Here is a 72089-nt window from a genome sequence, read left to right on the forward strand (position 1 = left end):
GGGCTGAACCGGGGCTCGACGCCGAGCGGAGTCGGCGTCGGAGGTGGTACCGGTGTCGACGCCGGCGGAGGAGGCGTGACGAGGTCGACCGGTGTCGGCGGGGACTCGGGAACGGGTCCCTCGGGCGCTTGCGGCGTCGAGGCCGGAGCCGTCAACGGCGCCGGAGCCGCCGGCAGGCAAGGTTGCCCAGTCGGGTCCGCGGGGCCCGAAGGCGCGCCAGCGGGCGTCGACGGCGAGCCAGGTTCCTCATGGCCGAGAGGAAGGCACTGACTTCCGCCGGCGTCGCGTCAGTCCCAGGGACCGGTGGGTATTGGGACTTGCGGGGCGCCTGCGGCTCCGCCGGAGCCGCGGGGGTGGAACCACCCTGACCCTCGGCCGAGTCGCGCGACCGTCGAGGGGAGTCCGAAGAGCGGTGTCGCCTCTTGGACTTCTTGGAGTGCTTCGACTTACCCGAAGACTTGGATCCCGACGACCGATGATGACGTCGGCTGCGGCTCCGCGACCGATCCTTGGACCTCCTCCTGGACCGGGATCGAGAGGGGCGCGGAGCCGAGTGGCGAATCTCGAGAAGCTTACGGGACCGCTCCCGTCTAGCCTTCGAGGTCAGGGCCTTGCAGTCCGAACACGACTCCGCGTCGTGGTCGAGGCCCAAGCAGTAAAGGCACCGGCGGTGATGGTCCGTAACCGACATCAAGCGGCTACAGTCAGCACAGGCTTTAAAACCAGGCATCCTACCGGCACCGGAGTCGAGACAAGATCAAAAAGGATCGAAAAAGTTAGTCAAAAAGTGACTAAAGGGGTAGCTCTCCCGGTGCGCTTACTGGCGCGGAAAAAAGAAGAACTGACGTCAGCGCGCGAGGGCGGCGTCTAAGTACTCCGACGACGTCATTCCGGCGCACGACGCCGACGACGGACGCGGAGCCGCAGACGACGCCTAGCGACGCGCAAGGGGTATTGCTGACGAAAAATCTTCCGGATCCAGTCTGACGCCTGGGGATATTCTAAGGTGAGGAATCGAACTAACGTGTTTCTTTCAGATACAAATACCAAGAAGAAGCCGTCCAGATGCTGTGTCCAGGACTGTTTGGAGAGCCTGAGAAGTCAGAGATTGCAGTGAGGAGTGGAAACCAGTACTGACCAGAGACTGGAGTGTTTTTTCCAGCCTTCCCAACCTAGCTTCATGTCACCTATACATGCTGTAACAATCCTTTGAGTGTTGCGCAACTCCAATCGGAAGTGCTTACAATCACGAGCAGCCATGACCTGAAATACCTGGTTACGAGCAACTGTGACTGGAAACACCAACAGCTACAAGTGAGACCTTCAATCGCACCCACTCCCCCCCCCAAAGGGCATCACTGCCAAGTTATGAAGTGACTGGTGCAGACTCTGTTGACCGGCATGGTCTAAACTCAATTCGCCCGCACACCTGAGTCCCTGTGCTTACTGAAGGAAGCTGCATCAGCTACAGACCAGCGCATCAATATGCTAAGAGAATCCAAAGAAGGCAGATTGTATAGCTGGAAACTTTTGAACTCTCACAAGCACTCATGCATTGAAATAAAGTGGGCTGGGACTTGAAATACTCAGTGCTGAGGCATTTGTAAGGACAGACCTACAGGACCAGGGAAACGGCTCACACATTCAACAGTGTGCATGTACCTGTGCTTAGATTAAACCTGATCAAATTCTGTGCAGAACCATAGGTTATTTCAGTGTGTAGTAATGCCTTTCGAAGTGTATTAAAGTACTTGCCTTTTTCACAAGAAGCAACAGACCGCCTGTATCACTACCACTCTGTCAAATGCTGGAGGGGGGCCCTTGGTGATGAGTCAGAAGGATTATAGTACGCAGGACAATAGTAAAAGGACATAAACCACTACTGTTGGGGCCAGTAAGTCATAAAGCCACAATTAACCTCTGGCAAATGTTCATGGCTATAAATGAAGATCCTACACTCTACAACCTTTATGATTTATTACCGGCTGCAGCAGCTGTTTATATATTTTTAAACAGTGCAGAGAATAAATAGGCCACTTCTAAAGCTAAATATTGGCTTTTCCAACTGTGTGGTGAGAGATTTACATTTTTTATTTTGTTGTGGTATTTCAGGCAGAGTAGCGTGCTCATCCCTTCTTGTAACACCATGCATCAGTCGATATGCATTATCTGAATTACAACAGAACAAGAGCAATTTACCAATTATTCCTGAAAACAAACATTCACAACAGCCTGTAAACAGGTTTGTACTAAAGACAAACTGTATTTCAAAAGATCATGAAGATTAGAGCACTATTTCCATTAGGAATTATAGGCTTATATCCAATCACACTGGAGCACTAAAAGGGATGACAAAAGCTGGGGCTCTCATCGAGCATGGAAACCTTCTGAAGCTTAAGAAAGAAAGGACAGGATTTCTGCATTGGGCTTCCAGAAAGGTCTTGATGGGTTCAGTCAGAAGAAACACAGGAAGTAAAAATGTGTGAATAGTCTGAGAGACGGTGGAATAAAACCACCTGTGTGTGCGCCAGAGAGTTATGACCTATATCTCCAGCTACCTTCTCCATTTACTAGGCAAAGACAAATATGAAAGATAAGGGAGACAAATTCAGATCCATCATAAAATCCCCTGAACCGGAAAAATTATAACTATAAAAGAAGCATTGTCCTTCCAAGACCAAAGACTTTGGAATCATGAGCAAAACAAAGATATAACTAAATGCTAAACACAACTTAATTATGGAAGCTATTCAGAAATCTACCTTAAAGATTCATTGTGTCTGTTGTACTTCTGTACTACTCTAATTCATCCAGAATAAATAGTCCTTTACTAAATTATTAAAAATATATTTTGGGCCAGTGATCAGGCTTGAGGCATATAAATACATTAGATAAATGTATCCATAGCTCACACAAACCGTAAATGACCCAATATAAAACTAGGAGCACGAAAATGACAATTAGGTATAACAAGCATTGAAAATGCAATAGGTCTCGCCTTTGATTAAGTTAAAGCCATTTGCTTTGCTAATGGTATTGTATAGCAAAGCAAATGGTTTTAACTTATTGAAAGGCAAGACCTATTGCATTTGTAATGCTTCTTTTTTGCGAGTTGTTCCGACTGCATGCATAGTACCTGCCAAACACAGCCATATTCCTCAGAGAGTTGGTGAAACGGCTGCCGTCATTCCTTCTGATGAGGAAGAAAGTGGCTTGCTGGTGACTAAAGTGCACCGACGGGAGTTTGGTAGTAATAAGGGGAAAATAATCTGTCAAATTATGTGCCCTGTTGTGAAAGATTTTTACCCCAGAGATGTTTTTTTTTTTTTTACAAGAATGCCATTACAGTGCAGCGCCAAGCACTGATGGAACGCACACAGGTACAGCGCCAAGCACTCATGGTAATAACACACCTTCGTGTTAATTGCACTCATGGTAATAACACACCTTCGTGTTAATTGCAAAGTTTTATATTTACTAGTTTTCAGTCAATCCTGATCTTGGATATTTTGCAATAATGAAACGCTGAGCTTAGCAGTTCCATGGCCTGCATCTGTGTTACTGAAGATAAAACGTATAGAACGCAGGCTTTGAAAACAGTTTCTTTTTCCATATGTACTCTCGAGAAGAGCCGCAATCTCTCCAACTTATCTCTTCAATACAGAATTAATGCTGTAGTCTTATTGTACCAAGCTTCAATGTGCTCATGCATGTAAACGCCATCATGCACAAAGGTGCGCTGGCTATATGTGTAGTGTGAATGTTTAACCTGCTGTATTGCACTGCAAGCATGGGAAATAAATGAGGGCTTCTATCTAGGCAGTAGAAGAAACCTAAAAGAGAACTTAATTTCCTATCAGCAATCTGAACAGAAAGGGACGTCACTGGATTTCCGATCATCCATCGCACAGGAAGTGACATCGCTGGTTTCCGTTTCCCGCCCACGGCACCCTGCACTCCTCCTCTTTCCCACGAACTACTTAATGGCAGCTGTAAAACGGAAGATGAAAAGATGCGTGCAGCAGGCACAGTTGCGCCTATCTGCACCTGCACCGTGTCCAGCACCAGGGACCCTGGTTCTGTCCCAAGCCCCGCTACCGTGCTGCACTCCTCTGTGCTTTCAGGCCTGTCTGCCGCTCACAGCCCTGCTGCCACACTGCACCACACAACATTGAACGAGAGTTCACATGTGTCTCCTGCAAGTTCTTATGATCAATCACTCCTACACCAACAGCATCCAGCAGCCCACTTGCCAATAGCTCAAACTCGCGAAATGCGAGACCTATTGCATTGCAAATGCTTTTTCCAACTATGGGAATTACAGGAAATTAAAGAGAAGAACTTTTTAATTAAAAAGTTGTTAAGAAAAATACAATTTAGTCTTCATCACCAAATTTGTTTGTAGAGCCCCAACAGATACAGTAGAGCAGATCTGCCACAAAGTACAACACAAGCATTTGCAATGCAATTGGTCTCCCATTAGTGAAAGTTGGAGTTAATGGTGATATAAATGACAATGTCTTTTGTTTATGGAGTGGATGTATGTAATGTGGAGTTTAATTATATGGATTGGATTGGATTGAACTTGTTAGTTGTGGAATTGTGTGGGGTGGAATTGTTTGTGTGTGTGTGTGTATTTGTGTAGTGACATTATGTGGATATTAATTATGTGGTATTAAATTAGCTGGAATTATGTAGAATGGGATTGAGTGTTATGGAGTATAAATATGTGTATTGGTATGTTGTCTTGTGGCGTGGTATGTAGTGGAATTTAATTATGTGGTGAGCAGTTGAACTGTGTGACATGATGTTGAATTTTGAGGTGTGGATTGGATGCATTTGTTGTGTAAGTGTGTTGATTTGAATTATGTGGTTTTTTGTTGAATTATGTTGTGCAGAATGGCAATGTGTGGAGCTGTGCAGTATTTTGAGTGAAATGATGCTGATGGAAATTATGTGGCATGGTATGGAGTGTATTTGTATGGATGGTTGCTATGGGGCAGTGGTTTTATGTGGAATGTATTTATCTGGTATTTAGTAAATTGTAATTAGGTGGCAATGATTAATGTGCACGTATGTGCAAAGGCTATATTGAATGTACTTTATTATCCTTTATGAATAACGGTAAAAACAGCCGCAGGATGACTGTCAAAATTATGTGTGTTTGCAGGGCCTGTTTTAGCCTTCGTAAATTGTTGGATGCAAAGTTACCAGACAGAAACGGCCACAACATTTCCAAAAAATAAATAAACACAGATCCTGTAGATGCTGCCAAAAAGAGTACTTAAATGAAGGGTTTTCAGGTGTTTACAATTTGGATGCAGCACTTTAAACCATCCCTTGCCCATGACTTGGAAAATAAATAACTTTTTAAACATAATTTAGGTGGCGAATATAGATTTAATGAATAAAGCTTCAGCAGCATTTCAAATGTTTAAAAATGCAAACTCTAAACATGTTTCTTGAAATAGGATTAGAACTCAGACATACAAAGTGCACAGTAATGTAAATAAAAAGTCTTGATCTGCTAGTGTGCTGGGTTTATGAAACTGCCCTGGTGACATTACATGTGAAGTCTAATGGATCACTGTAGGATGGTGGAGTAGAAGACGCAGCCATAAATCTCGGCAGGGAGCTCATTTATGGAAAAGAGCCACCTAGCGAAGAAAAGAGGCCCAGCTCCGCAGGCGCTCATGTGAGAAAATTAATAGCTGTTGTGTGTGAAAAGTGTGGCAGAGCAGAAAGAATACAGAGGAGCAGGACAGCATGCTAGGTCTGTCATGTGGGGGAAGTGCACGGAGCAGAGAGGCACACAGGCGAGAGAGCCATAAAAGCACAGATGTGGGGAAAAGAGCAACAGAAGGGATACCTCTGAAACAGCCCAGCCACTGTGCATCTTGGTTGAACTAACGCCAATTAAGTCATTTTCCCCTTATTCCAGCACAAAAATGAGGAACATTGAGGAATAAATCTTACAGGCATAGTGTGAGAACATGGCGGCCAGCTAGGAGCCAGGGTCGCGAGCTCCGTAGTCGTGCAAGCGAGTGAAATGGAATAACGGCTCTTATACCAAGTTTTGAAGGGGAACTTCTTTCGGCAACCTCAAGGTTCACTTAGCTGCATTTTTGGGGCTCAGAGTGCTTCGCGGATCGGAGGGATTGGTGCGGCGGTCTTCCTGGATTTGCTGGGCTGTGGCGGCGTCCAAGGCTGCCGAGCTCGGGAAGACCAAGGCGGTACTGACGCAGAGGAGTTGGTCGGGGCTCGACGCGTGGAGTGTCCTGCCTGGAGACAGTGCCCGGGCAGCTCAGGAGCACGGGAGAGAGTGGGAGACATTTGGGCAACCGCTGCAGTGGAGTTCCAGCATCTGCGTGGAGCGACAATACGAGTAAGTTTCAGCGGACCTTTGACCGCATAAATTGGTCATCTTTGCAGAAGCTAATTCACTATTATGGCCTAGGGGTAAATTTCTCAAGAGTCATCGCAAACATACTCGGCTCCGGTGGGGAAAATACTTATTAACGGTAGAGTAACAAAAGGTTTTCAGATTAAAAGGAGGTACCAGACAGGGTTGCCCGCTCCCATCCCCCCCCCCCCGCCCCCCCCCCCGCCCCCCCCCATCTTTTTAATTTATATATAGAACCTTTAGCTAACACGATAAGGTCCTCTAGAGAAATTATACCCTTCAGTTTTAATGGTTGGAACTTGAAAGTGGCATTATATGCCGATGATTTAATGATCTACACGAGCAGCCTGAATGAGTCTCTTGATAGCATAACTTGCCTATTAACAGAATTTGGCAGTATTTCCGGTTATCAAATCAATCATCAAAACACCGAGGTTATGCATCGGAATACAACGATGCCTTTGATAGATTCTAAAAATAAAATCAAATACTTGGGGATTGAAGTCTTAAAAAATATCGATGAAATTGCTCAGGTAAATTTGGACTCTAAAGCCAAAGAGACGAGGAAATTATTAAAATCATGGAGCTGCTTACTTACCTTTATGGGGAGAGCTAATGTTATTAAAATGGCTATTCTACCAAAGTTTACATTTATATTGAACGCCATTCCTTTGTTGTTCAAGTCACCTTGGTTAAAAAAAAGATTCAGAGCGAAATTAATAGCTTTATCTGGGCCTCCAAAGGGGCAAGGATAGCCTGGAAAAAGCTCTGCCAGAAGAAAAATTGAGGAGGGATCGCCAGCCCAGATCTTGTCATGTATTACAAAGCCTTTCACTTCAAGAATGTCAGGATACTTTTTCGAGCACACGAGTTTTATCCCGCCTACTGGAAAGCAGTAACTGATCATGACCCGTGTCTTTATAAGTTCGGCCACCCTAAGTATTTTAAAAAGATTAGATTGAAGGTACTGAGATCAGCATATAAAATATGGTTTGAGATAAGGAAAATATGGAAGCTTTCGTATTATAGTCCTCTAGCACCAATATTGAATTCGCTGGAAACACCAGAATGTTTGAAAGACTCCCTAGCAAGTCCCTTGAAGAAAGCAGGAATAGAGAAGTGGGGAGATCTTCTTGAAAATAGAAACCTAAAGTGTTGGGACGTTTTAGTGGAAAGAACGAATAATGAAATATCGAGGTTTAAATACTATCAGTTGGCCAGCAGGTCAAGATATCAAGTGACATTGCCGTCTAGACCACTGTGGGAAGCTAGAGGAAGAAATACAGAAAGACCCAGCTCGAAAAGAAGTATCGAAGTGGTATTGGTACCTGATTGAGAGGAATGAGGTCGATTTCGACATACCAGACGCTATATGGAAGAAAACCTTTCCGGCCCAAGGCTTGCAACAACTCTGGCAAGTATCCTGCACTTTTTTATGGCACATTGTTTCTGCACCTCTTAGGAGAAATCATCTTTTTACTTTGCACAGGTCGTACTGGACGCCTGAAAAATTGTCAAAAATGAACACACAGGTGACGAAAAAGTGTCCTAAATGTGGTGAGATGAAAGCAAATGATATACACATGTTTTACACATGCACCTATCTTGAGGCCTACTGGAATGCAGTTGGTAAGATTGTTGACAACGTTTTAAACATCAATATCAAGGTAAGCGCATTTACTATTATTTTTTGCATATTGGACACCGAAGACCCTAACATTATTTTAAGTTAAAACCAGAAACATCTCTTATTTACCTTTATGTTACTAGCCAGACGTGAGGTGTGCAAAAACTGGATTCTTCCATCACCTTCTAAAGTAGATGACTGGTTTCGAGCAGTCAGTAAGTTTAGGAATTTGGATAAATTAAGAGGAAAAAGTAAACGTACGAAACACTGGGAACTCTGGGATATGGCTTATGCGGTAGGGCAGTAAGGGATGTCCAATGATTTAAACTAACGCGATTAAGCAAATTCAAGAGATTCTTTATGGTGGTACAGCGTTGCTTAATTTCAATGAATTTGCGGGTGTTTAAGACACGGTCTTACCTAGTATCCATGGAAGTTCCCTCGTTTACGATCAGGAAGTGACCCTGTTGCTATAACCATGAAGATCGTATAAATGAGGACAAAAATAAATAAATTTTACAGGCTATAAATAAATGAATAGTGCATTAAACAAAAACATGTACAACAAAAAGCACCTGTAAATGGCGCCTGAGAATAAAGTGACTGTTGTGTTTCAAAATCGGAATGTTTTTATTTATGTAGCTAAAAGAAAGCACCGCTTTGTTAATTTGCACAAGCACAGTGGCACACAATAATGGGTGCAGACTGCAAATAAACAGCTTGCTGCGTGGTGAAATTTTGAAGAGTGCTTCACGTTTGCGAGGCAAACCCTCTCGACAAATACGAACCGCTGCAGTGCTGGGGCCAAGGTGCCCTCTGTTTGCCTCAGTCGGGGGCACACACGAGTGCACCATTAAAGACTCCGGCAGTGGGGTAGCAGGGGGGGCAGCGAGGAACTGCAGCATGCAGCTGAAGTGCTCCCTGGAGTCAAAGTGCAGCAGCAGTAACCTGAAAAGTGTGAGGAAGAGCGGCTACTTGCGCAGGCACACAAGAGGTTTTTTGTGCAGCTGGGGCCCGGAAGAGACGCCTGAGGAGCCGGCCCAAGTACTAGGATATTGAAAAGAAGTGGCACAGCAGGCCGCCAATGCGCAGCATTTCGCTCGACTCCTCTAAGTAACAAGATGAAAACAAATGTAAAACCATGATGGAGTAGCGTTTATTGCAGTTTTATATAGCGCGAACTCCACACAAAGATATTGGATCACTGTGCATGAGCACCGGTTAACTTACACAAGATCACATTCATGTTTTGAGGCACGGGGAGAAGTGATGTGCCCAGAATCACAGGATTTTGAGGACGCCGAGATTCAATCATGGTTCTCAAACACCAAATTCTGCAGTTCTGGTTGTAACGCCACAGTCAACCCTGCAGCTGGCCAAGCATGGAGATTAGGACGCACAGCGCCATTAAACGGAGCCTTGCTGGTGGTCGTGTACGACAACTTGTATTTTGCTGCTTCTGTCATTGCATACAGATATATAATACTGATAAAGCAAGTAACATTACACCTACAGAAAGCCAGGGCTATTTGCTTTGCCAATGGTTGTTGTGTAAGATAAATCAGCAACAACTACGGCTTCCTTGTATAGAACATTGAAAATGCTTCCGTTCTGAAATGATGAGACTGAAAGAACTATAACGAGTCTCCTTGAAGTTACCTCAAAAGCAGTGATGAGTGGCATTGCTGCAGAGGTAAGATTTGTTTTTTACCCTGAGGGAAAAAAATGGAGAGCCCGATAGAGACACGGTTTGGCAACTGCTTTATAGAACTGCCAGTGCAGAGCAACGGCAGGACCCGGCCCACTTAAAGTCCTGGCTCTCACCTGTAGGAGGATGGAACCCAGCAGGGACCACAGCTCCTGACGCACTCGTGATCACGCAGCACACACAACACTGGCAGTAAAAGCATGCCCTAGCCAGCTGTGCCCCTGCATCTGGTGGGGGGGGGGGGGGGGGACTAGGACAACTAAGGGCGACACAGAGTCAGTTTTGGTGCAGGTCAGTTCACACAGAGGCCCAGAGCTCTGCGCACGCTACTACAAGCAAGATTAGCCCGGACGGAAGGCAACCCCAGCAGGCCAACCAGCAAGATGAAAACAAATGTAAAACCATGATGGAGTAGCATTTATTGCAGTTATATATAGCGCAAACTCCAAACAAAGATATTGGATCACTGTGCATGAGCACCGGTTAATTTACACAAGATCACATTCATGTTTTGAGGCACAGGGAGAAGTGATGTGCCCAGAATCACAGGATTTTGAGCACGCTGAGATTCAATCATGGTTCTTAAATTCCAAATTCTGCAGGTCTGGTTGTAACGCCACGGTCAACCCTGCAGCAGGGCAGACGTGGAGATTAAGATGTACAGCGCCATTAAACAGAGCATTGCTGGTGGTCGTGTACGACTGAAGTGCCAGTGACAGGGCGGCATACCCACCATAGACCTAAAACACGACACGTGCTCAAGTAAACAAAGACAACAAAAACAGCACTTTGAGGGGAGGGGCGTATGTGGCGTACACCTCCGGCGCTAAGTTTTAGGTCTCACGACGCCCAGTGGGGGGACGATGATCATGATAAAACATTGCAAATGTACTGCAGCCACGCAGCGGAGCGCCGAGCAGCGCTGCCATGTCTGTAATACCAAACACACAGGGAGGCACTACTGCTCTGCTCCCTGTGCGCCGTGACACAACCCTCAATAATAATTCCCCGTGACAACTAGTGTCAGTGCAGGTGGTTGTTGGACTGGACTCTCTTTTGTGTCTGACTCCATCCAGTCTGTCTGCGTAATGGGTCGCTCTGAAGTCCTTTAGACCAGAAAGAGACATGCCCAGCAATAAACACACACACGCATTCAAAGAATCTCAAACATATTCAAACACATACTTTGTCTTGTTGTCGGGTTTTGAAACACTGCTTGTTCAGAGCCTCTGACAGGAATACAATGCACGCCAACAATGGAACAGGGGGCGTCTTCTACGACCGACTATAACAAACATCGATCTCTTAGCCTTATGGGGCCATGCGTTTCCACACACATGGCCCCATAAAGATAAGAAAGTGCTTTGCGACAGCAGCAAAGCAGGCGACCCAGTCCGGAAGGGAAGCCAAAGGGAGGCAACCCAAACAGCTAATTTTCAATGGCAGCCCACCGTTTACCATAAACGGTGACGCCAGCCAATGGAAATAAGGGGCGGGGCTTCAAGCCCTCTTCTCAAACTCCTCGTTAACAATAAATCTCGCCGAGCGAGCAGCGCATGCGCTGCAACGCAAGGCGAGACCTAAAAAGCACCTATAGATCTTACATGTTCTGCTTTGGTTTGTAAAAAGTGCAAGACAAGAATAAACTTCAAATAAGTGGCTACGCCAACAATCATACAATAGGTAGACTAGATTAACACTGCACACTCAAGCAGTCATACAAATTCTGGGCTTCTGAAAGCTTAATATTAAAAACAGGCCAAACTGGGTCTTTGGACATTCACAGTAAGAGACATAACGAGGCATGTTATAAGAAAACTGAAAGGTACTTATTTCTCCAAGTATATGCAACAGAGCTCTTCCACGTGAAAGAACCAACGCAGCCTTTTGGCAAGGGCCGAGCAATATTCAGACGTTTGTCCCAAGTTTCACTTTGTTCGAGACCTCCAGTAAACAGGTGAATGAAATTCAAATCTTACATGCACACAACACCCCCATAGGATTTGCTGATATTTCTACTGAAACACCACTGTTACAGACTCTACCAGAAGGTGTATTGCTGTTAGTAGTAAATGTATGGAGTTCCTAATCAAAAAGGAATATTTACATTGGATCTGTCTTTCCCAAAATGGCATTTAGTAGTATGGTGATGGAGTTCATACAGCACCACACAAAATGCCATTGCTGCTAGTAAGCCATGGTCTACAAATGGTTAGTGGCCAAATCACGATCAGAAAGGAACTGTTACCCACCCTTCCCACCTTCAGTAAACGTGAATATACTCTCCCCAAAGTTGTATTGTAAGGGCTCATGAAAAGTTACAAAAACATCCCATCTAGTCTCACCTCTCCAAGCTAGCCTTTCAGTCTCTGGCTCGGTCATTTTTTGTTCGTCACAACCACATTTCATTAAAGCAAGAATGAATTTTGTATTCTGGAGAGAGGCCCCAGGCAAGGGGAGTATATGATTTTTTGCTTGCCCTCTGACATATGAATACATACTGTTGGGCAAAACTGACTCACTGTTGCAAGAAACATTACTATTACTCTGAATATAACACCATTCAGATTAAATAAATCAATTGAAGAGTGTTCTACGAAATCTTCTGTTGGCAGCCACTAAGTCTCAGTGTGAGACATATACATGCAAAACTAGAATCAGGCAACTTAACAAGGTAACTGTTGGTGGGTAAAATCGGTTTAGTAAGAAGAGAAAATAATTCATGAGTGCACATTTTTTTTTTATAAATTGGAGGCTTACAAACACATTTTTTTTTTTTTTTAAATTAGACTTGTAAAAAAACGACTTACCCGTAGCAAGAAAATTACATTGCTTCTCTATTTCAATAACTTATTGTATGAATGACTGTTGCTCCAAAATCTTTTCACATGAACATTCTGAACTGGCTTACCGTCATAAGAAAAGAAAGAAATATGGCAAATACAGCTGCTGGAGCTCGTCATATGCAAAGTACAGCTGCTGGAGGTGAAAAGAAAAAAAAAAAAAAGGAGAAAAGTAATCAATCTGCAGGATACAAACGGGGAAAACAAGCAGCCAGCCCTATTAAAATTGACATTTACCTACAAAAATGATCCACTACTTTTTGTTTTCAGGAATACAAAACTTAGTCAAACTTTTTTCCCCCCCAAAACAGCGACAACAACATGGTCTACAATGTCAGAGGGAGCATGATCAGAAATACTGCAATGTATCACAGCAATTACTGGCTGGTGGGTTGTCACCCTCTAGACTCGAGTCACAACAGCCATGCCAGCATCAAATGCAAAAATCAAACACCAAAAATCCAAGTTTTATCAATGTAATCCATTGTAATTGATATTTATTCCAATATTCTTCAGTAGATCTTAAGTTCACACAAAGGCTCATGTGTCTAAACTTTTAATGCTAAAGAAACGACCACCCAGGTTTTTTCTGCAGCAAGTAAGAATTCACATTATATCCTGGATAGCCATACAAATATTCACCCAATGCATTTCAGGCTCTAAAGCCCTTCGTCAGGGGTCGGTAATGTAAAAAAAGGATTCTCAATACCCATAAACAACCATACCTCATGAACATAAATGAGCCATTAAGCTATATTCAACCTATACTCCCGAAGTGAATACATAGCAATCACCCCCACACCATGCTGCAACCAGGGAGATCGTGCTCAGGTAAAAACAAAAATTGAGATGAAAGAATGCACTGACAGAAATGTATCACAGACACAAGCTATAATAAATGGAATTTCCTCAATCGTTTGTTTTAAGAATACAAGAAGGTACTGCAGAGTAGACTGACCAAATAAATTTCAAATGAGATTTGCTGGGGTGTGGGGGTTTTATTCAAACAAACAAAAAGGTGCAAACGACCAAAACAAATGGTTGGTTTATTTTGGGGAAAAAAGCAAGTGGGAAACGAAGCCATGAACTGTGATATTGTGTACAACAAACATCAAAATAAGGTTACTGCACACCCCATGGTTGGTAGATTATTTTGAGCATACAATTCAAATTATTTACTTTAATAGAAACTTAGTTTGAAACGTATAGTTAAAAAAGATGAAAAGCAAAAGCTTGAAATAAAAGCTCTAATCCATACCCCAACATGCTAATGCAACACCTTTGCAACAGTGCCTTAATAGGTGATCGCTGGAGTAAGTAGTAAATATTTCCTGTTGAAGTTATAACTGTAACTGAAGTCAAAATTCATGACCAGGGCAAATAAAATAAAAAAAGTATCCAGAAAGTAATATTTTCTCTTTAAAAAACATTTTGGAACAAAATGGCTGACGTTTTGATAAGAGTTATTTTCAAACCAAGTGGTTTTTCCATAGTTGATGTAGAGTTTAAAACTAAAATGTTCCTGAATATTTGTCTCAAACTAAATGCATTTCAAACTACAAGTTTCAAACTTTCAAACCTAGATTCATGTTAATAATCACACAATCAAAACAGGTTTGCTACCCCAAGGTGTATGCTGATCGGCTGCGTCTAGTTCGCCAGATGAAGTTTGGAGATCATCTTGAACTTCTAACAGCAGACTCTATTCCAGTCATTACTACTCCAAGTCTTGGCAAATAACATTTCACATTATAACCTAATAAATCATTTCATTTTATGTACATTCCACTATCAATTCTTTGCTTCAAGAAATGACAAAAATATTTAATTTGTGCCAATTTTTATTTGTGTTGGAATCTTCATTGCAACAAAACAAGGTAATTTCTTGAATATCACCAGAGATCGTAAATAAAAAACAAAACACAATCCCACAAAAGACAAAAAATCCTTGGCAGATCTACAAATCGGACCGGCGGTCAATCTTCAACAGCTCCACCTCGAAAATCAATGTGGCGCCGCCTGGAGAAATGAGAAACCTGAGTCAGTGACCTCCGGTTCTGGCAGAGACAATTGCAGATCTCACCCACATAATGACTAAGCAGATATGAGAATCAGGTTAGGCAGACGAGCAGGATGAAGAAAGCAGGCAGTTAAGATGAGGCAAATGCAGACAGGCAGCCCTAAGTGCATGCAGAATGGAGAATAATGCACGAAGACTGCTCTTGCAGCCTGCCTTGCTCTACAGAAAAAGCACAGACCCAGTCAGTCACAGCCCAGTGTTGTTCCCAGTACCACTCTTGCAAAGCAACTAGTTATTTACATGTGACAATCGGTTTGTACCTCAAGCATTGTAGATTCACATATTGTGAACTCTCATGCAGTCTAGTGCTCAGCTCTATATACTCTAATTTGTTGTCTTTCAAAGTCATTCCAGTTTCAGGTATACATAAAATGACTCACTATCAAGTCCCTTTAATCCCACAATGCACCAGCATGCAAACTCCACCTTCGAATATGTATTTTGCCCATCAGAACATGAATCCAGAGTACGTATGGCAACAGCAAACATGAATCCATTTTAATTGTCTGTACTACTTTCACGCTTCAAGGAGATGAGAGAGTGGCTTGTAAACCTGCAACACTACAAGCAACGTCCGTTTGCTAAAAGTAAGTAATGTTTTCAGTTGGCAGATTGTGTTGTAGATCAAATGAGTTGAGACTATTATATTAAGTTTTCAAAGCAGTCTGAAAAACGTGTCTAATTCCTGGCCTGTACACATCTTGCCAACAATGAAAATAAGCCTATGTAGCCCATCTACTAGCAAGCTGAAGGAATGTTCCCAGGAAAGTCATGTTATTGACTACGTTCTTACAAATAGGATATGCTTATGGTGTCTCCAGAAGCATCTAGCATTTACATAACGAACCTTAAAACATCTTATCGAGTAATGCCAGCGTTAGAAATAGCTCTCCAATCAAAGCAAAAACTGTTTTGTCTTGTAGGGCAATCAATGAAAAACATAAGGACACTTCTAGGTTCAAGTGTTCTTTTCCACCTCATTTTGTAGGTTAATAAAAAAAAAAAAAGTTTGCAATATGGATTGATGAATAAAAACAAATGAGGCCATTTTTGGTAAAAGCCTGGATGAGGCTGTAGGACTTTTATCTTCTCGTACTGTATATATGGCTATGGCTGAGGCTGAGATGGGGCTTTTCGGTGTTACCACTCGCAGAGCCTCTGGAGGTTTTTTTTAAAAATCGTTTTAAAGTTCGTAATCTGACTCATTTTTTGCACACATTGTTAGCTGCCTTGAATCTGCCTGAGTTTGATTTTTACTCTAGTCTGACTATTTTATATTTAGCTCAAAATTGCCTGTTTTAATTGCAAACCATTTTAAATAGTGTGAACTGTTTTTATAAGCGCTTGGCTGAGCGTCTATACTATCTTGCACATTGCACTTTTTTGGACCTATAATTCCACCTGACCATAGAGAGGATCGCTCCTCCTCTCAGTCATAGAGTGGACATGTTAGCGGTCTAGCTGCACGTGCTCGCCTAAATATGGCGGCTACAGCGCGGAGGCACCCAAGGCAAGCCCGCCTGTGCCCGGCCGGGACCAGTAACCCTGGTCAAATTTCTCCACAGCACCTCAATCAGTTAAGGTACAACTCTGACGAACTACGTCAGCTCAGGCCCACATTACACCCGCAATGCGCGCATATCATTGAGCCGGACAGTCTCCATAGAAGTGTTGTGTGCTGGGGAGAAACCTAGTCCACACTGATGACACAGGGAAAGATAGCACACTGGAGAATGGGGCTCAAACTGCAGGTCCCTCCCCAGGCATAAAACAGCGATTGGGATGCCCCTGGAAGAGGATGCCCCTGGAAGAGGAATCACTCGACATACTGTTTATTACAGAAACATGGCTGAATCAGAGCTCTACTCCTGATATCATGGCCCTTCACCCAGGCTATACCATTAGCAGGCAGGACAGGGTGGAAAAACTTGCTCTATGCAATGCCATGCAGCTTCGAATCACACTCGCCCACACTTCCTCTTTTTCTGGAACGCTCATTTACAGACCCCCCTGGTCCATATACAACTTTTTTAGACGCCCTCCCTGAGCTTCTTGACAGGTTTATCATAGGAAAAGGAGCTCTTACAGCACTTGGTGATTTTAATATTCACCTGGATGACCCTGGAACTCTTTCAGTTAGTGAACGCTGCTACCCATGAAAAAGGGAATATCCTAGTCCCAATCTTTTCTAATGACCGTAAGATCCGGGTGCTCAGATCCGTCCCAGTCCCATTGTCTGACCACAATTATATCCCCTTCCTTTACACTAAAACACCCAGTCAGACTCGGCCAGTAGGTGACAAAGTCAGGTAGGAAGTGGCCTAGGGTCACCCCAGAAAAATGGATCACTCTCCTAAAGTCTAACCCACAATCCCTACGAGATGATCCCAACGAGGCCCACTAATGCTGGTCGGACTGGATCAATGATTCAGTGGAAAAATGCTTACGGAAACCTACAATGAAAACACAATCTAATCCCTGAAGAGCAGCCTGGTTTAAAACCCACTTAGCCTCCCAAAAGAAGAAATGTAAGAGACTAGAAAATAACTGGAGGAAGACTTATGCCCCGGATTTTAAGACGCTGTACAAAAACGCAATCCGACAATATCACAATGATATCAAGGAAGCTCAAACAAAATACTATGAAGAACGGATCAGTATGGCCACCAACTCCCCCAAAGAGCTTTTTAAAATCGTACAGCCCCTTACCACCACTGAACAGAGTACCCCCAATCCTCCAAGGAGAGATGCAATGAGCTTCCCACCTTTTTTAAAAAATAAAGTGGAATTTATCTATAATTCACAGCACCTGAGTCCCTTGGGTGACTCTGAAGTCACGCGGGAAATCTTTCCGAGCTCAGGTCAGCACAACAGTCAAGACCCCCCCCCACCTTTCAACTGCTCCAGCTCTTGACTCCTTTCCGGCCCTAAGCATAGAACACTTGGGTCTCATCCGGTTTTCTCCACAATGGCAGATCTTATTTCATTATCCCCGAGCACCGGGATAGTGCCCAAAATAAATGGAAGCACACCATTGTAAAGCCCTTGCTCAAGAAACCCCATCTTGATCCCACATTGTTGGGGAATTCCCGCTCCATCTTATTGCTCCCCATTCTGGGGAAAGTCGTTTAGAAACACGTAAATAGCACAATCTCGCAATTCCTGGAGGCAAATAATATTCTGCACCAATCCCAGATCCGTCTTGAACACAGTACGGAATCCGCTCTCCTCCTAGTGAATGAGAAACTTAAAATGATATTGGACCAGGGAGGAACTACCGCCATTCTTCTTTTTGATCTCAGTGTGGCATTTGACACTGTTGATCACAGTAGACTAGGACAGATTGGGATTCAGGGTAAGGACATCCTGTGACTGTCCTCCTTCCTAAGTGAAAGATATTTCTAATGCATGGAATCTGGAATTTTCCCTGACACGCTCGTTGCCCCATACGGAGATCCTTGGGGATCCGCACTCAGTTCCACCCTGTTTAATCTTTACATTAGTCCACTGGCACAAATGTTAGAGGAGTTTGGACTGTCAATTGTGTCTTATACTGATGACACACAATTGGTAGTCTCAGAGTCTGATGCTACTAACTCCAATCACCTGCAGCTAGCCCATGCATGGAAAAAATAGCTAACTGGATGTCCAATTTCAGTCTAAAGCTCGACGGTGTGAAAACTGAGCTTATGTTCCTGGGTAACTACACAGACCCTTGGAACAGGATCATCTGGCCCGGAAAACTGGGGTGCGCCCCCAAGCCCTCCGTCAAGAACTTGAGGATGTGGCTTGACCAGAATCTTTTTATGGATACCTAAGCAAAAAAACTCTCAGCTACCTGCTTCAGTATACTACACCAGATCCATAAGATCATAGACCTTCTCCCAGACCAGGCGCGGAGAACGGTGATTCAGGCACTAGTGGTCTTAATATTGGACTACGGTAACTCACTGTACCTAGGGGCCCCCAAATATGTAGTCAACAGGCTTCAGGTGGATCAAAATGTGGCGGCCAGGATGCTACTGAAGATACCCAAACAGGAGCCAGTGAAAGCTTCACTGAGCAAACCCCACTGGCTTCATATCCAATCCAGAATCAAGTTCAAGGCGCTATGCCTAGCCCACAAAGCTATGTACGGCAAGGGTCCAGCCTTGTTACAATCCCTCGTTTCCACATATGTCCCCAACAGGTCCCTCGGGTCCTCATCTGATTCACTTACGAGTACAACGAGGATAAAAAGAGCCAGATGGGGAAGGAGATCCTTCACCCACTTGGTCCCAAAACTTTGGATCTCAAGGACTACTGAATTGATAGTTCTAAAGGACCTAAGTAGTTTCAGGAAGACACTCAAAACCTGGCTCTTTCCAGGATTGACTCTCCTTTAAATCCAATGTCATTATGTAGTTTTCGATCTTTAACAATGATACGACTGAATTTATTGTCCTGACATAGATAATGAGAAGGTATATTGCTTGCAGTGTGCCATTATTTTTAGGAACTGGTAAGTGCACAGAGTACGCTTTTTTGCTCCTTTGTGCAAGTCGTACTTTTGCCGGCGACTAATTTTCTAGTAAGTGCCCTTATCTGAATGCTATAAATATAATCTTTGGATTTTGATGCACTATTTTCCACTGTGGATAGTACCTATTGGTCTACATCAGTGTGTACACTCTGGCAACCTTTTTCTCCACCTGGTATTGTAGGATTGTGGGAAAATGAGATGGAGCCATTGCTTGGAGGCCAACATCGCTTGGCCTTGAGGATCAGACTCTTGATGTAGCAATGTTTTGAAAATTATTATAGCGCATTGATAAGGATGTCTTAATTAGTACCGAGGATATTGCAGAAAGGTTAGATACTTTTGATAGTTCTGTCTTTGTTCTAACATTGGCCTAAAGACTCTGATCTTCCTGTGATTTTAGCACTGCTGTTGTAATGCCCCCATGACTTAGCAATTTCTGCATCATTAAAAAAAACAAAAAAAACATTCAGGCCATTCATCAACTTTAGAATGAAATAAATACTGCCCATCGTAAGGCATAATGAGGTGGTGATGCTGTACTTTGAAATTAATTATGCATGCCTACAGATCAACAAGCTTGTATTGGTCTTCAAAGAGTGCCTGCCGCTTAAGGTTCTAAGAGTTTTTCTCCCATTTTCGCCCACTCATATCCATCGTAACCGAGTTTGAGATGCACCAGTTCATTGCGGCTTCTATTTCTATGCTCTTTCTAGCTGCATCACTCTTCTTGTTTTTCTAGTCTGATTGAAGTATGTTCTTCCATTTCCTGCATCAAAGCTCATTTGCAGTATCTGTGTACTACCTTCAAACATGGAGTAATGCGACCTTTAATGTAAGTCAATCACAGTCTGAAATGTTGCTTCTATCCTGGGTGCTGCGTTCCTAATTTTGGCAGGCTCTTAAAAATTTGTTTCATAGTTTAAGACAGTTTTCAGCAAAATGAGCTATTGTTTTTTTGTCATAGATATAAATACTTTGAAGAAAGACAATTTATAGCATTCTGAACCAAACTCTGGATGGCAGGAGAGAGTACTGCATATGATTTACAACACATGCTACAAACACAGGCAAGTGAAATGCATGCAACTAATGAAGCTCATATTGTGGATACGGCCCAGAACACTTATTCGAAACACCACCAGAGAGAACACACAAATACCTGGGATTTTTGGCGGAGCGCCCCGATCGCCATACCCTGCAGGAAAAAAGGAAAGATATGTTTAGAACATTCTTTTTTAGATCATAGTCTCATTGCACAGCCAGAGCAGCTCATGTGATGAACATCCCTTTCCAAATTCACTTACCAATGGCTAATCTGCTGCACCATGCCATAACACCCTACCAGAAAGCACAGAACTCCAGCATCAAGCACATTCCAGCAAGTCCAGCACTTAAAGGTGGTACTTCAGAATCAGAAGTCAATAAATCACTTGTGCAGCATGTGCTATTGGGACCATCACATTTTTCGGACCTCTGTAAAGTAACGAAAACCTTAACCAGAGCTCTTCACAATTTGGTGAGGGGGGAAGGGGGGGTGTTTAGAGAGGAATGTTACACCAAACAGACTTAGCTCGTTTCAAGAAAGTGATGAATATTCCAACTACTGGTTGGGCGGGGATAGTATATGGGCGAGTGACCAAAACCATGGTTAGGTGCTAATTTGCAGGATCTACCCATCCTCTCAAACCTTTATTTAACACCAATACAGAGAAAAACACTGAGAACCCTCCTCAAGAAAAGCTCAAAACTCACCCAAGACAGTATGGACTAAATTGGAGGCAGAGGCCAAAGAACTGGTGAACATTGTGACATACAAAAAAAAAAAAAAGAAGAAAAAAAAAAAAACACGCTACAGTACATGCAACTACATTGTTTGAATTCTTCCCATGCCTAGACTTATCAAAGAGTAGATATGCTATGTTTTGAGGAATTGAGGATAAACCACAAGAGAATAAAGCAAGCAGACAACGCTAATTTATAAGGGTCCTGGTCTACTCCACCCTAACACTTGAGGTGCAGCACCTTCTATTCAAAGGACTGCACATACCGACTGAGTGTGTGCCCTGTGATCAGTCACCCCGCAAGCTCCTCTTCATAATTCAGTGCGATTTGTTCAGGTCCCATGATTTATTCCTCGAGGGATTTCCTGGGAGAGATGTACAATCAGCCCAGAATGAGGACCACATACCTAGTTCAGAAGGGATTACCAACTTCCTCTTCTCGCCCTCGCACATCCTGTAAAATTGGAAGAAAAAACGTGTCATCAGTAGCAGAAAAGCAGTGTCCTGTCCCAGAGCAGACACTTTACTCTCCATTCCTAGAACTGTAGTGGTACCTTGCTCCCAGCTGCACAAAGTGAAACTAGATGATTTTATAAGAAGATCATGAAAGATGTGACCATAATGCTGGTCTAGCTCACAGAGCATAACTAGTACAGAGGTAAAGGTGCATTTACAGGTACCTTTGCAGGCTACATAGTTGCGCTGGACTGATATTGCTCTAAAAACTAAGGCTTCCCATGTACACCACTGCCAAGAAGAGGGGTAAAATAACAGCTTCATGTTAAATGTACTTAGCATACTAACTCCCAAGGCCATGACGATTTTTCTATATTAACCATGTAAATGATCACTTAATAAATGGCCACCTGTCTAAAGCCTCATACGATGAAATATTAAACTACTGTATTAGATAATTACACTCCAAAATCAAATGTGAAAACAAAACATCTTGTGAGAAATGTTGATTTATTGCTTTTGGCCGACATCTCATGGGGAAGAGAGTTTGTGAGGATGGAAATGGACTTTTACTCTTGATTCTGGTAATTTATGAAGTTTTCATTCACCGTTGGGCCTCGGCATACATTTAACTACCACTTGCACTACCAGAAGGACACTTCAAAAAGACTTTACAAACCCTCCAACCACAACTCTAGGTCCACTAGCCAACAGATCCTTTTAACCCCAAACAGCAACCCCTCCACACAAATTAGCTCTTGCTCCATTTGGAACTTCTGATCACCAAGGAACAAACACTATCTCCATCACGGACTGCTTTGCCTTTCCCCATTCCCCTCGCAACAATAATTCCTATTGCAAGAAATGCCACAATCTTCATTTGTGAAAGAGACATTGTCAATCTGCCTTTAAAACTTATTGCACCAACTTCATACACTCGACCAACAAAAAAATGTAGGAGCAGCTGTTAGACTTCTTGTAAAGAAAGACATTCCTCAGGCCAGTGTGCCTTTTCACAGAGGGACATCAGTCACTACCCCATTCAAACTCAAGGTGGTGGTACTTAGGCACCCCTCTCTCCATAGTACCTTCTTCGAAGGATGGGGACTATATCCTGTAGTCCACTGGACTCCAATCAAAGATACACAAACAGGCCACACTTTCAATCAGCTGCACAATGAGCACTCTTTCCAACATCTTTCTCACGCTACATGCCTACCAACCAGTGATCACTCTCCGTTTCATGTCTGCTATTGTTAATTACCACAAATAAAGGGACTATAGAAAATAACAATCTTTTGATTGTGTACCACCAGCATTTTGCCCTATTTTACTGTGAAACTCTGTGCACTGTGCCGCTGATAACAAGTAGTAAAGTGCCTGTGCCCCACTTTAGCATGGATGAATTGGCATACTAATGATTGGAATATTTAACTTGGCTACAAGTCCCCAGTATATGGTACAAAGGGTAGCCAGTGCCTGGAAGATGTATCTGCCCTGGGAGACCTTCCTCGGCTGCCTGGATGGAAAGCTGCAGAATGACCATCTCATGCAGAGTTCTGTAAGGCTCAGAAGGCCTTGTGCAACAGGCGGAGGACCAGAAAACTGGTGACCACTGTGGTGATCATTTATTGGGAAAATAGACTCCTGTGCGGTGAGCATATGATCCCTGAGCCTGGGTCAACCCTATTTCTGGTGATTGCCCAGTTTTATAGGGCTTCCCTACTAGAGCTGGCTAATGATATTCCACTGGGGCAAGCCAACACATTTGACCACCTAGTCACCCACTTTTACTGGTCCCCGATGAGCATCAAGTCAGATGCTTTCTGCAGGTCTTGTACAATTTATCAGGCCAGTGGCAAGTCAGGTGGGAAGCACAATGCTCCCCTCCAGAACATCCCTGTTGTGACAACACCCTTTGAAAGGGTGGCAGTGAACAAAGCATTGACCTCTAGACCCCAAGACAGCCTTAGGGAATAGGTTTATACCGCTGTACGATGACCATGTCAACCGGTACCCTGAGGCCATGTCCCTGAGAACAGTAAATATGTCCACAGTGCCTAGGGCACTGGGTGGGAATATTTACCTGCATGGGTTTTTCAAGGAGGGGGATTTCTAACATCAGAACCAACTTCATACCAACATACATGAAGGACATGTGGGATGACTGTGGGCTTAGCTACAAGGGGATAATCTATAGGTTCTCCACACCATACCCAGACCAATGGTCTTGTAGAGAGATTCTGCAAGACCTTCAATGGCATGATTGTGGGCCTGTCTGAGCGCACGAGACGCAAGTGGGACATCTTGTTACCATGCATGTTGGCTTATAGGGAAATACCCTAGAACGGAGTGCTTCCCAACTCCTTTGAACTACTGTTTGGGCATCATGCAAGCCTGTTGGCTTATAGGGAAATACCCTAGAAAGGAGTGCTTCTCAACTCCTTTGAACTACTGTTTGGGCATCATGCAAGCCTGTTGGCTTATAGGGAAATACCCTAGAAAGGAGTGCTTCTCAACTCCTTTGAACTACTGTTTGGGCATCATGCAAGAAGACTTTTCAGTCTTCTGAAAAAAGGGGGTGGAGAAAGCACCCAGGAAACTTCCAAAGCATGCCGACTACATGTTAGCCCTCAGGGTCAAGATGGGAGGCAACATGAAAGAGGTCAATGAGAATTTAGAGGCTAGCCAGGAGGTGACAAAAAACAGTGGTACAAACAGAAGGCCACTCTGGTTGAATGAATACCAACTTGGCCAAAAAGTATGGGTGATGGAGCCCATGGAAGCCGGTGTCCCCAGGACAGGTGAAACAGCCTGTACTGCTCGATTTTCCCGGCCCTATTGTGTTGATGGGTGATTAGGGTGACTTCAGTCTATTACCATTCAAGCCTAAGGGTTAGGGTGGTAAATGAAGTCTATTTACTAGGCACTTCGACATGATCCTGTGTTCTTCCCCATAGATTAGGGCTTGCACACATATCCTAGGGGATAGATTCGTTAGTCTTAGGGATGACCTGCCCTGTAGTGAGGGTATTTCATGGAGCCGTGTTGAATTCAGGCCTGGTAGGCCTCAAACGGGGGAGACTCCATCTTTCTTTCTGCTCCAGCAGCTTGAGATGTTTCCAAGTTACAGGGGATGTTTTAGTTATGAGGTGTTATTCGCTTGGAGAGAACTGGTTCAGACCGGCCCTTATCGAAGGATTGTATTTTTCTTCATGCCGAAGACGCTACATCAGGCCGGCCGGCTGGGAAAGTGTCCTTGGCACGGGGAGGTACAAGAATTTGGTGGGCGGCAGGTTACGGGCTGGAATTTTCCATGAGAAAATGCACCTCTATATTAGTGAAAGCCTGAGGTAGATACGGACACTTATTCTTTCAATCCATAGGCGGCACCTAGCCGTTAGCAGAAAAGCTACTACTTATTCCAGGGAAGACAGATGACAAACTTGAGGACGGAGAAAGACCAAGAGACAGTTACTCTTCTAGCAGAATTGCCAGAGAGGAGAGAGTAGCCGATGAGGAAGAGGTCCCAGTGACTCGGAGAAGGGAGCTACGTAGGTGTGATCTCCAGGCGAGCCGAGGCACAGACGAGAAGGGGACCTAGATGACCATTGAGTGCAGGCTACACACGACTAAGGTGATGTCGACCCCTTTCTTATTAGAGTGTACAACCTAATCTTTCACTTTTCTTTACAGGTTATATGTTACATTATGTGCTTGCGTATATGATATATATATATATATATATAATAAAGTCAGTTTGTAGTCAACATGTGCCGCGTTAAGTGGTAACTGAATAGGGGAGAAAGGAGCCCCTCGAACCAGAGAACAGGTTGTGCTCAAACTGGCAGTTCTTGTGTGATCTGATACACTGATTCCCTTGTCGTATGTTATAGTGATCATAGGATGAACTCGTGAAGGCTGCCGTCTGGGTAGGAAGTCCTGGGTCTGTCTGAGACCGCGAGGCTAAGGCTGCCGTCTGGGTAGGAAGTCCTGGGTCTGTCTGAGACCGCGAGGCTGAGACTGCCGTCTGGGTAGGAAGTCCTGGGTCTGTCTGAGACCGCGAGGCTGAGGCTGCCGTCTGGGTAGGAAGTCCTGGGTCTGTCTAAGACCGCGAGGCTGAGACTGCCGTCTGGGTAGGAAATCCTGGGTCTGTTTGAGACCGCGAGGCTGAGGTCTGGGCAGGAAGTCCTGGGTCTGTCCAAGACCGCGAGGCTGATATATATATATATATATCCATATAATAGGAATTCCCTGTCCTTAGGTGGTACATATATATATATATATAGGTGTGTTCTTGTGAATAGGCCCTAGGGAGGGGGTAACGTTCTGATTTGGGTTAGAGAGGCTCTGTTGAGCGGGTTCTATCTGATCCGACAACCCAAGCAGAACATTTGGCGTCACGAACCGTTTTCGAAACCTGTGTGCGTCGTGTTGTCTCGTGTTTGCTTTCGGCGTGTGCGTGGTTTTGTTTGTGTATTATTTGTGGTATAATTGTGTGTATAGTTTTTCTTCTTCTTTCTTTTCTTTTTCTTTCTTTTCTTCTTTCTTTTTCGCAATGTTTTCTAGAAAGTCAAAATCTACTTTCAAGTTGCCCATTGATATTCCCGGATGGGATTCAACGCCTTATGAAGCCTTAGCCCGGGAGTGGGCTGATTCTACTGGTTTGAGTGAGAATTGGAATTCTTCTTTGGAGCTGGCGGAGCCGGCTAATGTGATTACTTGTTTACAGAAGGCACCCATCTCGAAGGGTGAGGAGATTCCCATTTTAGGGCGCAGAGGTTGGATTGTTCTGTCTGCGTACAGAATTCTGCATGAGAGATTGTTGAAGCTACAGATCTCTCTTAAGGATGTGGAAGCGCACTTTGTTGAGATTCAGAATTCTCATACTTTGTTGCGGTGTCAAAATAAGTTGCTTACTGACAAACTTGAGACTTATCAGACTATTGCCGAGAGGGCGGCTGTGCGAATTGCCCGTTATAAATACAAACATCGGCGCGGCCGGGTTTCGACGCGAAAGGTGCGCCTGGTCGTGGCGAATGCCGGACTGGATTGGAATCCTGATGAATGGGATGGTAATATCTGGAACTCGAGCGATTCTGGTTCCTCGAGTGAGGAATCTGTCAAATGTGAGTCCTCCCGCTCCCGCCATGATTGTAAGCCTGCTTCTCGCACCCCTGATGGTGCACCCCGTGATTGCGCTCCTCCTTCGAGCAGGGTTGATGCTTCTTCCGCTGATTGTTCCTCTACGTGTACTGGTCGAGCTCCTTGTGATGCTCACCCCGCGGTCTCGGTGCATCCAGTTTTTCGTCGGAAATTGCAGCAGTCTCCTGCTGCTCCGCAGGGTATTTCTTTAGACTCTTTAGAGGACTTTACCCAACAGGAAATTAGTGATATTTTGCAGCGATTTCGGCAGCGAGCTGGTGAGACATTACTCACATGGATGGTGCGCCTTTATGAACTGGGCGCTGCTGGCATTATGTTGGATAATGGTGATTGTTTGAAGTTTTGTTCCTTGAGCTCGGATTCTACTGTACAGGATCATTTTCGTAACTATAATGGTGGTGGTCAAATTTCTTTACTTCAATTGGCGACTGAGGGTTGTAATATAAAGTACCCTACTGAGTCTGATTGGCCTGTGAATGACAAACAGTGGTATACTTTGCGCGACGCTGCACAACGTCTCAAAGAAGAGGTGATGAAAACGGCGATTTTTCTAGGTACTGCTGAAAGATTGCTTGATGGTTCATTGACATCTTCTGTGCGGAATCGTATTATTCGTTCTTCCCCTGTTGCTTATAAGCAGGTCATGATGACTTTATTGATTAATCAAACTGGTAACGTATTATCTACAGTACTGGAATCGGTACGCCAACTCGGTGAGTTAGGCGAGTGGTTTAAACCTGAACGTCAGTCCCGGCCTGACACTCGTACTCCTGGTGACAATAAGCTTACTAGACGTGATATCTTTTCTGGTCTTCTGGCCGATGGTGTGCGGAGGGAGGACATTGACGGTGAGACAACTGCTCGTTTGTGGGAGTTGTTTCGCAAACGTGGCTTGGATCGGAAGGAGGGTGCCCGGCGTGTTCGGATGTCTGAGTGAGATCGTGGTGGTTCTGACGGTAGCGGTGATGACGACCGCCGTGGGCGCTCTGTTCGTCGTGATGACCGACGTTATGTACGTGATATGTCCCCTCGTCGAGAGAGAGAAGAGGAAAGAGAGAGGGGAAAAAATGATTATATTTACAACAGACGTAGAGATGATAGGGATCAATCCCCTGAGTTGAGGAGGAGAGAGGATCGTCATAATCTGGCCGATCGAAACCAGAGCTGTACTGCTGATGACACGAATCCATTTCGTACTGGGAATGGATATGAACAGGAGGCTCCTATACCTAAGAAACGTGAGAGTCTTTATCCTGATTTATCCTGGTACACAGAATGCGGGAAACATGACTAGGGAATAGGTCAAGCTCCAGTACACAGATGGGCTCACAGAGATAATAGACCCTATGTAGATATTGAAATTTATTGGAGACATCGTAATATCCAAAGGGCCCGAGCATTGGTAGATACAGGAGCGGAGGCCACTCTTATTCATGGTAAATCAAAGAAGTTTAAAGGTCATTTACATCGCGGGAAACTGCCCGCTCAAATTTGGCAAATTGATTACATTGGTCCACTTCCCATGAGCAGGAATTGTCAATATGTTTGCACAATTGTTGATACATACAGTGGCTTGTTGGTAGCCCTTCCCTGTAAGCAAGCTACCCAATTGAATACCATTAAAACGTTGGAATTGGTTATCATGTATTATGGTGTGCCATTCCAAATTCAATCTGATAATGCATCCCATTTTCGTGGAAGATTGGTACAGGAATTCTGTGTGGAAAACAATATTGACTGGGTGTTTCATGTCCCGTATTATCCACAGGCCTCAGGTCTTGTGGAGAGAATGAATGGTCTGCTGAAGGGGCAGTTGCGTAAACTAACTGATGACAAATATAAGAATTGGCGAGACTTTTTATCTCAAGCACTATTAATTTTGAATAATCGTCCTTTTCTAAATGCTGAATCTCCACTTATGCGTTTGTTCCCTCCAAATGTTAATGCTCAGCCAAATGAAATCAGAGAGACTGTGATGTACTGGGAGATTACTCCCGGAGCTTTGGCTCCATGTAGAGCGACCCCAGGGTCAGCAGGTTTAGACTTGCATGCCATGGATGACACCGTTCTAAAAGGTAAAGATCGGGTCATCATCGCGACCGGTGTTGGTGTTCATATACTACCCGGGAATTTTGGATTAATCGCCCCTAGATCGGGGCTGGCCGTAAAAGGCATTCAGGTACTTGGAGGGGTCATTGACAGCGATTATCAGGGAGAGATTAAGGTGCTCCTGCTAAATAGCAGTGAGGCTGATTTGCTGATCCATCGAACTGACCGAGTGGCTCAATTACTGATAATGCCTGTCTTCAGTGGTGGGATGGTAAAAGGCACTGCCCCAACTTTGCTAACTGTACGAGGCCAGAAAGGTTTTGGCTCCACAGATAACCCTGGGGCCAGGGTTTGGGTGCAGTCGCCTAAGACTCCCCCTGAACAGGCAGAGGTCATCGCCACCGGTCATGATAATACCATTTTAGTTATGAGACCAGGGAAAGATAGCTGGGAAGCAGTCCCGGCTGACAAATGTTACTTACGAGAATGATTAATGCCTGTATTTGATTCTCTTTCAGATCATTCTTTGGACTGTTGCTGCAGGATGTGTCGTCGCAGGACTATTTTCGGGTTGGTTCGACGAGGGAGGAGGACTCCCGTCAACCCCGGATGAGCTACGCGCCCGAGTGTCGCGTTCCTTTGCTGCGTGGGATTCGTCATCGAACTTTTGGACACTACTGGCGAAAAGGGTGACCGATGCCCCTCACTTTTGTTTGACGCCGATGAGATCTGTACATGATATCCTAGCGACCTGTCTGGTTGCTGTCCCTGCTTCAATGGAAACCCTAACTAATATTTTCAACATTTCGAAGGCTCGCCCCAATGTTCTTCTGGGCGATTTTGCTACCCACACGTATTGCCCCTTATGTACGGAACTTCCGGACAGGATACCCCCCATCCAATCCCAAATAGTTACCTATAACATCACACAAGGTGATATATGCTTTTTTCTTACATGTAATCCTAGTGCAATCTCTGAATGTCTACAGCTGAAATTGAAAGGTGCTACTTCCTTCACCTTTCATGAGCGAACTTTGTGCTTTCAAAGGACACCGAAAACATGTGCTTCGGTCATGAACAATATGACTTGCAAAAGTTTGGTAGTTACCCCCAGTCATTATCGCACGATGTTGCTACCTGCCGGATGGCTTTTCTCATGTGGTAATACTTCTTGGCCATATGTCCCCGCGAATATTTCGGGTGGCCCCTGTGCTATTACAAGACTCAGTTTACTAATGTTCTCGTCACATCCGAATGCCAATTCTCGTGTGATTCGAGATACAGTGATGTTACAGGAGGATTGTGACTCATCTTTGCATTTGTATTCCAAGTCTGAATACCTTAGCTTGGCTATTTCAATTATTGGTGTTCCTGCTTTGGCGGTTTATAATGCTAAATCTATTGAGAAAATGGCCTGCTGGATGGTAAAATCTATTAATCATACTTCTACAGTCCTATCTGACATGCTGTTAGACGCCCAGGGTGAACGTAGAGCCATCTTTCAAAATAGAGCGGCCATTGATTATCTTTTGCTTAAACATGGACATGACTGCTCTGACTTTGAGGGTCTTTGTTGTTTTAACTTGTCTGATCATACACAATCTATTCGCGCCCACATTGACAGGTTACATGATTTGACGAAGGAAGTGAGAAAACACATTGACCAAGGCTGGTTTGACTGGCTCTTTAATTGGTTACCCGACCTGTATCTATTACGTCGAATATTAGGAGGTATTCTACTTACCATCGCTGTTTTGATTTCTATTTGTTGTTTTATTCAGTGTATCCCTTCACTACTTCAATTCTGCACACTTGGTGCTAGACATAGGTCAGTTAGTTTTGTTTCATATTATTCCTTTACGGATGTTAGTTCGGTTTAATGAATGTACAATAGACTGAAGTCAAGGGTGAAATGTACTGCTCGATTTTCCCGGCCCTATTGTGTTGATGGGTGATTAGGGTGACTTCAGTCTATTACCATTCAAGCCTAAGGGTTAGGGTGGTAAATGAAGTCTATTTACTAGGCACTTCGACATGATCCTGTGTTCTTCCCCATAGATTAGGGCTTGCACACATATCCTAGGGGATAGATTCGTTAGTCTTAGGGATGACCTGCCCTGTAGTGAGGGTATTTCATGGAGCCGTGTTAAATTCAGGCCTGGTAGGCCTCAAACGGGGGAGACTCCATCTTTCTTTCTGCTCCAGCAGCTTGAGATGTTTCCAAGTTACAGGGGATGTTTTAGTTATGAGGTGTTATTCGCTTGGAGAGAACCGGTTCAGACCGGCCCTTATCGAAGGATTGTATTTTTCTTCTTGCCGAAGACGCTACATCAGGCCGGCCGGCTGGGAAAGTGTCCTTGGCACGGGGAGGTACAAGAATTTGGTGGGCGGCAGGTTACGGGCTGGAATTTTCCATGAGAAAATGCACCTCTATATTAGTGAAAGCCTGAGGTAGATACGGACACTTATTCTTTCAATCCATAGGCGGCACCTAGCCGTTAGCAGAAAAGCTACTACTTATTCCAGGGAAGACAGATGACAAACTTGAGGACGGAGAAAGACCAAGAGACAGTTACTCTTCTAGCAGAATTGCCAGAGAGGAGAGAGTAGCCGATGAGGAAGAGGTCCCAGTGACTCGGAGAAGGGAGCTACGTAGGTGTGATCTCCAGGCGAGCCGAGGCACAGACGAGAAGGGGACCTAGATGACCATTGAGTGCAGGCTACACACGACTAAGGTGATGTCGACCCCTTTCTTATTAGAGTGTACAACCTAATCTTTCACTTTTCTTTACAGGTTATGTGTTACATTATGTGCTTGCGTATATGATATATATATATATATATATAATAAAGTCAGTTTGTAGTCAACATGTGCTGCGTGTTCTTGTATAAGAGGGTAGCCTATTCTTTTAGTCAGCTGCAACTCAACATGAACAGATGTTAACCCTGATCCGGTAAGTGGTAACTGAATAGGGGAGAAAGGAGCCCCTCGAACCAGAGAACAGGTTGTGCTCAAACTGGCAGTTCTTGTGTGATCTGATACACTGATTCCCTTGTCGTATGTTATAGTGATCATAGGATGAACTCGTGAAGGCTGCCGTCTGGGTAGGAAGTCCTGGGTCTGTCTGAGACCGCGAGGCTGAGGCTGCCGTCTGGGTAGGAAGTCCTGGGTCTGTCTGAGACCGCGAGGCTGAGACTGCCGTCTGGGTAGGAAGTCCTGGGTCTGTCTGAGACCGCGAGGCTGAGGCTGCCGTCTGGGTAGGAAGTCCTGGGTCTGTCTGAGACCGCGAGGCTGAGGCTGCCGTCTAGGTAGGAAGTCCTGGGTCTGTCTAAGACCGCGAGGCTGAGACTGCCGTCTGGGTAGGAAATCCTGGGTCTGTTTGAGACCGCGAGGCTGAGGCTGCCGTCTGGGCAGGAAGTCCTGGGTCTGTCCAAGACCGCGAGGCTGATATATATATATATATATATCCATATAATAGGAATTCCCTGTCCTTAGGTGGTACATATATATATATATAGGTGTGTTCTTGTGAATAGGCCCTAGGGAGGGGGTAACGTTCTGATTTGGGTTAGAGAGGCTCTGTTGAGCGGGTTCTATCTGATCCGACAACCCAAGCAGAACACAGCCCTATAATGTCAAAGAGAAGGAATGTGAGGTCACCAACCTTAAGGCTCTCCAGACAGCCAGGAACCTCTTATGGATTCTGCATGTAAACTGACACAAGCCATACTTTGAGAGGTCCAAAATCACCATGCTCTTAGAGACAGATGGTGGTGAGGAGGACAATGAACTTCTCCCACAGCTCCTGCCATACCATGAGCAAAAAGGGTCGGGGTGTGGGGAGTGTATCCTTCTCCCCCCACTTTGACAGGAGGTCAACAGCGAGAATATTGCAATTTGCCTGGGCAGTCATCCTCTTGGTTCTCACTAACCCCAGGACTTACCAATTGGTGTGCCCATGATATTGATATAGGGGACATATCTGACAAAGTAAGAGTCAATATCAAGGATGAAGTGTCCCACGATTTTGGAGCTGGGCTGATTGAGCCCTCCTGTAGTCACTGGTGTAGCCCAGTGTTACTGGTAACAAAGGTTGCCCCCCCTGTGTAGCACTCCAGAACTGCGGTTCAGTGTGGAATACAGGAAAACTCAATTAGTCACCAAGAATGATGTACATTCAATACCCAGAACTGATGAGCTCATTGGCAGATTAGGGGCTACTGAGTTCCTCAGCACCTTTGACTTGACGTCAGGTCAGGGTATTGGCATATTTCTCTGAGGATGCAAAGGCGAGGTCAGCATTCACCACACCCAGAAGTAATTTACAGTTGCCTGTAATGCCATATAGGTTAAAGAATGCCACTGCCACCTTCCATGGTTAGTAAAACAGGTCCTGGCTGGTTCGGTAGAATTCAGTGCCCCCCTATTTAGACAACATGGCAGTCCTCAGCTCCAGCTGGGAAGACCAAGAGACTCACCTGAAGGAAGTGCTTTAATCCCATCCTGGCCTGGGACCTTCCTGACAGAGACAGGCCCAAGTAGAGCATTTATGTGCCTTACTGATTATTAAAGGACATTTTGTGAAAAGGTATAAAACCACTGTTGCTCCTTGGCTGAGCAGATTTCCCAAAAGCAGCATAGGAATGTTATCTGGACAGAGGAGCAATAAAAAGGGCGAACACCTATTGCGCCATTCACTACAGAGGCAATGTAAACATGGATTAAGACCGATTATTTAAAAAGTCCTTTTAGCACACCGTAATTAACAGTCCACAACAATATTTACCAATCTTGTCTCTTTTTATATTCTTCAGGCCTCTAGCCAACACATGTTTTGTCGTGCTGGATTCATGCCTTTGGCTTCATCAGGGCGAAAGGTAAACCAAACACAACTTATTATGAATTATATTGTCAAACCCAATAATTACATTCTCCAAAATATTTGTGATGATAACCTTCATCAAAATCCTCACATGCCAATTTACATAACAATCACCCTGGGACGAAACCCCATAAACAGACTTGTGAAAAATGTATTGCAATAAAATGCCTGCCCTAAGGCAATTAAAGGAGGATAAGAATCTGATAATGAGGCAGAAAAAGGTGGGAATTTTGTGGTTACGATCCGAGTGGATTAGGACATTACATTAATGCACAATTAAGTTACCACTTTTGCTATTGGAACTAGGATTATAGTCCAAATAGGGAATCGCCTAAATGTACTAATGCTAGTCTAAAACAATGGCATAATAATGGATTACTTAATGATCACAAATATTATTTGTTGATCAACCCATGTTTATACACACTTCCAGGAACACACAAAGATATCCCTTTTCCACCAGGTAGACCTATTATTTTATTTATCGGAGGACCAGCTGAAAGCATCTCAGAATTTGTGGATTTCATTTTATGACCGTATGTGGGTAACGTACCATCTTACATTTGGGTTACTAAACATGTTCTGAGTCTAAATGAGTGATGTTATATGGGATTCAAACATAATAATAGTAACTTTGGATGTTGTATCTTTGCATAAGAATATTTCACATGGCAATCAAATTCAGGCTCTTAACCATCTCTTGAGGACAAGACCGAAAGACTTGATAGATCATACTAACATGTTGATTTCTATGACAAAAATGATACTTGAGAACATTTATTTTTGTTTAATGAGGAGTGGTATCAACAAATATGTGGTACTGCAATGTACTCCGGATTTGCCTCTTCTTATGCCAACCTATTTACGGGTTGGTTTAAGGAGAGGCATATCTGGGGCCAGGGCAGTTCCAACTGGATTGAACATAATAACTACTGGGGAAGATTCATTGATGATTGACTTAGGATTTGGCCGGGTAATAAATCTGAACATTTATTTTTAGTTCTTAACAAGAATGACTACAATATGGCCTTTACATTTCAAAATAGTTGTTAACACATAATATTTCTGTATGTGGAACTCTATATCTAGGACAACAAAATTCAAAGTAGAATATTTTGCAAAATAACATCATGTGCTGTTTTACCACATGCTACTAGTTCACACAGAAAATGTCAAATAAATGCAATACCGCATTGTGAGATGGTCAGAGCAAGGCACAACTTCATTGAGGGATGCAAGTTTTTGAAAACCATTCAGGATATCGAACAGAAAGATTAGGTCAACTAGGTAAGTAATTCTGAAACTAATAATGGATCTACCGTTTTACTATAAGGATGTTTCAAACTAAAAAAAAAAAACTGTGTGTAGCTTTAGCTTTTCGGCCCTGGCCTGGCTCACCTCCTTTTTAACCGGCCGCACTCAGGCTGTTCGCCTGGAGGGCTTTCTTGCTCCTTTCAACCCCGTCACCTGTGGAGTACCCCAGGGCTCTTCACTATCTCCCCTTCTGTTTAATCTTTACATTCACCCCCTTATTGCTGCTTTACAGGATATGGAGGTCACGGCGTTTAATTACGCCGATGACCTCCAGCTCATCTTCAATCTCTCTCCCTCCCCCGATTCCCTTCTCAAGGTGCATTCCACGCTCACGTTCATTTTCAACTGGATGAATTCCAATCAATTGAAATTGAACCCTGATAAGACCGAGTTGGTTCTCTTCGGGGGCCCCTCTAACCCCTGGTCTTCTGCTTTTCGGCCCCCTACCCTTGGCTCCCCTCCTTTACCTTCAGCCTCCGTGAAAACTTTGGGCATTAAAGTTAGTCATGACCTCTCCATGCGCCCTCAGATTAGTTCCGTAGTTTCCTCATGTTTCTTGGCCCTCAGAACCATTCGTAAAATTTCACGATATTTTTCAGTTGAAGCTCTTAAACTCATCATTTTAGCACTTATCTCGCCTCGCCTGGATTACGGCAATGCCCTTTACGTCGGCATTCCCGCTTATGAATGTCGCCGCCTACAGCTCATCCAGAATCAAGCTGCTCGCCTTATCTACAGGCTTCCTAAATCTAGTCACATTACTCCTGTTTTACGGACTCTGCACTGGCTTCCCATCAGGGAACGCTCACTTTTCCACATAGGCTGTTTGACTTTCATGTCTCTTACTGGTACTGCTACTGCGTTTGTTAGATCTAAAATAACTGCATATGTCCCCTGCAGAGATCTTCGTTCTTCCACTCTGTCCCTTCTTGAGGTGCCCCGTTTCCGTAAGAAGAAATTTGGTGGCACCAGATTTTCTACCCTTGCCCCTCTCTTTTGGAACTCACTTCCTCTTGTGAGCCGTTCCACCCCTTCTTACTTAGATTTTCGAGCCAAACTTAAAACTCATTTGTTCTCCCTAGCTTACCCCTCCTAATCTTTCTCTTCCCCTCTTCTCTCTCAGGTTTTAGTCTCCTGTCTACAGCGCCAAGAAACCGTTTGGTGATAGAGTGCTATATAAATTCTTTTCAACTTCAACTTCATATACAGATTGTAAAAATAGGTGTTAAAGTAATATACCTCAAGATTTTTTGATGATGGGCTACATGTCTTGTTTCATTTGTATTGTTTTCTTATGTTCATAGATTATTAATAGAGGATACTTTTGACTCAAAAAGCATATCTAACATAATGGGTGATCTGCAGCATGTGCCTCTTCTCCTCGAGTAAAAGTCTACATACTAGATTGACATGAGAGGTCTACTGATGACTAATATGTAAAGGTTGATATCATGAGACATGTTTAGCTAGACACAGTAGTTTTATTATGCTTGACCTGTCTGTATGTGTGTTTTTTTCTTGTACATTTTCGAATTGTGATGGAGAGGCAATTTGCAATGGGACATACATGGGTGAATTAATGAAACCGTTTATGTAATTTGTGGTTACTTGATTAATACTCAATTGTTTTGATATATTAAGCTTATGTATTTTATCACGATTCATTTTTCACACGTCTATTATGGGGTGCCCACCGGGGATGACTTATGTAAACTTGCATATATGAGGAATTTGGTAACTTTTCACAAATATTTTGTAGAATGTCATTATTGGGTTTAATGAGATAGCTCAAAATTAGTTGTGTTCTCTTAGTCTTTAGCCCTGATGAAGTTGAAGGCAGAACGCCAGCACACCGAATCACGTGTTGCTAGCCACCCAGTGATGTCTAATATGGCTCCATACCTACCATTGTATCCTGATTGGAGCATTTTAAAAACTGCAACCCGACCTGTAAAACTCTTTTGTCAGGTCTAGACCTTAATTGTAAATATTAATAAGTCACCCCTAAATAGTTCTTGTAGCCCACCAGGCAGAGTATATGGCATTTAAAAGTATCAGGCTATGGACAAAATTACTGTTAACCTGCCCTTACGTTAACTAGCACCAACACACTATTTTCACTTTAGGAAGGCTGGCTGGCCCATAGAGCAACACTGCGAAGCAATGTTAATTCTGCTACCTCCAGGTAGAGACTAGCTATAAAAGTGATTCAACTCTCCTTAACATTTAATAAAAGCCCAATTTAATGAAGAAATCAGATTAATATTAAATGCAAAGGAAAATAATGTGCATTAACCACCAGTTGCAGCCCTCTTAGTGCTCAAGTCCGGAATGAGGTGAAAAACTTCTCCCAGACTAGAGACCATGGCCTGGGTGTGGGGAGGAGGCTTAGTTCAGTCAGGATGATCATCTTGGCTCTGACCAGGAAATAAATGTACTTCAATGCCCCCCATCCCCCCCCCCCCCCCCATCACAGGCAGAGGCCAACTGAACATCTGTACAGGTTCTTCCTTTGGTCCAGCAAACATGCAAGCACCAAGAGGGGCTGCCTACAGAACTGGATTGGAGATACCAGAGGAGGGGCTTCTCAATACCCGGCAGATGAATGACCATACAGGCTCTGCACAAAGGGAGATGGATTTCACCATCATGGATTTAGGCAGAGAGGGGCACTGTGAGACTGTGTGTATGTGGGCAGACAGAAGCTAATGCAAAAGCGGGTAGGAGTAGCCTGGGAACTCATACCCCAATGGTTAGGGAAAGTCCAGAAGTCACTCCCACCCACAAGCTTGCTCCAGGCATAACTGTGGAATCCAGTGGCACCCTCTTTAAAACACTTTCTGGACCTGCAGAAGATCAGAAAGAAGACTGGATGTGTTGTCCACCGACAAAAGAAGTGGACTCCAAGGGTCAAGAGGTTGATCTCCTGTTCAAGCTACAGGGATACAAGCTGCAAGAGGCCTATCCTGCAACTGCCCAGCTGATCAGTTACAACAGGACCTGCCCTGGGCCCTGCTGTTGGCTTCTGGTTGAGTGATTCCTGATACCCAAGCGCTTTTCCTGACTTCCCGGAACCGTTGGCTAAGTCTGGCTGGACTTGTACCACACCTGAGACTTGGAAACTTTTTCAAGGTCAAGACCTCCAGAGGACCGAGACAAACCTGGTAAGCCAATCAGACAGAGGTGCATTGCTGCTTGGCTGAAGATTCAGGTTTCTTCCATATGGAGATTACTCGCAGCAGCAAAGCAGATTCAGCAGAACTTCACCGAGAAGGTATCCTGAATCATGGAGCCCTCTACAGCTATAGCCTGCAGCCCTGCCCACTAAAGGATGCAGAGCTCAAAAAAAAAAAAAAAGACTTAATGCAAACGCAGATATCTTGACCAGGTGAAGGCGCCAAGATGTCTTTCACCTGCACTGAGTTTTCCCGCCAAAAACCAATGGTTTCACCAGAACAGCGCCCAATTGACAACTGTCCTCATGGAGGCTCTCAGCTACAGCCTGCTGCCTTCCCTTCTAAACATCTTGCATTGGCAAAACCTCAGACCGGATTGAACTTGGTGCCTGTATCTGACCCGGATTCCATCTTTGCTAGCCTCAAATTGCACCTAGGTTCTAATATACAGCAACCAATGGACCGCAGCTGGCGCTTAACGCTCACTGGAGCTAATTTAATTTTACAGCTTTTAAAATTCATCTCTCTGCATCCCCTTATTGGATTTGGTGTCATTTTATTTATTAAAATGTACTCTAGAGTTCTAATTTGGTATTTTTTTTTTCTTTCGTTTTTTTTTACTTTATTACTGTTTTGGTACTGAATAAAAGCATTACACATTGCCCTAAATTAAGCCCGTTTGCTCTGTGCTCTAGCTAACAGGAGTTTGAGTTCAGGTTAATTTATTGATTTTTAGGGTTCACCTTGACAAGGATTGTGAGTATTGCTCAAGGTGGCTAGTCACCCTACTTGACTGATTACCCAATTTCTCACAGCTACAATCTGCCATGAGTGTGGCAACACAGTGCTGGAGTACAGGGTAACATTCTGCTGCTCCCCTATCAAGTTTCCTTAACAATTCATTCACAAGGTACATAACGGACTCATTACCTTAATGAAACATGTTTATAATAAAAAAAAAAATCTTTGTCATTTGAAATAACCCCACAAACTTATATAGCAGGTTAACTACAGGGATACAAGTTGGGGAGGGGAGACAAAGGGTAGGGAGGAGTGGAGTGAATGAGGGAAAGGCATAGGTAGGTACTTCATGCACAATGAATGCTTTAGGAACCCACTACATGTTGCATATAGTCTGGCATTACATTTGATTTTCACACAGTTGGCATCTCTATAAAGTTCCTTTTCGGTAGGTATCATTCCCCCAGGTTTGTATTCTTATATCAAAATCTCTTGTTCCCTCTACCCCTCCCAACCATGCCAGAATTCCTCTGGTTTAGGTTTCCTAGTTACTATTCAGTGTTTCACAGGGGGTAGTGTTGTCTCTTAGTCTTAGAAATGACAAGAGTGGTTCCCATATCTCCCGGGCCGTGGCGTCTGTGACATAAGCTCCCAGTAGGCCGCTAATTGATTGTGGCAGTAGGCTGCATCCTGCAGCCAGTGTTCTACTCGTCGTGCGGTCCTTCCTCCCCAGTGTTTGGCCACCTGCCGCTTGTCAAGTAAGTGGAGCATGGCCAGCAGTCATCTGCATTATAGTGATTCCTCTTTAATGTATCCCAAAAGGCTGACTACTGGCGTCTGTACTGTAGGGTGCCCAGTGTTGGAGGGTATGAGGTATTGCCATCCAGTATTCTGCAACTCTGGGGCCTTCCCAGGCCAGTTGCAGAAAGGAGGCTTGCAGCATCGAGCCGCGCACACATCTGGACTCTTCTCTCAGTCCTTTACGGTTTTGGGTGTACGCTATATTCTATGTATGAACCTAAAATGTAAAAGACGCAACCTTTAGTTGGGAGAGGGGGCCTCAGTTTGTCCACAGCAGTATGCCCATTGTTCCACGGTTATAGAGGGGATAGTGTCCACCTTACACTGGTGGTATACAGCCGTGTAATCAATTTATGATGTGTACCATTAGTCAGTATGTGCTCCAAGGCGTCTAGAGTGGACAGGGGTTCCGGAAATGTATTGTGTAGGACTTTGCAGGTGGCTCTTAGCGGTTGATATAGGAAGACACCTGTGACTGACTGCCGGGTAGCGTCCAGTATCTAGGAGGGGGGAAGGGAGTGTCCCTCTGGGTAGAAGTCTGCGAATGTACGCAGCTTCCTCTGATGTGCCTTGGCTTTCGTATTTGAGTTTAGCAGGGCCGGTATCAGTGGGTTGTTAGTTATCTGGATGAAGGGAGGGAGTATATATTTGTGGGAGTCAAAGTCAGCATCTCAGGCCGTCCCGCGCCCATCTCACACAGTCAGCCATGGTGGCTGTCGTGAGAGTGTGTCTATATGGATGATTATAGTGCCGTTGACAGCGGGGTGAGGTGTGTCAGCTCTGCCTCCACTGCCACATGCGGTTCAAATCAATAGGGTATATCCAGAAATTGAAAAATTCAGCCTGAGCATATAATGTCATGTCCGAAGCGTTTAGTCTTCCCTGACAGAGGTAGGGTGGGAATTTCCCACGCTATCCTAGGCAGCTTTCCGTCCCATGCAAGTGTTATTAGTAATAATCTTAGTTGTCGTAAGAATTGGGAGGGTATGGGCAGTGGCAAATTAACAAATGGATATAGGACTTAGGGCAGAAACTCCATTTTGGCTATTGCTAACCTTCCCGAAAGGGAAAGAGGTAGGCGGTTCCATATTGGAAGTCTGTATTCCAGCCAGGCAATTGCTCTGCCGTAGTTTGCCGCCCTTAATTCCCTTTTGGTGTCGGCTGAACCATATTCCTTGGTATTTAACTGGTTCTGTCGCGCATGTTAGTGAGTACTACGATTCGAAGTGTGGGGTGTTGTCTGTGATGGGAAAAATAATGGATTTAGTCCATTAATTCTTGATTCCAGACATCTCTGTAAAGTGTATGACCTCCCATATAACCGCGTCTAGGTTAGTATAGGGTTCTCGGACATAAAGCACTAAGTTATCTACATAAATTGAGCCCAGTACTCTGCGGGATCAAAAATTAAGCCCTGTGTGTGGATGGTGCTGTCTTAGCCGGGTGCCAGTGGTTCCATCGCCATGGCGAACAAGACAGGGGATAGAGGACATACCTGACGGGTGCTACGTGTGATTGGAAACTGGGCTGATGTCTGTCAGTTGAGACGTAGTCGTGCGGTCGGGGCTGGATATAACAGACGAATAAAAAGGGGGCTGAAACTCAACCAAGAAGGAGACCGAAGAGAAAGGAACACTCCAGTTTTGGTGGCGTCCAAGAGGAAAGCGCCCGCCACCAATGTAGGTTCCACACTCTGCATAATCGCGAACAGTGTCTTGAGATTATGTGCGGATCGGTCTGGAACAAAATCAGATTGGTCCGGGTCGAATTCGGTTGAAGATAAATTTCGCCAGGATTTTGTTGTCTATATTAATCATTAATCCAGGGGAAAGCACCACTTGGTTGAATATTTGATCCCCTCCCTCCTCCTGCAATACCCCCAGTTTGAGTTATCAAGTGTGGGACTCATCCCGGCGTGCAAAGACGAGCCTCGCAAACACCCCAGCCTATTCTCCACTAGCCGGCTGAAACGGTAGGCTACGCCCCACAGGTGTCTCCAACGGCGACAGGGCAAGTATGCGGGGGCAATAGACACTGCATTGAAGTCCCCCTCTAGAGGTCCCCATTAACTGTAGCTCAGCTTTGAGCATGGGTTGTCATTTGTTGTTCCGCAGGATTTTGGGGTTCAAGCTAAGTCATTTTCGTCCAGGTTCCCGTGCTCCTGATTCCACAGGGAGTGTCTAGGTGATTTTACAGTCAGTCCTTTGGCAAATTTAAGTGCTTCTTTAGCGTCATTGAAATGGTGGTCCCTGCCCTCGTTCATGACTCAATTTGGCAAGATATGGGAGCGCATATTTTATAACAGCTTTTTGGAGAAGTCTCTTGGTTGGCAGGAATTCCCTGCGGGCAGTCTGGACCATGGTGGTAAAGTCCAGATAAAAAGATCTCATTCCCTTGATACTGCAGATTTCCGCGTTGTCTGGAGAGTCGCAGCGCTGTATCCCTATCTTTGAAATTTAGGATTAATGCAATGAAATTGCGGGATGGTGTGCCCGGTGGCGGTCTGTGGGCCAATGTCCGCTGGGCGTGTTCAATTATGAATACAGGGGCCAAGGCCTCACCAAACAAGTCTTGGATCATGTTCGTTACGTAGTTTGCCATTTTGTCTATGGCTGTGGACTCCGGGACCACGATAATTCTTAAGTTATTGCGCCTTGTGAGCGCTTTCAAATCCTCATTTTTAGGTCTCGCCTGAGCCAGCGCTTTAGCGCTGCTCTTTTCAGAGCTTTTGTAAAAGGGGGATTTGGAAGTGCAAACCAGTGCTTTCAGGCCGCCAACTACAGTGCATGTGCGCCGGGCGCGCGCACCATTTGGCAGCCTGCGTGATCATTTCGCGGCCGCTTTGATGTTCTCAGTGAGCCGCGCGGCCACTGAGAACATCAAAGCGGCCGCAAAATGATTACTTTCACTTTAGCGGCCGCACGGCCGCTTTGATGTTTGATAGCGATCTCCCAAGTTCTTGTCTTTAGTGCTTTTGTCTCCTCTAATTTCCGCCTTTCAGTTATTTGTATTTCCTCTCATGTATCATGTTGCCTCATTTCTTGTTGAGCATTGGTTCGTGTTTCCCTCTCTCCGTTGTCAGCCCAGCGCTTTAATTCCACTTCCCTCGTGGGAGTGACTCGCTCGCGGACACGTTTGGCTTTTACAGTCGGGATGATCTAAGATTTCCCATTTGTCCAATTTGACTCAACAGCGATGGGACGGGAATTGGCCGTACAGGTGTTCGACACAAATGTATGAGCTATGAAAATAAAACAAAATAGTTATCAAGGAGCCGTGGAGACAAGGCCATGAAGACACCAGTTGCAAGAGCTGCTGTAATAAATCAATATCGACAACAGTCTCCCTGATGCCGAAGGGCAGATGTCAGTGTGAACGGGGAGTGCTCGGAGCCCTTGAGTGCTGTGGTAAATGTGTGGCAGTGGGGGCTTTGCGGGGGGGGGGGTCATGTCATCTCTCAGTTCAGGCTGTACATCAGATACTGTATGCAGCTGGGCACTCGAGTCAATATTGATTCGCGCGCTATGTGTGTTCACAGAAAAGAATCCACAGCGACCCATGTGTCAGGACGCCACCAGGCCCGAGAATACGTTTTCTGTTCCAACCATAGTGGGGGTTTTTACAGGATCCAATATTCGCTTTAATAGCATTATGCCGAGATCTGAATATATTTGACTCCTGAGGTATGACCAAGAACAGCAGAAAAGGTTTCATTTCCTTGCTTCTGCCAATACGCATTTCTTGGTCTTGGAAGTACAGGACAGAAGCATTCAACGAGACTTGGGTTCTGTCCAGCTGCTCTGTGCTCGAATAGGCACGAGTGACGATTGAAACGTCGCTCTCATTTTCAAGAGAAAGCACAGCTTTAGCTTTCATTACAAGAACCGGGAAAGCAAATTAATAACAAGCATTTGCAATGCAATAGGTCTCGCATTTACGCGAGTTTGAGCTATTGACTTTGCAAATGACAATGCCTTTTATTTTTGTTTTCGTTTTTAAAACATAAATGAAAGGCATGTCATTTACAATACTAATAGCTTAAACTCGGGTAAATGCGACACCTATTGCATTGCAAATGCTTGTTAGCTCTTATTACTTCGGGTACTTTCTCCATCTTAAGCAGCTGCTGGTTTCCTTTTCTCTGGTCATCTTCTACATCAGATACTCTAGTCTCAAGTTGGTCCAGCCATCATCCCGCTTATCCACCCTTTCCTTCATTTTGTCTAAGCAACTGGCCATGAGATCTAGTTTGGCGTCTATGTTACAGAAACTGGACTTGACTTCCACCAAGATCTATCTAAATGTCTACATCCTGAGCATCTTCGTCTGGGGGGCAGCTTGACTGGTTGTGTGTTGTAGTGACCAGTATTTTTTGGGGGCTTTTAAAGGGGAGCCTGGCTTGCCTGGCATCAGGCTTCCCATGATGCAAAGTCACCGGCTGTCGCTTTCGCGGGCTGGTTACGCCGGAGTCTACTTTTCCTGAAAGAGGGCCAGTCTGCCTGTTTGGTTACCGAGGTGAAGGTTCAGGAGGGCCCCAGCAGCCGTCAGCGGCACAGGTTTATTAGCCTGGGCCTGAGGATGTAGCCCTTGGTGCGCTAATTTGTCCTCCGCTTTCGGCCGCCTGTCAATTCACCAAGGAGCGGGGGAGACCCCCCACTGGGTCTCCCCCACCACGTAAGTTATCGGTGTCTGATGCAGCCATATAGGCCAGCGAAGCAAGTTTGTTAAAAAGAGGGGATCTCCGGGGACAAAACTATACCACCCTGAGTGTGGCAATTTTTGGCCCCACTACAGTCGGCCGCCCAGCCGTGGCTTCCCGGCCCACTGCCAGATCCGCGGCCACTCCTTACCGTCGGGCCTCGAGATGGAGCCCTTCGGTGCGCAGATGTTTCCTCCGCTTTCGGATGCCAGTCAGTTCACCAAGGAGCAGGGGCCAACCACCTCGCTTTTGTTCCGGGTCTCCCCCGCTCCCGTCAAAGATGTTGCCGATGTCCGATGCGGCCATATAGGCCCGCTGAGCCAGTATGTGAAGAGAATCCTGGGGGACGCGCTCATCCCACCCCGGACTTGGTTGTGCACTGGTCTCCTTCTGCTTCTGGGCTTGCCAGAGACGGCCGACCAGCCGCAGCTCCCCGGGCCAGTTATTTTTAGGGCCTACTCACCTGTGTTGGCGAGCTGACAAATAACAGCTGTTCTGTTCCGACACAAAGTGAATGAGCACTAAAGATACCTTTAAATCTTTCCACATTTGCTCTGCATGCAAAGACAGGTCAAAAGTCAGTTTGCCTGCATACATTTGCTTTTCTTTCTCTGAATATGCAGTTAGAGGATTCTGTAAAGTGATTCTGTAAAGTGATCTGTACAAAGCGTGTGAAATGAAAGGCTGCAAGATGTTAGACTTTTCTTCTAACAACATTGAAACAACTAATAATTGAACTCTACTAACATTTCAAAATATATTTAAGCTGTTATGAAGGCACATTTTTGTATTTGTGTTGTGAAATTATTTTTTTATAGAATGAAAACAAATCAGAACACTTTCCTTAATGATGATGCAAATGATAAATAGATTTGATAAAACCAAATTTCTAAACTTTGTTTATACGCTATATAGTTTTATCAGTTAAACTGCATGTTAGTGGGAAAGTTTGTGGCTATGTGCTATCTGTATAACAGTACACTACCACATCATGCTTTAATAATATATGTAATAATTATTAAGAATAAAAGTGAAAACAGAAACTAAGGAATGTTCCTGCCCCCACGTCACTTCCTTTCCTTTCTGAGGACAAAGCACAGACTGACAATGCTATTAGGGAACTAAGAGGCAAGTCAGGGGTCATGTGTACCCTATATGTGGGCTAGAACTGGTGAACACTTGAGCAGCTAGAGAGGAGACAGAGTTGGCACTGCACAAATATGCACCTAGTCTGGAGATAATACTATGGGAGCGTGAGCGGCTCTGCAACATGGTTTAAAGTCAGGGGGAAAAGCTTGACGATTCAGCCTTCGTTGACCACGTCATGACCCTTTTTAGGCATGCTGTATTAGAGTATGCACTGAAAGCCCCGCCTACTCTCCGCTCATATTTGTCATTGTCCTTCGTAAATGCTGGCTTCTGATTTGTAAATAGGCTTGTTAGTACCTCCTTGGTATCGCCTTGTCTGCATTTGTTACCACCCATAACAACTGGACCTTTTACTTGGCTTGTTACACGGTCTGCATTATAAGTGGGTATGCACTATTTTGTTTATTGACACTGATGGGGACAGTGGCTGTTGCTTTTTGTATTTGCAGCGTGGTCACACAGGACAATGGCGGCTGCTTTTCTTATAATGATATGCCTCTCTAACTTGCATGCTGAGCGCGACGCCCGCTTCACAGACAGCTCGCTCTGCACTACACTAGGTATTGCTTTTGCAAAACTTTGAACTATTGGTTTTATAAATGACAATGCCTTTTAATATTACAGGGATGTGGAATTCCTATAGCCAGACGCCCAGGACACATTGTTTGGGGTCAAGGGCAACAAGTTTTCATGTGTATTTTGTCCAACCCCCTGCAGCATAAACTCACTGGCTGCCAGTTTGCAGTACCACATTATGGCTCAGGGAATGGCACTGTCTGCCATTAAGGTAATATTTTTGTCCATATGAAAATGCTGTTCAAACTTGTATTTATGGTTCATTAATTGAAAGCCTTTATTATTATGGTGAGCACTCTATAAGTAAATGATGCAAGTTCTGAAGGCATTACTGACAGTGGTTCCAGTATAAAAAGGTGTACACACGTTTTCAAAGTTTAGCAATATGAGACTATGTATATTGCTCCCAGAATGCTTTCTGATTTGATGCAAATATTTGCAGAAGCTTGAAAGCAAGATTGATGATTATTTGGTTTAAAAAAAAAAAAAAGTTCATTAAAGAAATGAAAAGCAGGAAAAAAACATTTCGCTAAACTACTGTAAAATTTCAGGTACCATTTCTTTGCTGCATCATTTACTAACATGTGTTGATGCTTGCTAGTATTTCCCAAAAATTGTGATAACGGAAAATCAGTGTAACCAGTTTCAATAATATTATGGGAAACAAAAATAAACAAGCATTGGCAAAACAAGTAGGTCTGAAATTGGTGGTCAGCTTATTAGTTTTGTCAATGTGTGAATTGTTTTGGCATTGTTTTTGTAAAACCTTATTGGTGTGGGAGCTGCTGGGCCCTCACCATTATAACAAACATTGACAAAAGCAAAAATTGTTTTTGGTCTCAAAACGCACACACTGCCACAGTAGTTACTGGCACTGAACAAAACTACTTTGTGTGCCAATAAAGAGCAGAATGCTGTCACTCACAGTGAAGCCAGCCGATACAGAGAGGGAGACAGAATTTTAATAAACGCAAAAGGTCATGGTCGACGCCAGACCAAATTAGGGGCCTAGTTATTAAAGAAAGTCTCAAAAGGGCACCCATGGTATATGTTCTTGCATTAAGTGCAGATATACAGCTTTTGTGAAATCCCAAGAATTTACATAAGTAGGACAAGAAATAGTATTCCTAGAAAATATTTGTGAACTGCATTTTAGCATGAGAAAATATGCATATGTAGATTTGCTCATGCGAAAATCTGAGTGTTTGCAAGTTCACTTTCCCTCCAACCACTTTTTTCCCAAACTCTGGAAACAGGTTTATGTCTGCCGTTGTCAGGAGTAAATTTACAACATTTCTCAGTATGGGAAAATATTAGAGAATTAGAGAAAACCCTTATAACATGCAGGTTAGTAGGTTTACAGGAATTCAAAAGGCATTCTAACCCTAGAACTATTGCTTACCACTACCTACAGCTCCAGTATGTAGATCCGCAGAAACGTGGCAACATAAGGGGATTGCAAGTATTCCAACACTACTATGGTATGAGCCGTGGCATAATCAGAGAGGCTATTTCAGGTCTTATATAATGAGATTACTGCCATAATTTGTCGCCGCACTACGTGGCACCAAAGGGACAAGTGGATTTTGTTACAGGACAAGTAGATTTATGAAGCAACCTGCCCTATGAAAAAGTAGATATTTTATTACATTCCACACCCCTGATATTATAAAAGGCATTGCCATTTACAATGCCAATAGCTCAAAAACTCGCAATTGAGAGACCTATTGCACTGTAAATGCTTGTTTTTTAAAGCCATGGCGCACAGCAGCCTATGCTACAATATGTTAAACAAGCATTTGCAATGCAATAGGTTTCGCATTTTAGAAACTTTGACCTATTTTTATTGTAAATGACAATGCCTTTTATTATTGCAGGATTTTAAACCATAAATAAAAGGCATTGTCATTTACAATGCCAATAGCTCAAAATCTCGCATTTGCGAGACCTATTCCATTGCAAATGCTTGTTCACATAGGCATTACAACAGTTGATACTGATGAGGTGATTCCAAAATATGGTAATCTGCTTAAAGCGCCTCGTATAATTAACAATTTAAAAACACACAGGTAACCTTTTTTCCCACAAAGTACTTGGCATACGTACATTGTGTTAAAGATTGCATACAACTAAGACAATGATGCCGGTGTGTATATTTACAGATATATACTGTCTCCCATAGAGAGCTTGGATCAGCATCCTTAAAAAAACAAAGCTAAAGTGGGGCCACATTTCTAGCAAACAGCCCACATCTTCCATACACAGACACGTTTCCCAAAAAAAAAAACAGGATGGTTCATATTTCTATGTGGTGCCTTTTGCTTGCATACACGCCGGTGTGATTGCACATTGAGTTTCTGTGCATGAACTATCATTTTTCCCTTATGCATTCCATGTGCACTTCCTTAAAGATCTCGCTACCCATCGTTTTCTATTTACATCAGAGCCACTCAATTCTTAATGCGGTTTGTTAATTTGCACTATCGAAAGGCAGGCTTTGTTTTAATTGGGAACTGAACGAGCACCTGCATAAAACTAAAACTGACACAAAAATGTCACAGCTCCCTCGTGACCACAATACTTTAAGGACGGGACGTAGCAACCAACTTTAACGTATTTTGACAGAATATTACATGTGCACAGTTTTCTGGAATGTGCATTAAATATTATATAAACGGCACCAAGCTGGCGCGTTTTTCTGCAGGGCAATGCTGGTAAAATGCTGCATAGATTACAGAGTGGAATTACATGTCTCCCAAAATGAAGAATAGTGAAACAGCCAAGTTTAATTTAGTTCTGTTAAGTCTCAATGGACAGCTGCTGTCTAGGATTTCAATTCTACGAGGCGTTGCAATGTTCCCATACAGCGAAGTGAGGTACTAGAGGAAATGGTCCTAAACGAGGCTTTTGGACGAGACTCCAGAATTTATTCTTCCTCCATTAGCTCAAGCAACTCCGTGTTCAGGCTTAACCTCCTTGAATGCCTGCTGAATAATAATACCTATGAGAACATCAAAGATGAGCCTCAGTTAGCACCTTTGGCACAAAATCAAAATTGCTTTGTAAGTTCCATGTTAAAGGATGTTCGTAGCGACTCAAGAAGCCACCAAGCACCAGTTACCAGCATGCGTGTGCATGTAGTCGGGTACTTCTTCGTGTCTACTGGGGGTGACTCATTTTAAATCACTTCTTATAATGTGCTAATCTTTTACTAGAGTGTGTACCGGCTCTGTGTGAGTCAGAGTGACATGAACTCGACTCAGCTGTACTTACACAGAGAGTGTTGAGGAATGACGGTACTGCTGCATTCTACAGGTACAATTGAATTATTCTGCGCTCAGTTACAGCAAATCCATTTTTGGATATTGGGCTATGAAAGTCCAGGAGACTACAGAAAACAGAAATTGTGTCTGCTTAAGTGAAATCAATAAACACCTTTGGAGATCAACAGTCTGCTTTAATAATAAATAATAACTGCTAAAAGCTATACGTTTTCTATAGCAGTTTAGGGAATGTCCAAAAACACATACGCCTGAAAACTGGATCTCCTGCAAAAAGGGGTAACTTGTGAACTGGCATTGTGAAAGAAGCCACCCACTCTTGATGTGAGGTTGAAAGGAGACTTCTGGCCTTGGCTAGTAAGTCGTCATCCATGTGCCACTGCAGCTGCGCCCTTGTACAGAGCCAAACTGCAAGGTCCCACCGCAAAACAATGACGAGGGGCCTTCAAATCTTCACCACCAAAAGAGTAACTGCCTAACAATACGCGTGCCATGATACCGCCCCAAAAAAAGCCTTACTTTTATTGGTTGTAGTGTTTGAGTTGCTGTCACGCCAGGGAGGGCCCTCTGCACCGCAGGGGTGTGCGTTATGCCGCTGTAGGAAGTGCACGGCTGCTGTCTACCAACCACTCCTTCCTGACACCTTAATCTGTCGGCATCTAGGAGCGAGTGAAGTACAAAGTGGAGGGGAAAGCCGTAGCACAGGCACTGAGGGGAGCCGAGCCACGGACAAGTAACAGGAAACACAAAGGGACCCGGCGCGTGACTTCAGTCTGCAGTGTTTACTAACAGAGCGTGGCAGAAGCAGGGACAAGCGAGAGCTACATTTCCGCTTCTGAAAGCAAGCCTCTCCCAGGGGAGCAAGCATGTCTTTAGGGTGCAGGCACTTCATATACTGTGCTTCTTTCATATCTGTTGTACTCTATGTTTGCACAGCAATGAGGATTCAGAGCTTATGGGGAGATGAAAATCAAAAGCAAAGGGCTATTTTAAATGATGATTTACTGCATGTAGCTCGAGCCTTCTGTTTCCTGTCGCCACTTTACATGCGCTCGCGGCACACAGAGTGCTGACACTCAAGGTACAGCAGAGAAGCAGCCAGCAAGAAACGCAGACTCTGCGGTGAAGGAGCTATAAAAGGAACAACCTTTTTAACCCGCTTTAAAAAAATAATGGTGCGCGCGCACCAGAGAGGAGCGGGGGCGAGGGAGCCTGTTGTCTGTGCCGTGCTGATGCGCGTAACAGACACCGGTGGGAAGTGAGCGGTTACAGTTAGAAAGAAGCTGGGACATTAACACACCTTTCACCAATGGCATGCCGCCTTTTTCACAAAGACGCACGCTAAAGCCAATAGCAGCTGACAAAAACAAAACCACACGCACGAGCGTGGTCAGCTTCCAGAACCCCCTTACAAGACGTCTCACACAGCGCGAGCAGTGGTGCGCACTGCAACGCTAGGCGCGAGACCTAAAAAGCATGGGGAGTAAGTTACACGAGAGGCGTGGGGGAGGAAGAACAACAGACCGCAGAAGGAGGGGAAGCAATACGAGTGAGGCACTGGCTAGGATAGTGGGATCAACAAAAGAAGGGGGGAAGCAACACGAAGGAGGTGCGGGGAAGGAGCAGACATAACGGAGAACAGGGGTATGGGGAAAGCAAAACGAGGGAAGGAAGGGTGCACAGATGGAGTAGTAAAACAAAGAAGGGTGGGTGGAAGGAGAAAGAAGCACCACTCGCAAGGTAAAGTTGGAGAGGTGTGGAAGAAATAGTACCCCAATCCCAGTTTGAACAGCGGACGGGCCCTAATTAAGTTGTATCAGTCTGTGATTGGTCCATGCTCCAAAGAAAGGAAAGGTAGTGACACGTGGCATGCGCTAGCCAATTAAGAGTCAGCAAAGAAGAATGACAATGAAGCCAACAAATTCTAAGCACTGGACAGGCTTTAAGCCCTTTATTGTAAACAATACTTCTCACAAGCAAAAGAGCAAGCAGTGCATGTGCTGTCACGGGCTCAACCTAAAATTTTCCTTTGTCGTGATAAAGACTGGAAAAGACACCGTTGAACAATCAAGTTGTACGGGGCAACTGACTTACACCTTTTGACACTGAAGGACAAGCCTTCTCGTCACTGCATGCAGCTGAAATATCAAAGAGTGAGCCTGTTCCTGTAACAAGATCTTTTTATAAATCCCTATGTCGCAACTAACTTCCTGTGTTTATATTAGACATGTGTAGGTGATAATGAAAGCTAAGAAGAAAAAAAAGCAAAAGTGTCTAGCTTATTGAATATTATGAAGCCAGATTTCAACTACTATGAGCCATTTTCTGATTTCGCGTTTTTTGACCAGATCACCATATTTGATTCTGCTTATCCTCCTGCCTTAAACTTTTAGAAACTGTTCTGAAAGGTGCCAGATGTCAGTGTTGGGTTGCATATACCTAAGCTCTAACAAAGAACTCTCTGGCTGTTATAGGAAAATGGATAACTGTGTAAAATTCATACAACTGCAAATTCACAAATGTCTGACAGAACTGCTCAGCTATTAGGTTTTTAAGACTCAGAGAGAATATCATTATCTTCTGTATCACTCCAGCAGTTGTCCTTGTGCTGTTCTCTACAGTACCATTTCCTTTTTCACAAGTGCATTTATGTTGCAGGTTTCAGGAGCTCCTAGGTCTTGCATTAAGTGCGTCCTAATTACAGATGGCAAAGGTGCTTGCCAAAATGTGACCAAAGCAAAATCCAGCTTTTTACCACATGCCTGCAGACGCAAATTTATTTAGCAGAGGCACCATAATCAACTCTGCTGGAAGACTACAGGAAAGGGGGGATTACGTGCCCAAACACCGACAACTACCTACGTTTGAGATGGCTGCGCTTCCCTGAACCGAAAAAACTGATTCCCAATATGTGGGCTACTCCCATTATTCAAATTGACTATGTTCTCTTGTGTAACTCCCTGCCTTCAGGACACTTGCCCTTTTTTTCCATGGCTTTTGTGATTGACCATATTCCCTATCATCCCTTCCTTGCCTCATTCCCTTGCAGAAACCTCAGTTACACTATCCAGCTACACTTGATGCTTAGCTTTTCAAGGCTTATTTTGCAGAGACTATCCATCCAGCTCCTTTTATAAGAATATAGTTGGATGATCCATAAGCCAGTCAGTTCATAAAAACCTTTTAATTTCAGGTCAACAGCTTCAGTTAGCACTCCACTTAGAAGGTACTTTAGAACGCATGTTTCCAGTTTTAGGAAGCCATTTCAAAGTGCACATAGTACTCCAGTTTATAGGTTCTTTACTTTATTTCCCATTTCATATTGTCTATTAGTCAGGCATCCTCTCTATACTACAGTGCCTTATGTTATACTGTAGCTTACTTATTGTCAATAATTAGTATTTTAGGAGACATAACTGGGTGATGCATGATTCCCTGGAACGTGCCCATTTCCTAATACCAGATGTGATGTACATGATATGTGAGGGGCAGTTCATTCTGCAAGGTCGCCTCCTGTCTCCTCCAAGCAGACACCCTGCATCTAAACAGGAAGTGCTTTCTCCAATAAACATAGTAGCTTTACACTCTAAAAAGATGTTCTTTTCTATTGAATCAAAGAAATGGACTTGCAATGGCCGTGTGGAGAGGGTGAGAATGGACAACTCCATTAAAACTAAAAAATTGAGAAATAATTAGGGATGAAGTATCATTTTAGCTGAAGCATTTAGATAACGATTAAAATGCTTGGAACCCTCATTTTGGCGAGTTTGACATGTGTATCTTTCAGAGCATTAATGGCTTTATTCCAGGATAACGTGACTAAGGAGGAGAATTAAATCATTAATATCACTCATACTTCTGCATCATCCTGGTGTTTTTAGCTTATTTCAACTTCCACTCTTCAACACCCCCAACCCCTCTGTGATTTTATGCTTATTATTTTTGCTTATACTATCATCAACATTTTATAGCATGTGGTTGCTCCTGGGAGAGGTGGTGGTGTGGGGGAGGGGGGGTGGAGTTATAAAATGCAGATCGTTACTGTGAGGCTTAAGATTACAAGCTCTGAACACACAGCGGTCTTTCAAGAGAACAAATGATTGTGTCACCCCATTTAATGAAGAGAGAACTATGTATAGCCTGGATGTTTAATGGTCGATAATATCGAAAGGTCACATATACATTACTGTAAATGAGGCAGCAGTGGAGAGATTTGCAACTTGTTTCCTAAATGCACAAGTCAATAATCTGCAGTGGCCATAGTATCTAGAAAATCTGTGTGAAAAGAACCCAGAATTCAAACTCTAGATAGCTGTGAAAAACAATGTGCTGACACGTGGCCTGTTCGGCCCATAACAATTTTGCTTGTTTGAGGTCTACTATTTTTGATGTTCCTCTTCAACTGCCCTACATTCCCCGCTCGACTCCTGGTCTACCCTCACCCCGCCTGTTCTACTATATGGAAGAATATTTATTGCAAAACATGGTCATATGTCAGGCCAGACCCTTTCTCAGCACTGTAGACACAGGAAAGGAGCTGCTGATTGATTGGAAAAGTGGAAAGTGATGGAAGAAGATTACAATGAAGGGTGTGGTGGACAATGACTGACAGGTGACAGATATAAACAGACCTGGCATAAGTTTTTGTAGGGCTTGGGACAAAAACTACCCACAGTGATATTTGCTTTTAAATCTATACAATAAATCTGTAGTAGAAAAGGTCCCTTAAGGAGAGTGGGCCACGGGAAAGAGTGAGGAAAAGCCAAGTGATGGCAGGGGCAGTGAAGACCGAAGGGAGTGGAGGGGGCTTAACTGCAATAGCTTCAGAAGACACCCAGAGGCACGAGAGGAGGGTCAGGGGAGCGCAGAAGAGAGACGCGGATACCATTTCTAAAACTTTGAAAGACTGACAGATGCCACACAGGGACATGCCTTAGCCCAGAAATCCACTAACCTGAGAACAATATGCCAGACAGCATCATCCTTACCCAAGAAGGCCCTGGTCCCAGCCTTTGATGACTTGACCAGTCCCCAGAGTGAAGGTGAATGGCTGGTTCCGTGTAATACTGCTGTCAAACTCGGTACCATCCTCAAGAGTTCCCTGTGGGGAGATAAATGTAAGTATGAGTTAAAGCAGTCAAATCAAACTGTGTAAGACTGTCGGACCTAAGAGTCTGTGAGACTTTAGAGAGAAAAAAAATGGTTAATCTGCATTTCGACCAAGAATTTCTGCACAGTGCAGGAAACAGGGCAAATAGGACGGGAGAAGTGGTGTCTAGAATAAGCCGAGGCAAAACAATTTGCTGCAAGCAACAGAGAGCACATACTTACAGTGTAGTGCATGTGAAGCACGTCCCCCTTACGGGACTTGATGAGACAGTTATCCACCCTCTTCTTCACCCCGATTTGCATCTTCTTCTTCTCCTGTGAGCTGGTGCCCACGGCGAGGGCAGCCCAGAAGACCAGGGATACAACGGCCACAGAGGAGCTCAGTTTCATGATGGACGGTCTTGAGGAAAAGACATAAAGACGGCATGCATGGGTCTCCAACTCTGGTCCGCATATTTGCCTCTTCCCTTCTCCTCCCAAAGTTTCAATCAACCCTCCCCCCGCAGAAATGGAAGTGCCATCGTTAACTTTAACATGTCTTTATACACACTTGCATCTACAGTTAAACAACGGTCTCCCCAAAGGCCATAGGCAAATCTAAAGCCAGCATCAATATGGATCCCCTCCCCTCTGTGTATGAGCTAAACCAGAGGTCCATTTCCTCATAGATACCTTGAGATGAAGAAAGACTGAGTTGACCTTGTGTGATGCAAACCAGTGGCTGTTGTAGTGCGACGACAGAAGACAGGAGAAGTAGCCCTTACTTGCGCAGTCCGCACCACTGGGTGCTTTCACACAGCGTGTCTAGCACCACACCAGGATTCACAGCAATGTTCTCACTTTACTAACAGTTTCTTAAAAAAAATAAAAAAAATACCCAGCTACAGGATTCCCCCCCATACAAAGGTCCCTGCCTCAGCAGCCATAGCCTCACACCCACCCCAAAACATGTTTTGAAAAACAAGCACCATCTGGGATGTTTCAGTGCAGTTGCATGTGCAAGTAGTCAGGCTGCTGGGTGATTCCAGAGTTATTGAACCAGCCTCCTACAAGGACACTGATCTTCCTAGCACCTATACTCTACATTGTGAGGTTGTAACAGTCTTGCACGCCCACATGAATCGATAATGTATTTTGGCTACTAGTGCACAGGGCCTGCCGGTGGTTTTCAATGTGGTTTAAATAATAAAAAATACACACATTACGGTTAGAAATCGTGCCCAGTTTATCTGGTCTCTCCCAATCCCACCCACCCCAGCACCCTCAAGTGAATGTGCTTCCTGCAGGGTAAACTGCAACCCATCTTTCCAGAAGCAAGCCCGATTTCATAAAGATAAGCGCTCTGCTCAGCTGCACCTTCTCCCTGCAGGCCTAAAATACATTCTCTACCCTATCCCCTGAGAAAAAAAAGTCAAGAACCTCCCTTCAAGCACAGGGAATCCTGTCCCCTGCGCCTATCCTTCAGAGGGGCCAGCCCCCCTAGAGAGTGCACACCCCCGTCCCTCTCACAACCAACAGCCAGAGCACACTGCCTTGCTCTACCTCTGCGCATCCACATGTCCCAGGTATGTACGGCATCTTTTTCCTTCTGTAAGTGGATGTCTCTGGCACCAGTGAGGCTTTTGTCTGAAATAACAGACGCCGGCAGCTCATCTCCCTTCTTGCTTAGATCCCAATCATGCCAAACTTTCTTAGAGTTCTTTTCTCTGGGTACCCAGACATCAGCCACCTGTTTGGACTGCTGCTTCCCTTTGGGATTGGCCCTGGTCTGGCTACATCCTGACACAGCTTTTGGCCACTTACGTCGCACCCAGATATCCTCTGTGTTTGGAGGGTCAACAGATGGATCCCTTAGGAGCCTGATTTGACCCTGCTCCCCTTCTCTTTCCAACCACACCACTTCTGTAGCGAGGAGCCTTCCACAACCAACCAGAGGCTCCAGGTTCTCAACAGAAGTGACTGTCCCCAGCTCTTGCAAGGTCCCCTCACAAGCTGACCCCGAAGGTGGACCAGGCTGGGACTCCATCTCAAGCGCCACATGAGTCATCTCTGGACAAACCCCCGAAGTCGTCACCACCTCTAGATCGGTCAAGTCACTGCACAAGCCTCCAGTGCAGCTACTTCTCTCTTCATTCTCTGCGCTGGAATCCCCATTGTCACAGTGTGTCTCAAAAGGCGAGTCTCCCAGGCCTTCTTCCCAACAGCTGGTCTTGCATTCTCCTGATACTGCATAGTCCAAGGTCAATATCTTCTCAGAGGTAGCTACCTTCAGTAACCCAATATCTGTCTCCTCAGTCATTCCTGCAACCTTACAACCTCGCAAGCCATTATGAAGTCCCCTGGACACCAAGTCACAGGAGTCACCGCCGCACCCTGTGAAACGGTACTCCTCTGCTGAAAGCCAGCAACCTACTTCTCCAGGACTAATCCCCTCTGCATCACTTGGACACCAACATTCACTGCTCTCATAATCATTTCTGAGGCACCAGCAGCCAGGGTCTATATAGAGCCCCTTTGGACAAGTCCACCACGAGTTATCATAACCGCTACTCGGGCACAACCACCAAGCATCTCCACTCTTGTCGCCCATGTCTTCATAATCCCAGCTTGTATCCAAATACTCTGCGTCCCTGTACATGCAGCTAGGAACTGTGAATTCTGCATTCCTGCATTCTTCTATCGAACATATGCACCGGGCATCTTTCCTGTACGGGCATTCTGGGGCTTCAGAATTGCTCTTCATCCCACTGAATGGTACACCGTGGCAGCCAGTCTCCATGCAGCCGAAACTCTTGCCACATGCCTCTCCAAAGGCAAATCCTGGGGCAGGGACAGAGTCATGCTCACGTTCTGGATACACAATCACATTTTCAACATATTCAAATGTGGAGTACTGGTACATCACAGTGCAAGCCTCACATTGTGGGCCTCGAAGCTCTGTCTGTGGTGACTCGCATTCACAAACCTTGGCAGCCACCTCTCGATAAACATCCCCTGACGTTTTGACACTAGAACTTTGGTACTCACCCAATACGTTCTTAGTACATGCAACATGGTACTCACCCCCTGGTCTACCACAAGAAGCAACTGAGAACCCAACCACTGAGCTCTTTCCGCAAGGGTCTTGATCACCCTCCCTAACTATATACAGACTTTCAGAGCCACAATCACTCGTGGTTAGGGTATCACCCCCAGTGCTCCTTCCACGATTCACTCTGTATTTATCCCTATTGCTTCCATCAAAAGAATCTTTGTATGCACTCCCTGGGCAGCTTAAAGAAACATATTCATCCCCTAGAGCCAGGCTGCAAAAACCTTCACGTTGACTCTCCAGATTACTGCCACAAGCATCCCTGTGCTCGATGCCTGGGTCCCTCTCGCTAACATCGTCAAACCTCTCGCCACAAGCACCCCGGCATTCGTGTCTCGGAAACGTGCATAAATCAGATTCATGCTGGCAGTCTCGGTCTTTCATAGTCGCCTTTTTGTGAAGACACCCTATACCCCCCAAACACGTACGCTCTTTAACTGGACTGCAGTTGGGCATATCTCCAGAATTATACCAAATACAAACGTCAACTCCGTCGCACTCAGCACTGTGCAAACGTGCATTCCTGGCATTAGACCCAGGGCTCTCGACGCCCACATCACATTCAAGTCTTCTAACACTCCCGTCGCCTTCATCAAAACCCGGACCGCCAACTCTTTCAGTATCACAGCCTGATCCCCAGCAAACATTTTCTCGACACTGATGCCCAGATGTAGTAACATCTGCAGCTCTATTATCACATCCCGGGTAACTGACGTCTAAATCTTCACATTGATGATCGAAACGGACAGCTCTCGAGTCAAAACCGAAGTCTTTAAGAAATGCATCTTTAACGTGAGGCCCAAACTTACACCCGAGAACCCCGACATCCACATCTTCTAACTCGCACCCAGAATACCTAACAGCCCAACTTCCAACATCTTGCCCATCTTTACACTCGAAAACATGCCTGTTGGCACTCACAAGGCCAGAGTCACTGTGGCAGCTCATGACATTCACATCTCCACGCTCACAAGAACACACAGCATCCTTGGCTATACCATCTCCAAAGTCAAATCCAGTGCCCCCAACATGCATATGGCGATACTTATATACTGGATTCCTGTACAGCGTGGTTTGGACCCTACAGTCTGCTGCACCCAACCTCCCTCCTAGCTGAGAGACCGACAAAGTACAGTCACCTTTGTTAGTCGATGACTGTTCCCCATTTGCATCTGCTCTAAGACATCTTCTTGAAAAAAAATCCGGGGAATCACCAGGAAATACCAGTTGACAATCTGCCTCGACGTCCCTACCTGGGCGTCCTTCAGTGGAGCCCTCCTCACATTGCTCCTCCAGGGGACACCTATTCGCCTCTCCCACCTGACCTCCAGATTTGTCCACTATAGGGCCACACGATAACATCTCTCGCTGAGGTCTTATCTTCCCCTTCTTGTGACCTCGGGGACGTCTCTCTGCAGGGTTATTCAACTCTTTCTCTACACTGCACCTGGTTTGCTTCGCTCTGTGGCTCCTGGTCTTTTTGCCTTTGGAGCCACGGAAGTGAAACCGCACAGGATCTTGTGCCTCGGATGCCGTCTGAGCGTTATACCTCAAATATTCAGGGTGACAGCAATCTAAACTGAGGTCCTGATGATACTGTGATTCAGGGTGGCGTTCTTGTTTCATCTGTGAACTCATGGGACCTGTTAAATTCTCTATATGTTGTTTTTCAGTGGTCCTCTCTCCCAAGTGACACAAAGTTTGCCCAATATGGTGTTCTCCGGGACCGCAACCCTCCTCGCCACGCTCCCTTTCTGCGTCCCTCTGGCCTAAGGTGCCCTCGACGTGGTCCCTTCCTCTATCACTCGGTCCCATGAGTCCTCCATCATGATCACTAGTAGGGATCTTCCGATGCCCCCCTTCTCCATCTTCACTTCCCCTCGAATACATATCCCCATCTTTCGCGCACTCGAGTCTCCGCTTTCCAAATAAACCCTCTCCATTGCCTTCTTCTCCAAGTCCTATCTCCCCCTGTGGCCCAAATCTGTCATCTTCACTTCCGGGTATCCTCGCCCCTGTGGGCTCCTCTATTTGATTTCTCCTTCTACTACCCCTCTCCACCTGCGATACTTCTTTCTGATCCCCACTCCCACATACCCTGCCCCTGCGGGGCCCCTCTTTATGCCTCCTTCCGTGTAACCAGAATTTCCCCCTGCCCCCCGAGCGCTCCTCCATCGCCTGCCACTGCCTCCGCTCTCTTCTCACCTCAGCCTCACCGCACGCCGGCTACAGTACACACCGTCCCTACGACAGGCTCCGCCTTCCGCTTCCGCCTATGTCATTTGCAGAGCAACGAAATTCAGCCAATCACTGTAGCCATCAGCATCTCGAGCACGCCTTTTTTCTGACATCCTGCACTCTCATTTGATAAAAGACAGCTCCGCCAAAGACAAAAGGCGCAGGGTTAGTCACGTGGTGCACCAAGCTGAAGGCCAGCTCAGGACATAGACACGTCACGTGACGTCTAGTCCCGGCGCGCGGCTCGGCACACTCGCGTAAGTCGAGGCTGGCACATTCACTATTGGCTGCTGAATCCCCCGATAGGAACGCCCATCGGCGCTGCATAAAAAGGGGGGTCAGGGAGGGGGAGTTCCAAGGTGAGGGTGAACAACGGCCAGGGATTAGCTGTCCCATTATCCTGGGAACATAAAGTGTTCTGCGAAAATATACAACATTAACTACAAATTCACACATGGGCTTCAAGGCATGTAAATCATTAAGACGAGAAGCGACATCCCCCCCCCCCGATAACAGAGTGGTAGTAGTCGTCTAGCCCGGAAAAACTTGAAGAGAAAAAGAGGTAGCAGCCATATTTCTTTTGGGCATGAAAGAAACAAAAGCCCTACATAGTGACTGGTTTTAGTCAAAATAAAACAATGCGCGGAGGTGCCTGAAACTACGTTTACTACACCACTGTCCCCAAGCTAGTAACAGACTAAATGTAGATGTACATTTACGTGTAGCCTTTTGTGAATACAGGGCTGCCAAGTTTCCCCACTACTTATGTGTGACTTTTGTTTGTTATTCGCTATGATGTGACATTTTCCAGTCTCAGCTGTGTCAACTTAAGAGACACTGTATTTCAAACCTAGTGAAGGCCTCACGCAGTGGCATTTCACCCATTAGTGGCTGGATTTTCCTGTAGTAGAGGACATTATCCTAGTGTGAATTCTGCTAATGGTACTTTTTACCCGAAAGACGCCTGGCACTATCACCTGTTGAGTCCTTCCCAGCCTGGGTACTCACTTGCTACACACTGAGGTTAGTATTGCACGTCTTTATTCGTCTGCGTGTAACTGCAAATTCAACATTCTAAATCAGCCTCATTGCATTCCGCTCACTCAACAGTCTAAATCGGCCTTCATTGCATTCTGCACTAACACTTATGTCACAATTCTACGGAGTCCATCAGGAGCCAGAAGGTTCCATCATTGATAGCCCTTAAGACACTACATCTCCTTCTCTGTTAAATTAAAAATGATATATTTTTTCTACATATATATTACCTACTGGCAGTCGCCAGTAGGTAGTTATAGTTAGGACCTATTTTCCATAGGAAATCCGCAACATTCTATTTGGAATAACGTTGGCGCCAATTGACAAATCTTCGCAAAATTTTCCAAACTTTTGGCCAGGTCCGGTCCGCTCCTATCCTGAAAATTTCATGGTGATTCGTCAAGTGGGGGCCGAGAAAAAAGGGGGTCCCAAAACGCGTTTTCCCCATGCATTTTCCCATAGGACCTGTTGACGCAGCTACAGCCCGAACTGCTGAACGGAATTAAACCAAATTTGGCAAAGAGGTAGTCCTCAGTTCAGACTCGTGCCTTTTGCTTAAATGGTGTAAATCCGTTCAGTAGTTCCTGAGAAAATTAGAGTTAAAAAGATAGATATATCTGGGCAGAGCCTAACCACACATCTCATCGTGAGATCTGATTGGCTGTCAGTACTTCATCCAAGAAGTGTTGGCAGCCATCTTGGGACCAATATACATGATAACACCTCATTAAAAAGCATTGCAGTTAATAGAAGGTTTTAAGACTTTAGTTACATTATAAATCATTTGTTGATGGTACCATACTCATTTTAGGAATTGTGGTGTGTTCTAAGGTGATATTACCATGTGAAAAAGCCTTCTGCTGTGATATCATGAATCATGTTTGAGAGAAAACTATTTTCTCATGCTTTTCCCACAGAGGTTTGGAAGGTGATCTATAAGCTAAACTGAGAGCATATTTTCTGTAAATTCACATTATCTTTCTCAGTCATGTGAGAATGAAGTCTGAAATTCTCAGTAAAACATGTGCATCCAACAAGGGCAGAGACTGTCAGTTGATTCCTTTGTGTTCTACTGCAGCTTCCCAGAGTATTCTAAAGAACAACTAGAGCGCTAACAGTCCTACTTATGACAAACGTATTGCACACCTGAAGCTATCTTGATTGCAATAAAGTGGTAACTCTTAAAACATTTAATTTAAAAAGGAACAAAATGAGGGGGTTCAAATTGCCATAGAAAGTATGATTAGTGCTGCAGAAAGAAAAATTAGGGCACATTTTGAGTGACTTCTCAAATCCTCTTCTTTTTCATTAAAAAATTCTGACATGCAGACTGAAACATGCACTTTCAATACCAGCAGCAGACTTCCCTGGTGAGCAGTAGCTTTACTACAGTGATCTAATAAGCAACTAGAGTGCTAACATTCTGAATTTATGGCAAATGTGTGACACATCTGAATGCCTTCTTGATGGAATCAAAGTAAAAAACTGAAAGTATTTCCTACTGAGGAGACTGTAGTAAATGAGGAAATTAGGAAACTTCATAACAAATAAATCTCCCAAGATGGCCACCAGAGACAAAAGAGCCCAAATGTAGCCCAAATATCACCCAGATGTAGCCCAAGTATAGCCCACTGACAGAATGTCCCAGAGTGTTCTAACGAACAACTAGAGCGCTAACAGTCTTACATATGACAAAAGTATGGCACACCTGAAGCCATCTTGATTGGAATAAAGTGGTAACACTTAAACATTTAATTTATAAAGGAACAAAATGAGGGGGTTCAGTTTGCCATAGAAATTATGATTAGTGCTGCAGAAAGAAAAATTAGGGCACATTTTGACTTCTCAAATCCTCTTCTATTTCATAAAAAAATTCTGACATGCAGACTGAAACATGCACTTTGAATACCAGCAGCAGACTTCCCTGGTGAGCAGTAGCTTTACTACAGTCATCTAATGAGCAACTAGAGTGCTAACATTCAGAATTGATGGCAAATGTGTGACACATCTGAATGCCTTCTTGATGGAACCAAAGTGAAAAACTGAAAGTATTTCCTACTGAGGAGACTGCAGTAAATGAGGAAATTAGGAAACTTCATAACAAATAAATCTTCCAAGATGGCCACCAGAGACAAAAGAGCCCAAATGTAGCCCGAATATCACCCAGATGTAGCCCAAGTATAGCCCAATGACAGAATTTCCCAGAGTGTTCTTAAGAACAACTAGAGCGCTTACTGTCTTACTCATGACAAAAGTATGGCACACCTGAATCCATCTTGATTGGAATAAACTGGTAACACTTAAAACATTTAATTTAAAAAGGAACACAATGAGGGGGTTCATTTTGCCATAGAAATTATGATTAGTGCTGAAGAAAGAAAAATTAGGGCACATTTTGAGTGACTTCTCAAATCCTCTTCTATTTCATTAAAAAATTCTGATATGCAGACTGAAACATGCACTTTTAATACCAGCAGCAGACTTCCGTGGTGAGCAGTAGCTTGACTACAGTGATCTAATGAGCAACTAGAGTGCTAACATTCAGAATTTATGGCAAAATATGTGACATATCTGAATACCTTCTTGATGGAATCAAAGTAAAAAACTGAAAGCATTTCCTACTGAGGAGACTGCAGTAAATGAGGAAATTAGGAAACTTCATAACAAATAAATCTCCCAAGATGGCCACCAGAGACAAAAGAGCCCAAATGCAGCACACATATCACCCAGATGTAGCCCACATGTAGCCCAATGACAGAAGTGTGCAAAACACTTATTTTTTGTGTATTTGCAGTTTTATATAGTGCAGACTTGTCAGGTATTGGAGTGCTTTACATGAGCATTGGTTACATCACACAAGATCAAATTCATTTTTGTTGTAGACATGGGGAGATTAAGTGATTTGACCAGAATCACATAATGTTGAGCTGAAGCAGAAACTCCAACCTGGTTCCCCACTTGCAAAGTCTGCACCTCTGGAAGTAACACCACATCCTCTCCCCTAAGTGCAACATTTAATCAAGTGGTCAACTGGATAAAAAAACATAAAGATTACAAATAATTTAAAAGTTCTTTGTCGCTATTTGAAAACTCAGAAAATATGTCCTCATTTTAGTTTTTTAGAGCACTAACCATAATTTTGATGCAAATAACACCCTCTCATGTATGTAATTTATAAAGGAAATGCTCTAGGTATTACAGTTTTGATTACATCAAGATGACGTCAGGCGTTCCACACTTTTGTAATAAATATAGAATGTTAGCAATCTAGTTGTTCATTGGGATACTGTTGAGAGGCAGAGGCCAGGGGCACGGACTCTGAAAATTTAAGGCAGGTAGGAGAGTGCAGAGGCAACAATTTGACCACACTGGGCAGGCAGGAAGGGCAGTGGCAGCACAACAGACTATGGAGGGCAGTGGAAAGGGGGGCAGGTGCAACAAACCAACAATACAGGACTGGCAATAGAGGCTGTGGCAATATAATAGACCATTGTGGGCAGAAGGAAGAGGCAGTGGTAGTACAACCATACATGCCAGCAGACCCGTTTCAGCCAGGAAACGTCCAATGGTTTTAAGCTCAAATGGGCTTTATTTGATCTGTCTCCTGTCTACAATCTCCTCTTTTTCAATGTAACTCAAAGGGGAAAATCAATACCCCAGTTTTTTTTCAAAATCTCCCTCTTACCAAGTTTAAAATGTTCGCACGTATGGTACATTGGATCATGTTAGGCAGGAGGAATTGGGGTAGGGACATAGACTCGGATAACAGAGGACAGGAGGGACATCGAGAGGTGCACCAAACTGACCCTACAGGGCAGGCATCAGGGTTTGCAGCAGCACAATACACCACACAGGGCATGCGGGACGGGAGTGCAGCACAACAATACATAGAAAGCAATAGGGAGGGGACAGGACCATGCACATGGACAACAGAGAGCAGAGGGGAAAGAGGCAATGGTAGCTAGATGACCATAATGGACAGACAAGAGAGAAAGCTGCAGCATAACAGACCATAAAGGGCAGGAGGGACGGATCAGGGGCATTACAATGGAACAGACAAGCCAGGAGGGAGGGAATAGGGGTCTGCACAAGGAAACAGAGAGCTGGGGGCAAGGGGGCAGGGCAGGAGCAGCAAGATGACCATGGAGGTCAGGCAGGATGGGCCCTAGAAACAAGACACACCATGGAGAGCCACAGTGAGACTATGATGGCATACACACAGACCATGGAGGGAAGGTGGGAGGGGGTCAGGGGCAGCTAGCTGACCACACAGGGAAGGTGGGAGGGGCCATGGCAGCCCAGAAGACCATGCATGGCAAGCGGGAGGGTTAGTGGCAGCACAATGGCTATGATGGGCAAGAAGGAGGGTGCAGGGGCATGCACAAAGGACCATGGAGGATAGAAGGGAGGGTCAGGACCTGGGCACAGACAAGAGAGTTCAGGGGAAGGGGCCTCACAACAGACCGCGTGGGGCAGGCAGGAGGAGCAGTTGCAGCACAACAGACCAGGGAGGGCAGAAGGGTGTGGCAGTAAAATGGACCATGGAGGACAGGAGGAAGGGGATAGGGGCATGGTATGTGGACAGGCAGGGTGGAGGTGGCAGGGACAGGATAAAGTCATCTGACAATGCTAGGCGGGTGGGAGGGGAGTGGCAGCTCAACAGAACACTCAGAGTAGATAGGAGTGGCAGGTCCATGGAACATGGTGGGCAAAAAGGATGGAGCAGGGGCATGCACAAAGACATCGGAGAGCAGGGGGAAGGAGAATAGGGCAGCAAGCTAAGCACAGAGGTTAAGCAGGAGATCAATGATGGGCCATAGAATTGGGCAATGGAGGGCAGGAGGAGTGGACTGGTAGATCATGCTAAATGGAGGGCAGTGGCAGCACATCAGACCATGCATGGCAGGAGGGAGGAGGCTAGTCCATGGATTCAGACAACAGAGGATAGGGAGGAGGTTGATGGGGCAGCAAGCTAACTGTTCAGAGAAGGTGGGTATTAGGAACTTTATTGTTTTTAAAATGTGTGTCTGTGCGAACTACTTAAAATATGAACAAGTATGCAGCATAATCTCACTTTTATTCAGGAAGAAGAGGACGTTTGTGACTGTGACTCCGGGCTCACTTGGCAGAAACACCCCCTGACCCTCCACCCCCCATCGCAAAATGTAATGCCCGTGAAAAGGGTAGGTGGACGCAGTGTTATATAGAACATAGTCCTGAGAGCACGATTGATAATGAAAACTAGATATAGTATATGGTATAAACTATGCACCAAAAAGTGTGATAGAAGATGAACCGGGGCGTGAAATATAATATGTAATACATTGTGCGCAATGACAGATTCATTGGAGAGCGCGAGACAGCACAGGCACTAGCGTGTGCTATGCGATATGCACCTTGGAGTGTAATATGCACAGGGCAGTGTTGTGTAACCTAACTAGTCTCTAAAGTTGTAATATAAAATATGTGCTGGGGAGTGTAACGTTGCATATGCACTGTGACAAAGATATGGATCCCAGATTGTAATATGTATGGCATAGCGTTGTGCGTTATAACATAGGCATCGAGGAAGGCACGTTAGATGGGGCAATATAATCCGTGCGAAGGCAAGTGTGGCATGACATATTCACGGGGTGGTGTTGCAGTGCACATGGGCTAGAGAGTGTCATAGCATACGCACTAGCTGGTGGAATACAACACAGAGGTGTGTGGCACTCTGCGGGCACTGGTGGATGTAACACAGCATTGGGCTCAGCCAGGAGCGCGCTGTGACTCTCAAGTGAGGTTCGTCTCCTTTCCAGAGAGTAAAATAAAAAGTATTACACATCCGGCGGTGGATGTGTGTTTTATTAACCGTGAGGGGGGTTTCTTGCATAGTTTGGTCGAATTTTTGTCGAATCCCCTTTGAATGGCTTGGTGTGCGTGTGTATTAAATGGGCCCGTCAAGAGCTACCCATGTTTGTATAAATAAACGACAAGGGTGTGTACTTGGAGAGTACCCACCGGTGGGGGGGGGGGGCGGGATTAGGCACGGTAGGGCGTCAGACACGTCAGAGCTTCACTAGCGGTGTAAATACATTTCACGTGTATTCATTGTATGCATAGTCGCCTTTTAATGAATATCACGCAAATCGTCATGGTGATAGGTACATACGGTTTGTCCAGCATGTCCTAGGTGTTACTATAAATATATTAAAAACAAAAATAATAAAAAACAAAGGCCGGCCCCGGGGGATGGGGTCCCTGGGGCCATAAGTGGCCTGAGGAGGGGGGCAACGCAGCCCCCCTCCTAAAGAATTAAAAAAAAAAAAAGGCCATGACCCGGGGGTGGGGTCCCTGGGTCCGATTAAGGCCTTGGGAGGGGGGCCACGTGGCCCCCTTACAAATTATTTTTTTCAACAAGAAAAATTAGGGTGCAAGCCCTGGGGGATAGGGTCCCCAGGGCCAATAAATTAGAAAAAGAAGGGGGGCCACACAGCCCTCCTTCTTAAAAAAATAAAATAAATAAAATACCGGCATCGCGCCGGAGGCCACGCCCCCTCCTTGCAGCACTCTGCAAACGCGCCCCCTGGCCAGTTGTAAGATGTAAGTAGCATTTAATTCACCAACCCTGGCTATATGGAATACCAGTTTACAAGGGACTGACAGGTGAATTAAATAGGCCAAACAGGTGTAGACCAATCTTACCAGATTTATCACAGAGAGCACACACACTTTACACTGAACAACAGTGCTAAAGTGCCCAGAGTCCTAAAACCACCAACACCATGTAAGAAAAAAGGCTAGGAGAAAGGCAAAAAGTTTAGGGATGACCCTGCAAAAAGGGCCAAGTCCAACACATACCCATAAATCGCTCAAAAAGTCAGTTGGGTTGTGTCCTCTTCTGCTGCTTTATATTTTCAGATGTCTAAGAAATCTCTGAAGTCTTGACTGTTAAAAGACGGGCCATTGCCATGTCGCAAAGATGCACTCTTGTTTCTCAATCACTCGGTCTTGAGTGGTAGATGAGGGATCCTCAATTAATGGAAATCGTGAGCATTCGTCCACAATCACCATTAGGGGATGTCCATTGTCAAGTGGACTGAAAAAGGCAGCATAAACATTCTCGCAAAGCATTCTGATAGATACAGTCCTCAAAGATGTTCACAATCAATCTAGTGTTTACCTTCCAGTGTTGACAGGGCAAGTGCAGGATATCCTTTGACTCGTATTTGGTGTAGGGTGATCAGATTTCCAAAGTGAAACCAGGATGTGAGGGGTTGAATACATAGGTGACATCTCAGCAGCATAACAGTGGGCTTAAATCTGCCCCCCAGCATAGAAAAAAACCGAAAATTTTTCAGCCAACAGAGAAGAAGGACTACAAGATTTAAGGGATATAGGGCCATTACCTGGCTGTTCACAGGGGCTATATTTTTTTTCCATGTAATAGATAGACTAGTACACAATACCAGTAGCGTCTGGTGGAGGGAGTGCCGCAGGGCGGTGGGGTGGGGTGGGGCAGGGGAATGGTAGGGTGGTGGGTAGTAAACTCCAGCTCACAGCCGACTGGAGTAAAGCAAGTAAATAAATGAATAAAATGAATTTAATTGCGCAAATGCGTTCCAGCGCACGCAATGAACTTCGTTTTATTTGGTTATTTACTTACATTACTCCGGTCGGCCGTGAGCGGAGTTTACTACCCCCCACCCTGCCCCTCCCCCGCCTCAGCCCACCGCCCTGCTGCACTTCCTCCACCAACCGCTACTGCACAATACGCATATCATATTTGCATGTATAAACACTTTAATCATATAATAAAACAAATAATTTAATATAACAAAATCATCAGTATTCCATTCTCTAAATACATGAGGTGCCAAATGATTCACTACCAAAAGATGTTACAAGTTAGAACAGCTATGTAGTGAAAACGTTCCCATGAGGACTATCACAAATATTTTTATCAGAAATATAAAATCTTGAAAAATATGAACTCAGAATATAATGTATTTTAAAAAATGCATAAGGTTGCTCACATTGTTTATATTTTAAAGATTAAATATTACAGAAAACCATGGATTTGAACATTTTAAGGCAAAGCAGTCAATACAGTGTAGTATTTACCTCTTGTTAAGTAGGAAAAAAATATGAAGTGCAAAAAATCACATTCACAACATCAAACCGTTTAATCATATCAAGTACAAAGTGTAATGAAATATGTCCACTCCTATTATTACAAACTACCAGCTCTGAAGTATTCTGCAGGCATAGACCAACATTGGAAAGTACAAAGACCAACAACTGGCCTCTCCTACCACTAAAGAAATAAGCATTTGAAATACAATAGGTCTCGCATTTTTTTCAGGTTAGAGCAATTGGCATTGTAAATGCCAATGTCTTATATCTACCAAGGGAGGAGAAAGCAGGGCGGACTGCAGAAATGCTCTCTTGGAGAATGATTGGGTAAAAGTAAACCAAAGAAGCAGAGACTTAAGAAAAAGAAAGCGTGTGTGAATCATATAAGTGTAAAGCCATGCTGCACATTTTTAACAACTAAGCTTGGAGAATACTTGGATATTTATTTATGGCAGTGTTGCATTATATTGTGAGAATACCACTTTGTACTGCATCTTTAGTCTTGCAGAATCTGCAGGATGTGGAGAGCCATTTCAGCAGAATGCAACAGAGGATGGCGTCCTGTCATGATAGTTGTTAGACCTGGCACCATTGGCGTGGGTCTCCCTTCCTTTTTTCACTGTTGTCTCCTCTGTTGTTGCTGGTGTTAGATGCTCTGGGCACTGTGCCACTGCCATTCAGTGCCACAGCGCGAATGCTCCCTGTGTACATATGACATGTGAATTGGTATATTCATGATTGACTTATTTGGTTTACCTGTTAGTCCCTAGTAGCGTGGCCTGTGTGTGCCCATGGCTGGTAAACCAATTGCTGCTGGTGGGCCTGCAGCGCTGGTTTGCGCCACCCACAGAAGCAGCTTGTAAAGTGTACCTCAGACCTGTCACTGCAGAGTCTGTGTGCAGTCCAGAACTGCCATCTTGGCTGTGAAGTGCCCACACTTCCCAGCCCCTGAACCTTCCCTTGGCATCATATAAGTCACCCCCATGGTAGGATGCATTGTATGTGTAAGGTAGGACATGCCTTGCTATGTGTGGCATGTCTTGGTAGTGAATTACACCCAAGTTCGTTTTTCACTTCTGTAAGGCTACCTGTTCTCCATAGGCCAGAATGGGCAGTTTGACTATTACATTCTATAATCCTAACTGACCCAAGGAACATGGTAGAAAAACAAATTTAGTATGCCTGAGCTCAGAAAATTAAAATACATCTTTTAGTAAAGTTTATTTTTCTATTCTGTGTTTGAAAATACCACTTTTAGAAAGTAGGTATTTTCTTGCCTCAGTCTTCCAGTGTGCTCTGCTGTTATGTGTATTGGCTGTCTGGTTTTGGAGGGACAGGGCAGGCTGAGTCAGACCTGGGTTGAATAGAGAGATCTGCATTTGGAGTATGGGGAGGGGTAGCTCCTTGACCTGAATAGGGCTGTGCCTGGCAAGGTGAATGCTGGCTCCCCCGCCTACTGTGCGTCTGATGGCAGACCCCCTCTCTCTGGAAGGAAGGATGCAGCCTGGTAAACAAACTGCCTTAGAGAGAAGGGGCAGGGGGCGCGGGAAGCCGGCCCCCTTGGTTCCCATGGCCCAGGAGGGAGCAGACCCTGAGGGGGATGCCCTGGAGCCTACCGGGGAACAGATCGCCGAACTGGGGGACCTGTCTGAGCTGACCCTTTGGCAGCAGGAAGGGGGGCCCACCAGGGAGGAGTTTTGTGAGCAGCAAAGAGTTTGCCCTTCTCTTGAGGGTATGCGGCGACAGGCTGCAGCCCAGGCAGCCGGTGACAAGTCTGGTTCACATCTGATTTATTGGGAGAACAGTCTCCTGTATAGCGAGCCTAAGGCTATGGAGCTGGGGTCAGCCCGTGTGCTGATGGTACCCAAGTGCTTCAGAGCCTTCCTACTGGGGTTGGCTCATGACATTCCATTGGCAGCACATCTGGGGCAGACCAAGACCTTTGAGAGACTGGCCACCCACTTTTATTGGCCCCAGATGCGCAAGAGCTCAGCCGTTCATTGCAGAACATGTGAGACTTGCCAGGCAAGTGGGAAGAGTGGGGGGAAGATCAAGGCCCCACTCCAGCCCTTTCCAGTTGTCAGTACCCCATTCGAGCAAGTGGGCATTGACATTGTGGGGCCTCTGGACCCCAAGACAGCCAAGGGCAACAGGTTCATCCTGGTCTTAGTGGACCATGCCACCCGGTACCCTGAAGCCATCCCGCTCAGGACAGTGACGGCCCCCGTGGTGGGACGTGCACTGATGGGGATTTTCTCCCGTGTGGGGTTCCCCAGAGAGGTGGTGTCTGACAGGGGGACCACCTTCATTTCCCAGTATATGAAGTCTCTGTGGAAGGAGTGTGGGGTAACTTATAAGTTCACCACTCCTTACCACCCCCAAGGTAATGGTCTGGTTGAAAGGTTCAACCAGACCTTGAAGGGCATGATTATGGGCCTAGAAGAGCCCCTGAGGCGTATGTGGGACGTCCTCTTGCCATGCCTGTTGTTTGCCTACCAAGAGGTGCCACAGAAGTCCTTAGGGCTCAGTCCCTTTGAACTGCTCTATGATCATCCGGTAAGAGGACCCCTGAGTCTGGTCAAGGAAGGCTGGGAGCAATCTCCAAGGAAACCTCCCCAAGATGTATTTAACTACATATTGGCCTTCAGGAACCAGACTCAGCATTTCAGAAAACTTGCTGAGGCAAATCTGGAAGCCAGCCAGGAGAAAATGAAATGTTGGCACGACCAGAACACCACTCTGGTCGAGTTTCAACCTCGTCAGAAGGTTTGGGTACTGGCCCCAGTGGAGCCTTGTGTGCTTCAAGATAAGTGGACCGGTCCATTTGAGGTGGCGGAGCGCAAAAGTCCAGTTACCTACTTGGTGGACTTTCAGTCTCCCAGGAACCCCTTGCGGGTCCTGCATGTGAGCCGCCTGAAGCCCCACTTTGAGAGGTCTGAAGTGGGCATGCTTCTTGCCACAGATGCTGTAATGGAGGAGGAGAGTGAGCCTCTTCCAGACCTCCTGTGTGCAGGAGAGAAGGATGGGTCAGTGGAGTGTGTGGTCCTCTCCACCACACTGACCCCTGAGCAGCAGAGAAATTGTCACCAGCTGTTGGGGCAATTTTCTGTTTTGTTTTCCCTGGTGCCTGGTGTCACCGAGTGGTGCGTCCATGAAGTGAACACCAGGGACAGTCCTCCTGTCAAGCACAAGGCTTACAGAGTGACTGACAGGGTCAGGGCCTACATTAAGAAGGAGGTC

At 44.9% G+C, this 72089-nt stretch overlaps 1 protein-coding gene across 2 annotated transcripts; it reads right to left on the minus strand.

The window, feature by feature from the left end:
• Nucleotides 1–14404: 14404 nt before the first annotated feature.
• On the minus strand, nt 14405–59792 carry FKBP2 (FKBP prolyl isomerase 2). Of its 2 annotated transcripts, none has more exons than XM_085625818.1 (6): nt 59661–59792; nt 54587–54764; nt 54244–54356; nt 21372–21418; nt 20343–20378; nt 14405–14600 (listed from the first exon to the last, which is right to left on the minus strand). In XM_085625818.1, the coding sequence occupies exons 2-6, from the start codon at nt 54752–54754 to the stop codon at nt 14539–14541; spliced, it is 426 nt and encodes a 141-aa protein (XP_085481944.1). In that variant the 5' UTR covers nt 54755–54764; nt 59661–59792; the 3' UTR covers nt 14405–14538. The 2 variants fall into 2 exon arrangements, with proteins under 2 accessions (XP_085481944.1, XP_085481945.1); XM_085625819.1 differs by lacking the exon at nt 59661–59792 and adding an exon at nt 55037–55080.
• Between the last annotated feature and the right edge of the window lie 12297 nt (nt 59793–72089).

Source organism: Triturus cristatus, chromosome 9, assembly GCF_964204655.1.
Source record: "Triturus cristatus chromosome 9, aTriCri1.1, whole genome shotgun sequence".
In the NCBI taxonomy this organism is placed as follows: Eukaryota; Metazoa; Chordata; class Amphibia; order Caudata; family Salamandridae; genus Triturus; species Triturus cristatus.

Bases quoted from the DNA above. Each gene is read 5' to 3' on its own strand.
- FKBP2 (XM_085625818.1), bottom strand. From the start codon at position 54,754: ATGAAACTGAGCTCCTCTGTGGCCGTTGTATCCCTGGTCTTCTGGGCT. The intron at 54,357-54,586 runs GTAAGTATGTGC...ATCTCCCCACAG, and splicing joins TGCTTCACATGCACTACACT to GGAACTCTTGAGGATGGTAC. The intron at 20,379-21,371 runs GTATGTGGTCCT...TTTTTCCTGCAG, and splicing joins GGTAATCCCTTCTGAACTAG to GGTATGGCGATCGGGGCGCT.